The sequence below is a fragment of the Uloborus diversus genome, chromosome 6, assembly GCF_026930045.1.
Source record: "Uloborus diversus isolate 005 chromosome 6, Udiv.v.3.1, whole genome shotgun sequence".
Lineage (NCBI taxonomy): Eukaryota > Metazoa > Arthropoda > Arachnida > Araneae > Uloboridae > Uloborus > Uloborus diversus.
In genome coordinates this window covers 10,662,163-10,734,251 of record NC_072736.1, presented here as the reverse complement: position 1 = coordinate 10,734,251, position 72,089 = coordinate 10,662,163, and the positions used below count along the sequence as shown (strand labels likewise).

General features: G+C 34.3%; 4 protein-coding genes across 4 annotated transcripts in view; 3 read left to right on the top strand and 1 right to left on the bottom strand.

Moving 5' to 3' along the window:
* LOC129224207 (cuticle protein 19.8-like) overlaps positions 1-6,375 on the bottom strand; it is a 12,447-nt gene extending 6,072 nt beyond the window's left edge. The window contains exons 1-2 of the mRNA XM_054858625.1: positions 6,352-6,375; positions 4,956-5,027 (exon numbers count right to left, since the gene is read on the bottom strand). Of these exons, the coding sequence (XP_054714600.1) occupies positions 4,956-5,027; positions 6,352-6,375 (96 nt within the window). The remainder of the gene's footprint in view (positions 1-4,955; positions 5,028-6,351) is intronic.
* Positions 6,376-13,826: 7,451 nt separating this feature from the next.
* LOC129224206 (dyslexia-associated protein KIAA0319-like protein) lies at positions 13,827-16,745 on the top strand. The gene is made up of 2 exons (XM_054858624.1): positions 13,827-14,153; positions 14,250-16,745. Exons 1-2 carry the CDS (start codon positions 13,827-13,829, stop codon positions 16,743-16,745), a joined length of 2,823 nt encoding a protein of 940 aa, XP_054714599.1.
* A 5,755-nt stretch (positions 16,746-22,500) lies between these two features.
* On the top strand, positions 22,501-26,870 carry LOC129224204 (uncharacterized). The gene is made up of 2 exons (XM_054858621.1): positions 22,501-25,017; positions 26,850-26,870. Exons 1-2 carry the CDS (start codon positions 22,501-22,503, stop codon positions 26,868-26,870), a joined length of 2,538 nt encoding a protein of 845 aa, XP_054714596.1.
* A 12,896-nt stretch (positions 26,871-39,766) lies between these two features.
* Positions 39,767-68,704, top strand: LOC129224393 (deubiquitinase DESI2-like). The gene is made up of 5 exons (XM_054858841.1): positions 39,767-40,055; positions 48,453-48,525; positions 50,681-50,774; positions 59,058-59,199; positions 68,370-68,704. Exons 1-5 carry the CDS (start codon positions 40,017-40,019, stop codon positions 68,547-68,549), a joined length of 528 nt encoding a protein of 175 aa, XP_054714816.1. The 5' UTR covers positions 39,767-40,016; the 3' UTR covers positions 68,550-68,704.
* Positions 68,705-72,089: the final 3,385 nt, after the last annotated feature.

Sequence of the window (72,089 nt, the reverse complement as noted above, 5' to 3'; positions counted from 1 at the left end):
AAATCTAGGCTGGATCGCAATGGCAAAGGACTGCAAAAAAAAAAAAAAAGTCAGATATGTTTACGTATTTTTGTTACATGTTTTACATTAACTCTGTCTTAATATTGTTGCTTTTATTTTATTGTTTTAATTATGCTAATAACATGTAGGGTAGACCGTCCAGTGAATGAACAGTTAGGCACAATTTCATTTTTTAAAAATCCTAGTAATTTTACATTCTATACTATACAGATCATGATAGTTAAAACATTTTAATTTATCTATGTAAATATGTCTAAAAAATCGCGGGAACTTAAATGGTACCGCTTCCGACTTTTTTAGGCGTTTAAAGAAAAAATGGCACAACGACCCAGTGAATGAACACCTCGAACCAGTAAATGAACACAAATTGGTCCAGTGAATGAACATTATAAATTTTGATTCAAAAAGAAACTAAGTTTCTTTGAGATCTATCTTTCTATATAACTATCTATATCTATTTATATAACTATATATATCTATCTATCTATATCTATCGTTTTATATCTCTATCCATCTATCAATATGCCTTTATATCTATTTTTCTATCTACACATCTATCGGTCTATCTTTATGTCTATTTACCTATTTATCAATGTACTTATCTATTTTTCTATCTATCTACTTATCTGTATCTAGCTATTTATATATGTATCTATCTATCTATCTATATATCTTCTTATCTATCTATCTATCTACTTATCTATTTATCTATCTATCTATCTACTTATATATATATCTATCTACTTATCTATCTATCTATCTATCTACCTACCTATTCTATCTCTATATTTATCTACCTATATATCTATTTAACTCTTCTTTTTTATATATCTATCTCTATATCTTCCTCTATCTATTTATCTATCTATCTATATACAAACATACATACATATCTACCTATCTATTCTCTCTCTCTTTGAATATATATTTATATTTCTCTATCTCTCTATCTACCTGTCTATCTATCAAGAGAGATAAAGACATAGAAAGATAGATGTAAGAAATTATAAAATATATAACGAAATACATAAATAAATAAGCATATAAAACTATCTGCATTACAATTAAGTACAAAAATGAAAATATCTCAAAGAAACTTCAAATTTCTTTTTTAATCAAAAGAAATTTGCCATTGTTCATTCACTGGGTTTTCGCAATTTTTCGTACCCAGTGACTGAACACCCCTCTACCTGAAAATCTACGCATTCTGCATTGACTGAAACAATTTAAATCCATAGCCTAAATATGTATACTTAATTTTTCTTTCGTAGAGTTAAAAAATAAAATTTATCGATAAAAATAATATGTATCAAAATAATTGCTAGCACGAAACCAGCCTTATTATTTTAAAAGAGAAAAAAAAAACGATTTACGGCAAGAAAAATTTCAAATTTTTTCCAGGAAAAAAATACATATCCAAAGTAACCAATGAGGTGTCAGATAGCTTAGAATATCAATAAAGAACGCTTTTGTAGTGAATTTATTCAGAAAAATTTTTTTGGAAGCTTATTTTTTTAAAAAAAATGACGCGCTGTTCATTCACTGGGTGGTGTTCACTCACTGGTCGGTCTACCCTATATTTTTAAAGAAATTCTAAGGTGCCGTGTTTTTAGACATTTAAGATCAAAATTCACGGTGAATTGAACCATGGTAAACACTTGAAAACGTACACACCGTTGACGCACGGTGAACCTTGAAACTTAAACTTGTGAGAAAGCCATGCTTTATACCAGTAGAAAGCCCTACTCTTTAACTTTGCAATGGTTTTGAAATTTTATTCTGTTGTAGTTAGGATAGAAGTTGCAGTCATTTGCATGTCACAACTCTCCGTTTATTTTGCAATTTTAAAGGTTTTAACAACCCTGTACTTCATAACATTTTTGAAGTATAGTTCTGAAAATTAGCAGGATTACTTAACGTATCGTATGTGTCCTTCTCACGAAATTTCATCGAAATGGTGAGGAGGTCAAGAGGGTGACTGACCTGACATATGGAATTCCACAATGTAAAACATGTGAAAATGCTTGATTTTTTTTCAGTACCTTGCCATTGCGATCCCAGTCTAAGTTTTGGTGCAGTAGAAGAATAGTGTTAGAACTATAAAATTTTTTTTTTTTTTTTGAAGAAATTCTTAGGGGGGCATGTTTTGAGACATTCAAGGTAAAAGTCACGGTGAATGACCTTGAAACTTAAACTTGTCGTAAGATGGTCATGTTTTATATCAATAGAAAGCTCTATTCTCTAGCTTTACAATGGTGTTTGAATTTTTATTTTACTGTAATTAGGAGAAAAGTTAGTCATTTGAATGTCACAACTTTTCGTTTTTTCGTACTTTTTCAGTTTTTTAACCTGTATTTCGTAAATGTTTTAAAGTAGAATTCTAAAAATTGGCCGGATTACCTATCTTGTCATATGTGTCCTTCATATCAAATGTCGTTAAAATCAGAGATGGTGAGGTCAAGAAGGTGACTGATCTGACATGGAACAGCTAAGAGTAATTGGAAAAGTATTAGACAAGTGATTATAGAAAAAATATGTTACTACGATAACTCGAACGAAGTACAATGGGCATAATAGAGAATGACATCAGGCATAAAAAGTTACAAACAATATATAATGTACACGTGGGTCACCTAAAATAGTCCTCTGTGCATGGCTAAAACATTTTGGTGATAGAATAAAACATAAATTTTCTCGCTTTATTTGACATTATAGTATTTTATGGCTGCTTTCAACAAATTATTGAATTCCACGTTCTTTGACTTCTATCACGTTACCTTCTGTATATAATTTATCCCAAACCACGCACAAGTCAGTCATTTTTTTCCCCAAATAGTTTACTCACGTAATCACTGACTCAGCTGTTTAGTACCATTTCTCACAGCAAAATATTTAATATTATTAAATAAGTTTTCTTCAAATTGTGCAAATTAAAAAAAATTGATTTACTTCAAGAAAAGTGACCTGGAATTTTTTTTTTTTACCTTGAACATAATACTGATTTTCTAATTCAAATTATGTCACTCAAAATCAGTCATTTTCTCTGGATAGTTCTACTTGAAATTAACCTATCAGTATTTTTGAGTTTCCTTTTAATAACCAAAATGAGTTCTGTATGAAGATAGGATGCTTTATTATTTCTTTGTTACATTGTAATAAAATAAATTGTTTTCAGCAGCATCTAGTACGTCAACTTGATGAATTACGTACCTGTGTAGTTGCTTCCGTAGGTAGGAAAGCACCGCCATGTGTTATAGTGTTGAGGCGTTCTATTCCAGGGGGTCAGGGGGAGGACCGATGGAAGTGGGAAAGGTACGTTCTGGCTTGAAGCGCTTGATTAGAGATTTTAGCCAAACTTTGAAATTAAGTTGTGCGCTAAGTTTTTGACAAAGATATATATTGTAGTTACTTATTTTGTTCAATATTTTAATCTCTAAAAGTAATCCGTCCATATGTATGGTTAATGGAAGAGTTATTTTCGAGATAATGTTATATTAATGAAAAAATAGGTGTTTTTGAGCAATCACGATTGTTTATTGTTCTCACTTGACTGTTTTGATGTGTTATCATTTTATTTTCCCGCCAGCACCCTCTGCAGCATCACCGTCGACCGGCTCCTCACGATGCTGCTCCTACAGCGAAAACCGTCTCCAGGTTGCATCCATATGCTACACACACGCGCATACATACACAACTACACACACACACGCACACGCAAATACATACACACATACACAAACACATACACACACAAACACATACACACACTCAAACACATACATACACACGCATACATACAGACACCTACACATACACACACGCCTACACACAGCAACCCACACACTCATTACACTCATGCCTGCACACAGACACAAACACGTATGCCTACACACGCATACACATTCCTCACCACACACAAACACTCATACGCATAAATACCCACATACTCATACCTGCACACAGACACAAACACAAATGACAACACACACATACACATACCCCTACACACAACTACACACACACACGCACTCTTAAATACATACTCACATACACAAACACATACACACACAAACACATACATACACTCAAACACATACACACACTCAAACACATACATACACATACACACACTCAAACACATACATACACACGCATACATACAGACACCTACACATACACACACACCTACGCACAACTACCCACACACTCATCACACTTATGCCTGCACACAGACACAAACACGTATGCCTACACACACATACACATTCCCCACCACACAAAAACACTCATACACACAAATACCCACATACTCATACCTGCACACACACATAACCACACATGCCTACATACACACACACACACACTCGTGATTGCGAAAAACATAATTTGAATTCAAGAGATCAAAATTGAAATTAATTTTTTTTTGTCACTAATTTGGCCGTAATATCTAAAGCTCACTTATGAGAAGGGTGAAAACATAGTATGTTCGTTACGGACCCATACAGCATAGATTAAAGCAATTTCCAGCTTTCCACCAATTACTTCCGTGTTCAACTCCCTAACCACTGGACTACTTCTTTAGGGGTGTTTTTTGATCAAAAATACGTTCTGAAAGGGGATTTTGAACAAAAGAGCCCTTTCATATGCATAAACTACAGTATTAGAATTTGCATTTAGGTTAAAACCAATGCCTCTGGGAGGTGTTTTCACTCCCCTCCCCCTTCGCTGCGTCACTGCATAGGAGTAATATTGCAGTTAGGAGGTCTGTACTAAGGATTACATTTTGCTCACTTAATTGGAACGTTGTAACTAAGTGTACAGAGCAATTAATTCAAATAAATAAATAATTTCCCCATTTTTTAAAATTGGATCCAATCATTCATTTTATAATTACAAAAAATACAATCTCCTTTCAAAAATTTCAAATTACTTACTCCAAAATCTTCATGGTTAAAACCACCAAACTCTGATAAAACACTTGGTAACAGCGTTGCTAAAAACAATATCTGAAAATAAAAAATGATAATAATAATAATAGCAATATAGAGATATAGGCATCGAAAACTGTGAATATGCAGTCACAAGTCACGACCATAGATTAAAGATGAGCCTAGACTGCACTATAAGGTTATTTCTCTATATTCAGTAAATTACCGTCCATTAGCCAGGGCTAGAGCAGAAATACATGAAATACACCGCCAGCTCAGTCATTTACAGCCGAGGACTGCAGTTTCGTGCTCATTAGCACTCATCAGCCCGGCAAAGAAAAGTGAAGGAGATGGAAAACCTCTTAATGAAGCCAAGAGTGCCAAACAAACTGGTAGCTAATATAGATGTGTTAATTCTATATTCGTTCTTATTAGAACTCCTCGGTCAGGAATAGTGAATAATCGAGTTGGAGGCAGATGTCCTCTCATTGAAGCTGAGATTGCCAACAAACTGGTAGATAAAGTGTAGTTTAGCAGAAAGTTACCGCTCCTAAGCCAGAGCCATAAGGCAGAACTAAATGTGAGGCAGAACTAACACTTTCATTGGCACTCTCACGGCTTCAATGAGATGACATCTGCCTCCAACTCGGTTATTCACTATTCCTGACCGAGGAGTTCTAATAGGAACGAAACTGCAGTATCAGGATGTGATAATTGAGCTGTCTGCTATATTGCATTAAGTTCTGCCTTAACCCTGATTTAGAGACGGTAATTTACGGCTAAAAGGCTACAATTTGTTTAAAATAATATTGCGCTATTACACGCTTCTAATATTATAACCTTTTAATTTGTTGTTAAATTACGTTTTTCGCAATCACGAGTGTGTGTGTGTATGTAGGCATGTGTGTTTATGTGTGTGTGGGGGTATGTGTGTTTGTGTCTGTGTGCAGGTATGAGTGTGTTGGTAGTTGTGTGTATGAGTGTTTGTGTGTAGTGGGGAATGTGTATGTGTGTGTAGGCATATGTGTTTGTGTCTGTGTGCAGGCATGAGTGTGATGAGTATGTGGGTAGTTGTATGTGTATGCGTAGGTGTCTGTATGTATGCGTGTGTGTGTATGTATGTGTTTGAGTGTGTATGTGTTTGTGTGTGCATGTGTTTGTGTGTATGTGTGTGTGCGCGTGTGTGTATGTGTGTGTGTGTAGTTGTGTATGCATGCGCGTGTGTGTAGCATATGGATGCAACCTGGAGACGGTTTTCGCCATAGGATCAGCATCGTGAGGAGCCGGTCGACGGTAATGCTGCAGAGGGTGCTGGCGGGAAAATAAAATGATAGCACATCAAAACAGTCAAGTCAGAACAATAAGCAATCATGATTGCTCAAAAAAAAAAAAAAAGGCCTACCAAAAGTGCAGAAGTGGCTACCATTGTGCCATGTTTTATGATTTTAGTAACCAGTGGCTACTGTTCTAATTCCTACAGAGCTCTATTTGAAATTCAATGTAATATCAAATTCAATCAGTGTTCACACTTCAAGTTTTCTACTCCAAGTTATTCATGGGCGTTGACTATCCATCGGCGCTTAGCCTCCTTGAATAAATTGCTGAGAGGGAAAAACTTGCATGTAAATTTCAGAAAGAATTTACAACAGATCCATATTTGTACACGTTAATGTCAAACTTCTTCCTAAAGACATTAGGAAAGAATGGGGTGGTTTCCTTCAGTCAAAAGTACTACTTTTAGTCATTGAAATTGATAGAATAAGCAAAAAGAAAATGACATGGACACAGAAAGTACTTTCATTTTCCCAACAGTTATTTTTTAATTAATTTTTTTTAAATGTCCGATTCTTCAAACAAGGAGTGATCTTTATGACGTCACAAATGATGCACTATGGCGCATCTTTCTATTACGTTTCCACGTTATGATAATCAAGCAGCGAATTGAATATTGCGCTCTACGCTTGCTATCAACCCTATCGTTGCCAATACACGTGAGTAAAGATGCGAATTAAATATTTTGTTCTGTGAATGGCAACATTGAATGGCATTTCATCATTTGAGATGTCACACGACAGAAGTGTAAACAATGAAAGCGCACCGATTTAAGTAAGTTTTTAAAAATATTAAACTTAAATAAATTATTTGAAAAATGGTCAGATCCTATGTTTTTAAGCATGCTCTTTCATAAAAAAAAAAATATTTTTAAAATTTTAGAAACGACCCCATTAAAAGTTTTTAGCTTCTGCGGACAAATTAACCAATATCGCATTGATTAGAAAGATCATATCCGCCATCTGGAACGAGGAAGAGCTCCTAGAGCTCCTTTTTACTACAAGCCAAAAGGCAAACGAGACCGTGGCTGGTCTAGAAAACGGTGATTAGACCAAAAAACTGGAAAAGACTTTTAGTCTAGTCCTTGAAGAAGATGATGACAATGATTTTGTCAATGTTGAATTTTAGATTCTTGAATCTTTAATTTCAGTAAATTCAATATTTTGTACTTTTTAAAAATTAATTTTTGTAAGTTTTTCTCCGTGAGGCCGGTCGACGGTGGTGCTTCAGAGGGAGACGGGGGGAAAATAAAATCATAAGAATTCAAAACCGTCAAGTAAGAACAATAAGCAATCGTGATTGCTCAGAAAAAAGGACAAAGTTTTGCTAAGGCTGGTTTCGAGAGTATATGCGTGGTAATTGATGCAAATCAAACCGCTTAACATACGTTTTTCTTAAGATTTTGATGAATTATGTACACAATAACTTTCTCTGAAGAGACACTTAGACATGAATTAGACTTACATTATTTATCCCAAAGTATTTTGAGATGTCACAAACACTTGGTAATAATTTCATTACGCAAGTATGGCTTGTTTAAGTAGAACAATCGATTTACTAATATCTAAACAATGGAAACATAAACCAAAAGTACTGCTTGTGCTAAATAATGTTTCGTAAACAGATATACAGAGTATAACAAATAAATATGATCTGAAAATTTCGACGTTTCTGTTTTTGTTTATACATTCTAGTTTTGGCTTTTAAAATGGAAAATAAAAGAAAAAATGAAGCCTAAAAAACGGGAGGAGGGGGAGAGGGCGCTCCCCTTGCCCCCCCCCCCCTCGATTCGCCGTCACTGTAATCGGATCTTGTAAATTATTACTCTTATTTTCTCATTTGTCGCATGCCTCAAAAGTTCACACTTAATTCAGTGCTAAACGATTTTTGAAGAATTATATATAGCAAGGTACGGCGCAGGGTGAAGAAAGGGTGATACAATACTTCTGCAAAGAACAGAAACAGAATTAAAGAGTTAGATAAAAAAAATTCCTGTACCTGGTCATAATGAAGGCACTATTACTACCATATAAAAATAAAACATAACTGGTTCCGTTATAATTTATACTAGCAAAAATACCCAGCGTTGCCTGGGTCAGTAATAATTATGAGAAACAATCGTTACTTGCCCTTGTTTTCTGTTTTAAGCGAAAGAATTTAAAACAAACCTTTTTGACGTGATTAAAAATCGAGCTTCTTCCTTACTCATTAAACTAAAATAACAATAAGTATAAAGAACAAAATAGTATTCAATTAGAAACGAAAGCACGACATTTAAGCATATACAAATTTGAAGAATTTCCGAAATATGAAATTAAACTTTGCATGTTTAAAAAGATTTATCTGTTAGTACTTTTTTTTAAATCTAAAACCTTCTCTGTATGGTTATTGATGTACGAACTGTTTTTAAAAATGTAGCCGCCCGTGTTCCCCTTACACTTGCTTTAGTTATTTTGGGAAATTTCAATTTTTGTGAGCACTTGGTGCGGTTTAAAATCTTACCAAATTTGCGAGAATCATTTTGGGACACTTTCGATAATACTCCCCCTCCTTACTAATTTTTATTATAGAAATATTGTTGCCAGATGCTGAGATACTTTTAGTCAAAATAAAATGGCGCTAAACGGTTTCATCCGAAATGTTTCCAAAATAAGTAGTAAAATTTGGCGATTGTTTGAAATCGTGCAAAAAGAAAAATAATCGAAGTTTTTGTGCGGTTTATGGATTTGCCTAATTTAGTTGTTGAATTATTTTTACACAGTATTTTTTTTTTTTTAAGTATCTTTGATTGGCGATATTTTGTTTATATAGTGAAAGCTGAGAAACATTATTACGTAGTCTTTGGGCTCAAAAACAGCGACAGTGGAAAAAAACTGCCAAATGCATCAGCTACTGAAATCTTTCTGAAAAAATTTCTGGCGATATTTCTGTTAGTTGGTTGGATATAGTGAGCAAGTGTCCAGTGGCGCAGCCACGGGAGGGGTTTTGGGGTTAAAACCCCTCCCAGAACGCAAGCATTCATTTCCTCCGTTGAAATCAAGGGTAAAAAGCAGATTATTTGAGCTTTTCCAAGCGGAATAGGTTTCAACAAAATGTCTTACTGCTTTTAATGATCGGGAAGTTGTCGAAATTACTTTTCAATTCTTAAATATAAAAGTTTTATTTCATGATGAGCACCCCACGTCCCCTCTGGTATAAGATAGCTAAAATGGTGTCAATAAAGCTCTAGAGAGCATCATGGTCCCTCAGCACATCCATCACTGCTTAAATCCTTTTTAGGGACATCTAGAGAGAGAAAGCCTATTGCACCGGATTTTCTGAGACAATTAACCAATTCTCATCGAAATATCGAAACTGTTATCAGCTAGCATTTGACATTCATAAAGACATGACTGTATTTGAGGAGAAGGTTTTAAATGATCTCGCGAAAAAAACACACACACTCAAACAAAAAGGGATACAAGATTAAAGTAAAACCAATAATGAATATTCTGTGCATTTTCCCACTTTCTTCGTTTTATAGTGATATCAATACGAATTATTAATTGTTTTTAAGCAGTTATTTTGAATGAATAATTACTAATCTGTAGCAATTCTTTGACATTAAATAATTATGCATTGTAAATGAATAGGAATGAAAGCAACAATTTTCAATTTTGAAAACCCCTCCCAGAAAAATTCTCTGGCTGCGCCACTGCAAGTGTCCAATCAGCATAAATAATAATAATAAACCATTAATTACATAAGTTCCGTTTAAAAGTAAAATGATCAGCCAAATCCATTTATTTTTTTCCAATCTTGTGGAAAAACGTTACTTTAAGATTTGACTTGAGAAAAGCCTCAAAAAGTCAGACGAAACGCAAAAATATTCAGCAATACAACAATTCTTGGGAGTTGAGATGACACACTAAATAATGACTTGGGTTGATGAAAGCCTTCGAACAGGGAGCAAAAAAGCTCATAATTCGTTTTTTATACAACTTAGAAACTTCGAACAGATGCTATCTTCATCAGAAAAATTGGCGCTTTCGATGGACATATAATGTTAATATGTGCACTTTTTTTCCACCCCCATATTGGGACATTTATGCGAAAATTGGGACTAAAATTGGAATAAAAAGGGAACTATCAATCGGATTTTTTTCGAACTGATCTATAAACCTCCCCAGTACCAAACTGAACAAACGGTGAAAGTTTCAGCCAAATCTGCCGGGTAGTTTCTGAGATCTTAGGGAACAAATTTACCAAACTCCACTTTTATATATATAGATTACCATACCAATAGTAAAAATACTATTCTTGATCTTAAAACAATAAAAAAAAATGTTTATTATATATAACGAAATATTTTTGTTATTATTAAACTTTAATTATTTTTCCGAATTTTTAATTCATTATTTTCCATGTAAAATTATAGCTAAGTTGAGTAACTTCAGCGTGGAAGGGAGGGGGAGGTGGCAGATTTTAAGTCTACTTATGGGCGGTATGGCGTGAAATTCAACTCCATGTGGTAAAAGGAACAAATTACAACTTTGATCAATGTTAATTTAATCGTGTACAAAAGAAATTTCAATTTCATCAACTTAAAATATTTCCCAATAAAAGTGCAAGCTTATTAAACCAAAAAAAACACAGGAATGTAATAAATTTAGAATTCTCAATTTAAAATTTTTTACGACAAAATTTTGTGGAAAAAAAAAACTTTTGAATTTTATCAAATTAAATTTTTTAAAAATGCAATACCAAATAATATTTTTTAGAAAAAATGTATATTTTTATTTTTAAAACCGCAAAGAAATAAAAATAAAAATAACTAACCTTAATTGCCATTGTATTTTATATTTTAAAAGATAGATGAAGCTGTAAACAACACAACTCTTGCTCACGGAAGGCTTTTTATCGTCTGCTAGATTTGAAATTCAGCGATTTTGTTAAATAGTCTCAGATGGAAGCTTATTCCATGGGATTTGAAGAGCTCTCCAATTGGCTAGCAATGCGGTGACATCGAAGCCATCTCTTTGTGGCGGGAAAATGCGTCATATGTTTAGGAAGATGGAAAGAGAAAGTTCGTTGCTACTATTACTATGCCATGGTTGATTGAATTTGCTTACCTGGGGCGAACAAAGTTGGATGTTCCGCGCTTTCACTTTCCAAAAATTATCGTAAAGAATAGCAATTTGTTTCCTTTATGTCAAATTTGTCTTCACGGTCTGACCTCTAATTATTTACTCAGTGCAGCTTTTCAATGAACAAGAAAAGGTTATGTACCCTGAATGGCTGTCACTTGAATTATTTGATTGCAAACCCTGTTTTATGAGAACGTGTTTATATGGTGGAAAAAATGTACACAAAATTAAAAGACTTTGAACTTTATTATTTGTACCCAGGAGAAAAGTAAGCTTGAACTTCCAACAGTGCTGTATAGTTGGGGTGCCCCCCCCCCTTCCCCCGAAAAATTTGTTTGTTATTGCAATTTTTTTTCCCAAGTAAAAGACTGACTACTAGCTCCTCCAGAGTTTACCTTCGATGTGTGTGGGGGGAGGGGGTGGAGTGGGGAGATCCTAATAGTCCTAACACGTATTTGTGGCGTCCCCTAAGTTTCGCCGACATAAATCCCCCCCCCTGCTTTTTAGATTTAATCATACTTTTTGATATATTAATGGGGGGGGGGATCTGAAGTGTCAGCGAAACTGGGAATAAATCTTACTTAATGTTCACAGTTCCTAGGTATAAAGAAAAGAATATTTGTGTGGGAGGGGAAAACATCTCCCCGATTTCAATTGCCTTTACGATTTATTATGGGGGGAAAAATAAATGATTTTTTTTTAGAGACCCAGTGTTCAGTTCGTCCACCCCTAAGCATGGCTAAGGAACTTATTTCACCCGTAAACAAACCTTATCCGTTGTAGGTAAGCTACTTGGCTATACTTGGCTATACTACTTGTTTACTTTCTACTTTGGCGAAAACAAAAATATAACGTTTACGTTGCCGCCATATTTGCTCCTCTTGTTCAGGTTTTACTATTTAATGGAACTGTTAATGCTTAGACTCGATCCATTTATTTGACGGACTTTTTAATATTTGAAAGAACTTTTAATGATTTTTTGAGCAATCACAATTGCTTATCGTTCTCATTTGACTGTTTTGATGTTCCTATGATTTTATTTTCCCACCGCCTCCCTCTGCAGCAGCACCGTCGACCGGCCTCACGATGCTGCTCCTCTAACGAACAAAGTCTCCAGGTTGCGTCCATATCCTACACGCATACACACACACATACACTCACACACACTCATGCCAGCACACAGACACAAACACCCACGCATACATACACACACACACACACTCATGCCTAGATACAGACACAAACACACACGCATGCATACACATACCTATACACACACACATACCTATACACATTAAGTTTCGCCGACATAAATCCCCCCTCCTGCTTTTTAGATTTAATCATACTTTTTGATATATTAATGGGGGGGGGGGGATCTGAAGTGTCAGCGAAACTGGGAATAAATCTTACTTAATGTTCACAGTTCCTAGGTATAAAGAAAAGAATATTTGTGTGGGAGGGGAAAACATCTCCCCGATTTCAATTGCCTTTACGATTTATTATGGGGGGAAAAATAAATGATTTGGATTTGATAATGATCACGAGTGTGTGGGAACACACATACCCACACACTCGTGATTGCGAAAAACATAATTTGAATTCAAAATGCCATAATTCAAATTAATTAATTTTTTTATTTTTTTTGGTCGTTGCTGGTTGTTTTAATTGAATTTTTCACATTATTTAATGGCTTATTTTTATATTAGGTGGATTTTTCTTACATTTTCTTAATTTAGTTATTTTTCTTTTAATAAAACTTTAAGTGCTGTTAAATTGTTTGATTTGTTTAAAAGTTCATTAAAAAGACGAAATAGCGTATAGAAAAGTCGAATGAGTAGCTTCTGGGTAATGTTAATCAAACATGGCGGCAGTGAAAAACAGTCGCCAAGTTTAAAAATGCGCCAAGTGATGTCCCTTTTGCGTAAAGTACCGAGCATCGTATCTCCAAAAAATTAACAATATACAATTTATGAATAATATTGTTTCGAAAGCATAACACTAAAGTTGTAATCATTTTTGTAATGATTGTTGGAATCATAATATCGAGAAAAGAATCGGCATTGTTGAAACTCTAAATTGTTACTGTTTTTTTCAATCTTTCATTCAGTCTTTCTGCATACTGTTTCAGAACGAATATTCAATAAAGACAAGCGAGAAATTTTCACTTTTAATGCATACATTCGTTCATTATCGTAACATCCATGGTAAATGATAATATTTAAATAGATGTAGTAAATGAACATTTCTGTCAAAAACGACTTTTCATCCATTACTGCTTAGGTCAGAAAAACTGGAATGTTGTTTTCATAAATCGAAAATGAAAGCGGCCCATCTTTCCGCGCTGTGGTTTCTTTTTTTGCTTCGATTTCATTCTGTCTTCTCAGAAGATTACGTATCCTGTTTAGATATTGGACCTAAAATGTTAATAGTGAATCCTCAGTTCACTCCACAAGGCAATTTGTCTGCTGGAACTTATAAGAAAATCAACAATGCTAAAACTTTAACCGACTGCGTTAATGCCTGCTGTGAGGATGAAACTTGTAATGTTGCATTTCTCTTCGAAGCATGTTATTCAGTTCGATGTGATAGTCACAAACTATGTCAGCCATTAAACAGATCAGAAAAGGAATTTGAGAAATCGTATGTTGTTGTGATTCGATACCCTGAAGAAAAATATTTCCATGAAGATGAAATAGTTGATGACGATGCTCATGAAAAAATATTTCAAGATAATTACCGTGTTGATGTGGCTCAGTTTAAAGAAACTAGAGGGCCTCTGCTTAATCAAGACACATCGACAACAGTGGTATTTCAAGATAATTATCGTGTTGATGTGGCTCAGTTAAAAGAAACTAGAGGGCCTCTGCTTAATCAAGACACATCGACAACAGTGGTTTTTACTCCAACATCAAAGAATTGCGTATATGGAACCCATCAGTGCCCAGAATACGAAGAGTGCGTACTAAAAGCCCATCACACGCTCATTGGAATTTGTTCTTGCATAGATGGTTATGAACGTCAACAAGGAAAATGTAAGAAAAAGCATCTTCAACAAATTATGATTTCTTCAATTGTTTCTAACCCAGATTTAACATCAAGTAAAAACTTTACAGCAATACCAGTGTCTTCTACAACACCATCTGTGCAACGTTTAGTAGTTTCAGCTGGGGACAATGTAACATTGCAGCTACCTGAAAACGAAGTAACTCTTCCAGCCTATGCATTAGAACAGCAACAAGGTGGAATGGATACTTACAAATACGATTGGAAATTGATTTCTCATCCTGAAGGGGATGAAACTGGCACAATGCAAGGCCAGAATACCAAGAACTTAAAACTCTCTAAGCTGAGAGCTGGAATTTATACTTTTAAAGTAACCGTGTCGTATGCCAATGCTCTTGGAGAAGCTATGGTTCATGTGACCGTTTTACCTCCCGAGCGGAAAAATAAACCTCCTGTTGCTATTATCCATCCCTCTAATGTCACTGTGAAGCTACCAAATAAAGATACTGTTTTAGATGGCTCATTTAGCACTGATGATGACAAGATAGTCAAATTCCAGTGGGAGGTTCTAGAAGAGCCTATTGGGTTTTCTGTATCTCTTGATGAAACTCCTACTCTTCAATTGAGGAATTTAACACCTGGATTTTACTGCTTTAAGTTAACAGTTACGGATTCCAAAGGAAAATCAAATTTCACCTTTGCCAATGTGACAGTTCTAAAAGAAACTGATTATCCACCTACTGCCAACGCACAATCTGAAGTTGTTGTATTTTTACCGCAGAATGAAGTAACATTGAACGGCAACCTCAGCACCGATGATAAAGGCATAAAAAGTTGGGAATGGAAAAAGAGCGCGGATACAGACACAGCAGTTGATATGGAAGGAACAAATGGTCCTTATTTGCACCTTTCTCAGTTGGAAGTGGGAGTCTATAAATTCATTTTGAAAGTAACGGACACTGCAGATCAAACATCCACTACTGAAGTACACGTGTTTGTGAAACCTGAAACTAACAATCCTCCTGTTGCTAATGCTGGTCCTGATCAGAAGTTAACTTTACCATTACAAGGTCCAATCATTTTAAATGGCAGTGGTAGCAAAACTGACGCCAAAATTTCTAAATGGAAGTGGGAGCAAGTACAAGGGCCAAAAAATGCTATTATATCCGATGCTGATGCTGCTATTGCTAAGGTTACTGGATTGATACCTGGTTACTATCAGTTCATGTTAACGGTGTATGATGAAAAATTTACTCATTCTTCAGATACTGTCAACGTTTCTGTGATTCAGTTTGAAAATATGCCACCAAGAGCAAATGCTGGAGGTGATAAAACTATTTATTTGCCATGTGACGTCATAGTAATGAATGGAAGCTCTTCGTTCGATGACATTGAAATTGTAAAGTACCAGTGGACGCGAGAACCTGCATCATTAGCTGCTGGATACATTTTAGAGAATTCCGACCAAACACCTAACCTGAAGATGGCTGGTTTAATATCTGGACGGTATTTGTTTCGATTGACAGTATTTGATGTCCAAGGAGCTTCTTCATACGATACTGCATCTTTAATCGTTAAACCGTCAAGGAATCTTTTTAACCAACTTGAAATGAAGATAAATGTAGATATTGAAAGCTTCACCCAAGAACAAGAAGATACACTGTTAAGGCAAATGGAAATTTTATTGCACGACGTGGATCCAGTGAAAGTAAATTTAGAAAAACTTGATTCTGATTGTCACGGCAAAAGAGTCGTTTTGTTGTTTACCGTTGAAAGAATCTCAAGTCTTCAAGGTGGCATCATTCGTGGTGTTGATGTAGTATCTCGTCTTAAGAGAAAATTGCGTTTCGATAGTTCGCTGCTGGATGTAGAAGTTCTTTCAGTTGATACAGTTGTATGCCAGAGCAATTGTTCCAACCATGGGATATGTGATCCATATACCAAGAGTTGCGTGTGTGATGCATTCTGGATGCAAGATGTGTTTCGGTACAGCTTTGGGGACAGAGAAAGCAACTGTGATTGGAGCATTTTGTATGTTGTCGTTGTCTGTTTCACTACTGTCGTTGCATTAACTGGAATGCTTTGGGGTATAACCTGTTTTTGTGCGAAAATAATTTTTCAGAAGTCAAGGAAACGCTATACTTTACTAGACGATTTCAATGGTCGAGAAGTGGAAAGGGCAAATTTTTCTCCACGAAGTAAAAACCAGAGAAAATTGATGATTTCTGATTCTGAATCGGCTGCAGATTTTGAATCCCAGTACAAGCCATTATCTGTGAAGTCAAATGGTATACTTAGTGGCATTGTAAAAAGTTCTCATGAAATAACTGCATAATATGTTTTTTGGATTCAACTTTGTATAAAAAATTTCCAGCCTCAGCTGACTAGTTAAAATGCATTTCAATAATATGACTGTTGTGTAATAAAACTGAGGTGATTTTTCAGTGAAAATTTATTTTCGTTGCATTTATTTGTATTTCATGGAAAGTGTAGAAAACAACAGGACATTTTCTTTGTATGATTGTTGTAATAAAGCTAAACTTCTTAAGAATGTAGATTTCTTATTACTATTGAAGGGGAAAAAAGTAAGACGCATATTAAAGACCCTTATGCTTTTCTGTTATTTCAAAATTGAAACTTAATAGAAAGGAATACACTTTTTTGTACGTAAAAAAAACTACTAAAAAGAATTACTTCTTTTTAGTAGTAAAAATTATATTTTAAACATGTAAAAAGTTTAAAAAATACATTTCCAAGAATTTGTCATATAGTTACTTTGCAAGTAGTGGCTTGTTTGTTTTCAGTCAAAGAGTCATTTTAAATCGAGTTTTAATTTTGAAAAACTTTGTCCATAAATGATGTCACATTTTTTTTCAGCATTTGTGACCCCCTCCCCCTGTGTCACACATCACCTTCCCTTCCTCTTCCCCTTGTCACATGTCACGCTATTTTTCATTAAGGTACACTCTTGTAAAAAAAAGCGAAATCTCGCACTTCTTGTTGCCCCCCCCATCCCCCTTGTCACAAACTGTCGCAATTTCACGAGCATCCATCGGTCCTCGAAGCAACCTTCCTCAAAATTGGCTAGAGATTGGTTTTCTCCGAAAGAAGTTGAATTGGTTGATAATAAATCCAACTCTTCTATTGCTACTGAACTACGCTTATTAAATGTTACAAGGCTGTTGCTAAACATATCTCTCAATCACCCGAAGCCCCAAGTGGCCGGTTAAAATCTTCGAGTTATTGGTCGTTCGAGTTATGAGAAGTTCCCAAAACCTTCTCAAGTATTTGGGACCCAATGAAAAGTTCGAGGTAGAGGAATATTCGAGTCAGAAGGCTTCCAGTTATCGAGAGATAACTATTTTTGGTAACGATGAGAAATGTGCTGAAAATTTCACAACTTTCAAGAAATTATTATTGCAAGGGAACAAAAAAGTTTAAAACTAATTGCAAAAATTGATGTGTACTATGAAGCAAAAAGTACGACGAGTTTCTCGACGATATTGTTAAAAATCAAAATCCTTTTTTACCGACGAAAAAACTGAGGAGATTCTTAGTCATTGAATGAAAATATGTGAATGAACATCTGGTGTGTCAATTCTTCAACATTACGAAATGAACTGATTCTATTTTTCCGCAAAAAAAAAAAAAAAAAAGAACATGTAATACACAACATAATCAGCATAATGCGTTTCTTAACGATAGTTACATGTTTCGTTATCTCCGGGTGATTTGCTTAATGATATTACAAAAGAATTGACTGCCAATATGGTGGAAAATGACCAAAATAAAATTTTCTATTTTTAAACGTTATGACTTTCGCGAACATTCCCATCAAGAGGCAGAAGATAATTATCCAAGGTTATCTATGGAACAACAAGACCTGGTTCTTTTGCCTGGTCTTTGAACCACGTGAAAGCAGATTTGTGAGTCAGAAGTCGTCATTATGCAGAAAAATCTCCGCATTTATCTTAATGCCGGTAACCTTGAAAATTATCAAAGCGTGTCAGTAAGCTTTGCGTTTATTTTTGGAAAGTAAATGAAATCGCTACGATGGTGATAGCCGCCTGGGCTGGGAAAGAACTTTTACGCCGTTCCACAACAGTAAAAAAACAAAATGATTCCAGGGATGAAAATCGTCGAACGTTCGTTCGGTGGTTGTTAACACTTGTTAAATATTTGGAACACTTTCGATTTATCACTTACTTCCCTGTGAACGATCTGAGTGGTTTTACTGATTTAAAAAAAATATATATTAATTTGAATTTTGACATCTTGAATTCAAATTATGTTTTTCGCAATCACGAGTGTGTGTGTGTGTGTGCATGTAGACGTGCGTGTTTATGTGTGTGGGTGGGTATGTGTGTTTGTGTGTAGGCATATGTGTTTGCGTCTGTGTGCAGGCATGAGTGTGTTGGTAGTTGTGTGTAGATGTGTGTGTGTTTGTGTAGGTGTCTGTATGTAGGCGTGTGTGTGTATGTGTTTGTGTAGGTGTCTGCATGTAGGCGTGTGTGTATATGTGTATGTGTAGTGTAGGTGTCTGTATGGGGGGGGGTAGGCGTGTGTGTGTATGTTTTGTGTATGTGTGTAGGTGTATGTGTGTATGTGTGTGTGTGTAGGTGTGTGTATGTATGCGTGTGTGTGTAGTATATGGACGCAACCTGGAGACGGTTTTCGCTAGGGGAGGAGCATCGTGAGGATCCGGTCGACGGTGATGCTGCAGAGGGTGGCGATGGCGGGGGGAAAATAAAATCATAGGACATCAAAACAGTCAAATGAAAGCAATTAGCAATCGTGATTGCAAAAAAAAAAAAAATAGTGCAGCAGAACCTCCATTATCCGAAACTCTTTTAACTAGGCTCGCCAGATTTCTTAAATGTTCAACCGGAACCGGCACACAGGAATACTCTCCCTCCCCCCTCTCTTGGGTTGGTTACTAATGGCTAAAAATAGTTACTTATTAATAACCTAGACCAAGGGTAATAAAAATATATTAATTTGAATTTTTGGCATCTTGAATTCAAATTATGTTTTTCGCAATCACGAGCGTGTGTATGCGCGTGTGTGTTTCTGTAGGCGCATGTGTGTGGGTGTGTGTGTAAGTGTATGTATGCATGTGTGTGAGTGAGTGTTGTGTACGCGCGTGTGCGTGTAGGCGTTCGTGTGTGTGTAGGCGTTCGTGTGTGTGTGTATGTAGGCATGCGTGTTTGTGTCTGTGTGCAGGAATGAGTGTGTGTATGTGTGTGTGAAGTCGTGTGTTTGTGTGTGTGTGAGCGTGCGTGTGTGTAGGACATGGACGCCTCCGACCAGGAGAAGCGGATAGCTCAGGACCGGAGGACAGCCGCGCCTGGAGTACGGCGGGCAGTGGTGCTGCAGGGGCCCCTGGTCCAAGCTGAAAAAGGAACCGTAACATCAAGGACGGTCAAGTGAGAACAATAAGCAATCGTGATTGCTCAATAAATGACACACTCAGATAAACATTTTTTCCTTCATGTTAATATTTATAAGTTTTTTTAGTACAAAGAAACACTTTGAATGAGGAATAAAAATTGGAATAATATTTATGTGTACTTTTCATTGGCTAGGACTTTTTTCAGAAAGTTTTCTTTGATTTTAATCTACTTGTAAAAGCCCTCCCAAGTTAACAGGACATTAGTTTTACTAGTTGATGTTTGTAATGACAAAGTGATTATACTACTAATCCTTCACAGTTAAATATTTTTATACTTTTTTGATCATCTATTGTCAAATTTATCTTTTACCGGGACGTTAAGTAAACCGGCCGGGACACCGGGTTTTTGTCTAAAAACCGGGACTGTCCCGGTCAAACCGGGACGCCTGGCAAGCCTACTTTTAACCGAAGTCAGTTTATGAACGTTTTATTTATTTATTTGTTATTATTATTATTTCTCATTTTTTATTGCTGTCATTATTCGTTATTTTTTAATATATTGTTGACATCATTTATAATTATTATTGTTTTATTATTATTTTGTTTATTATTATTACTATTATTATTGATTTTAATTTTTCTATGATTACTATTATTGTTTTTTTATTACATTATTGTTTATTAAATTTTACTATTACTATTGTTTCACTGTTATTATTGTTTTTTCAATTACTATTGATATTGTTTGTTATTATTACTGTTTCGTATACAGTCCACAGATGGCGCTGCGCAAGCGTGTAACTCTCTAGAAGAAAGTAAAGTGTAAGTTCTAATATCAAGCAGTGAGGCCGTCTTTTCTAATTGTAGTGCAATTTACTTTTCAATTATTAGATTTTCAGAGTTCAAGATTGAGATGGCTTCCCGCATATGAATTCTTCAAATACAACAAACAAGCAGGTAAGAGAAAATAATTTTCGAAACATTCTAATTCATATTTATTCCCTAACATTTTTGGTCCGTCGAGCCGGAGACCAGTGAGAAACGTTCTATTCTAAATTCTTGCTTGTTTTGTTGTTTCAACAAAAGCTTTATATTGTCTTAATTCAATTAGAGAAACATTCAAAAGTATATTTTGTTTAAATGTGTTAAACTTTAAAGCGTACGAAGTGCACGTACTAGGATTTAATGCAAATTTACGAAATGCGTTATTTCAAATTTGAGATTATTCAAAAGGTTTCAAACTCTTTAATAAGTGGTTATTTTCTTTTTAATTGATTGGTTGATTTTTCTTATTTGGTAAATTACTGGTAGTCTGCCATTGTCGTTCCTTCTCAAATAATTTACAAAAGTTTCAGTTTCGTTTTGCCCTTTAGACTGTTTATTCCTTGGTAATTCTTGTTGCGATTTTCTCCCCTCGCTTCCCCACCGTCTCGGTGACGCGCCAAAGTAGTATTTTCTTTCGTTCTTTGGACTAGACATTCGTTCATTCCCGCACAGCTGCGTTGTTTTTCTTTAATAAAATTGTTTTATTTGCTATATTCAAATGAATATGGGCGCTTTGTTAAAGAAAAAAAAGAGTGTCAAATCTTCGATTACAAAACTCCAAAAGAAAACAGAAGAGGAAATTGAGAATTTAAATAAGGTGGGTTTATTAGCTAGGAAGGAAAGATTCATAGAATTTAAAGCTGAGGTAAAGGGTATTTTGGATCCTATTATAAGTATTTGCGAAGAAAAAGATGAGGAAACTTATTGTACGGAAAAGGACGATCTTTTAGACGCTTTAGAGGCAGTACTTGTCACTATAGACACTCGGCTTGTACCTTCTGTGGTAAATTCCGAGTTTCAGGTTAAAACCCAGGATTCAAGCCAAACTTCAGTCCCAGCTCAGTCAGCTGAAGTAAAACTGCCTACGTTATCCCTACCTGTATTTTCCGGTGCAACTGAGGAGTGGCTTACCGTTTCCGATCTTTTTGAAGCTGCAGTTTCCAACAATCAAAATTTGACGGGAGCACAAAAATTGCAATATTTAAAAGGGAGTTTAAGGTCAGATGCGTTAAAAATCGTAAACTCTTTATCGATTACCAATGATAATTTCGAAATTGCTTGGAGATTGCTACGGGATAGATACTTTAATAAAAGAGAAATTGTGTCCTCCTTAATGAAAAGATTTATCAATATAACACCCTTAAGTGGAGAATCTTCCACACAAATTTTGAATTTGATAGATTCTACTAAGGAATTTGTAAGGATGTTAGAGTCCTTGGAATATGAGATTGATCCAACTGCAGATACCCTTTTGATGCATATGATATTGTTCAAGCTTGATACAAATTCAAGAACTTGGTTTGAGAGAACCTTTTCAACTGATGTCATTCCAAAGTTGGACGAACTACTGCAATTTCTTGCAACACAAGCGAGATCCATCCCGAGTTTAACTACCAAGAGAAACGTTCAAAGAAAGGTGACTTTGGTCACGTCTAGCGCCCAGTCACAATGTCCTCTCTGTAATAGAGAGCATGCATTGTCGAGGTGTGATAAATTCTTAAAATTGTCAGTACAAGAGCGTTCGAATTTCGTTAAATCGAATAATGTTTGTTTTAACTGCTTAATTCAATTTCACGGTGTGAAAACTTGCAAAAGCAAGTTTAGATGTAGAATGTGCAAAAAAAAACCCACCACAGTTTACTTCATATCGAAAATGTTAGCGCTAGGGGAAGACAGGGGTCCTGTAAATGTGTCAAATTCGAGTGGACTTTCTATCAATGCCCCTGTGTTTTCACCTGCTCTTGTTCCAAGTACTAATGAATTGAGGGAAAATTCTGGAGTGGTGGATGTTACATTTTGTCTTTCTGATGTGGGCCCAGACGTTCAAATTCTCCTCTGCACGGCTCTGATTCAAGTAAGAGATATTTGGGGTAACTATCAGACCTGTAGATGTCTTTTGGATAGCGGAAGCCAGGCTTCGCTTATTACAAATGAGTGTATTGAAAAATTGGGCTTGCACAGGAAAAAGGCCAATGTTCGTATTTCGTGTTTGGGTGCTTCCGATACGCGTACAAATGGGATTGCTGAGATTCAATTCACCTCACATTTCCCATCTCAAAAGTCCTTTGAAGCGCCCGTGTATGTGGTTAACAAAATTGTAGGTATGCTACCACATCACAACTTAGATTCCTCAATGTGCGAATTATTTGGGGATATTTCTCTGGCTGATCCAACATTTTACAAGAGTGGTCCGATTGATGTACTTCTCGGTATTGACCTTACTTTGCCATTGCTAAAGGGTCAAACGTTATCGTTAGGTAAGGATAAACCATTTGCCATTCGTTCAGAACTGGGTTGGATAATTGGCGGTAAGGCTAATTTTGGTGATCAAAATTCTCTTCATGTAAATAATATTCAGTTAGTGTCAGATCATCTAATCAATAAATTTTGGGAATTAGATTCTGTACCATGTGCTAAACCCTTAACTTCTTTAGAAAAGTCGTGTGAAGATCATTTCGCAAAGACACATTCTAGGGATGAGAATGGCAGATATACAGAAAGGTTACCATTTCATACACCTCCCACGCGGTTAGGTGATTCAAAACAAAATGGAATTCGTAGGCTAATCAGCGTGGAACGCCATCTCATTTCTAATCTAGAAAAATACGAACTCTATCGCAAATTCATGAAGGAATACCTTGATCTAAAGCACATGGAGCTGGTTCCAGATTTTGAAATTAATAACATCAATAGTTTGTACCTCCCTCATCACGGAGTTGTTAGAAACACTAGCTCTACAACTAAGCTCCGCGTCGTCTTCGACGCTTCATGTAAAACCTCGTCTGGACTTTCTTTAAACGATTTGCTCATGGTTGGACCAAGAGTACAGCCAGAACTTTTCCCTATCCTGATTCAGTTTCGACTTTTCAATGTAGCCATTTGCGCTGATGTGGAAAAGATGTTCCGCCAGATTAAAGTTCATGAGGAAGACGTAGACTGGCAAAGAATTCTTTGGAGGGAGTCTCCAAACGAACCAATAAAAGAATATCGTCTAACTACTGTTACCTACGGAACATCCTCAGCACCATTCCTCTCCACGAGAACCTTACGACAGCTTGCCATAGACGAACAAGAGAATTTTCCAGCCGCTTCAAGAGCTACCCGTTGTCACTTTTATGTAGATGATTTGCTGAGTGGGAGTGCGACAAAGAAGGAAGCCATTCAACTGGTATCCGAGCTGCAGGAGATGATGAAAAAGGGAGGCTTTTCTTTACGTAAATGGGTGTCAAACGATCCCGACGTACTGGCAACCATTTCAAAAGAATTACAGGCAATTGATTCAAAACACACGATCAACGATGACCAACCTGTCAAGATTCTGGGAATAGCTTGGCTTCCAGATGTTGACAAGTTCACCTTTATCATCACCGTCAATGAGATGGACGTATGGACTAAACGTAAGGTACTTTCTGAAGTCGCTAAAATCTTTGACCCCTTGGGCTGGTTGGCACCTACAGTTATCATTTCCAAAATCTTCCTCCAAGAGCTGTGGAGTCATCATCTAAGCTGGGACGAGGAGCTACCTGATTCTCTGGCAAAGCAGTGCAGAACATTTCAAGAACAGCTTCCTGTACTTACAAATATCAAAATTCCAAGCTGTATTCTCATTCCCCAGGCTTCAGACGTGCAAGTACACGGATTCTGCGACTCTTCAGAGAAGGCCTATTGCGCAGCTATATATATTCGTTCCCAGGATGTAACCCTAGCTGTGACATCCAGACTGCTAATATCCAAGACGCGTGTCTCTCCAGTAAAACCGCAGTCTTTACCTCGATTGGAACTCTGTTCTGCTTTACTTCTTGCCAATTTGTTGCAAGCTACCTTGCCAACGCTAACTGTGCCAATCTCTGAGACATTTGCGTGGTCTGATTCCAAGATCACACTGGCATGGCTGAAGTCTGAATTAAGAAGATGGCAACCGTTCGTAGCTAATCGAGTAGCACAAATTCAAGAGCTGACTCCTAATGTGCACTGGAACCATGTGAGCGGTCTGGAGAATCCTGCTGATTGCGGAACAAGAGGGATTCCTCCAACTAAACTAGAAAGGTGCGACTTGTGGTTCAACGGACCTGATTGGCTAAGGAGTTCTACTTTTCCTAATGGAGGGTTTGAGGATAATCCAGAATTGCAAAAAGACATGTCTGTAGAAGCTAAAGGAACATCCAAGCTGGTTATGCTGCAAGTGGTTGATGCTTCTTTCAAGGCAGAGTTTTTTCAGAAATTTTCGTCTTGGAACAAGTTGAAGAGAGTTGTAGCCTATTGTTTAAGATTTGGGAAGAACTGTTCTCTGGCTGCGGATAAAAGAAATAAGTCTTTTTTAACAACGACAGAATTGCACGAAGCCGAGAAAAGGATTGTAAGATTTATCCAGCAGGATCATTTTTTGACGGAGGTCTCCTATCTGTCAGCGGGAAAGCAGCTTCCTTCGAACAACAAGATTAATCCCTTGACTCCGTTCTACGATGATTCCGGAATAATTCGTGTCGGTGGGAGACTAAAAAATTCAATGCTTTCAGAATCGCAGAAGCATCCCATCTTGCTTCCTAAAACCGACCCTGTTGTGAATTTAATTATCGCCGATTATCATCTAAAACTTCTTCATGCCGGTCCACAACTTCTCCACGCAGCTCTCAGAGAAAAATTTTGGATTCTTTCAGCCAGAGATGCAGTTAGAAGAGTTGTAAGAAAATGTATCCCGTGCTTCAGAAATCGTCCAAGGCTCGCTGGTCAAATCATGGGAGATCTTCCAATGTCCAGAGTTTGCCCCTCTTCTATCTTCCAACGAACTGGTATTGACTTTGCAGGCCCATTCTTAATACGGAACTCCAAGGGAAGAGGAAGCCGCAATACTAAAAGCTACATCTGCGTCTTCGTCTGCCTCACAACGAAGGCAGTTCATCTTGAAGTCGTCAGCGACTTGTCATCAAAAGCCTTTATCGCTTGTTTAAAAAGATTCGTGGCACGCAGAGGTAGGCCATGACCTCTTCTGCGATCAAGGAAGTAATTTTTATGGAGCGAGCAGAGAGCTCAGGAAGGAGTTTCGTCAGTTGATGAAGGAAGACGACGTACATCAATTTCTGGTAACAGACAACATCACCTTTCACTTCAATCCTTCATCTGCTCCCCACTTCGGAGGCATTTGGGAGGCTACCGTGAAATCGTTCAAGTTTCATTTGAAAAGAGTTGTTGGAGCCATCAGTCTCACATTCGAAGAATTAGCCACGTTATCAAGTCAAATTGAGGCATGCCTTAATTCTAGACCACTATGTGCATTATCTAGCAGTCCAGATGATCCGTCTGTTCTGACTCCAGGACATTTTCTAATAGGAAAAGCATTAACAGCTGTTCCTCAACCTACGGCTCCAGACGACATCAGTCATTGCGATCGTTGGCGATTGCTTATAAGAATGATCCAACATTTTTGGAATAGATGGTCGTCCGAGTATTTGACGTTGCTACAATCAAGAGCGAAGTGGCGCAATTCTCAAAAGAACCTTGACAGTGGAGATCTTGTTTTAATCAAACACGACAACTTACCTCCACTACAGTGGAAATTAGGGAAGGTCACGGAAACGTTCCCTGGTAAAGACAATAAAGTACGTGTGGTCAAGGTAAAAACTGACACTGGTGAACTTGTTAGACCAATTGCAAAACTGTGTCCCCTTCCTATAGACACTTGAGCATTCTTCAACTATGCCTACTTTTTCTTTCTAATATTGTAGAAGGTTAAGATCGTCTATTCATCTGTAACGCTAATTACTTAATTTCATTTATTTAGAAGTATGATTTATTGTTATTTAAATTCATTTAGTATGCTTAACTTAATTCATTAATTTTGAAACCCCCTCCGTGTTTCAAGGGGGGCGGTATGTTTCGTATACAGTTCACAGATGGCGCTGCGCAAGCGTGTAACTCTCTAGAAGAAAGTAAAGTGTAAGTTCTAATATCAAGCAGTGAGGCCGTCTTTTCTAATTGTAGTGCAATTTACTTTTCAATTATTAGATTCTTAGAGTTCAAGATTGAGATGGCTTCCCGCATATGAATTCTTCAAATACAACAAACAAGCAGGTAAGAGAAAATAATTTTCGAAACATTCTAATTCATATTTATTCCATAACAATTACTTTTATTGTTATTATTGTTCAGAATTATTTCTATTGTTTCTGCTTATCACTATTAATTGCATTGTTTATTGTTATTACTATTATTGTTTATTATTATTATTACTATTATTATTATTAATGTTTATTATTATTATTACTATTATTATTATTAATTTTTATATATTATTATTACTATTATTATTATTAATGTTTATTATTATTATTACTATTATTATTATTAATTTTTATATATTATTATTACTATTATTATTATTAATGTTTATTATTATTATTACTATTTTTTTTTATTATCATTACTATTAGTAGGCCAACAACATCACTTCTGTGTCACATCGAACTAATTGAACTCCGCTATCGTAATCGTAGCGACGTCAGAGTCACTGATGTCACTGGGGAAAACATTCCCTCAGGGAGAGCAGATCGAAACAAACTCCGGAGATGTGCACATTGGCGACACAGGACACACTCTGTCTTGTATATAGTATTGTGTGCATAGTTAATATGTAGTAATTAGAACAATAACGTCTAGTATTATCATCTCTGAATGATCAATTACCATTTACATGACCAGCGAGCATAGGCTTCATACAGGGGCGGACGACCCTAAAACTTTTATGTGGAAACATATTTTTGCCGGCCCTGCCCTAAAAATTTTGGCTGTATTTTTCCGAAGCCAAAAAGTTTCTGGTGGGGTTTTTCATTAAAAAGAAAAAAACAAGTTTTTTCGAAGACTATATGTCTTAAAACAAAAAAAAAAAAAAAAATCCCCCCCCCCTTCCCGTTTTGTAGTATGGACAACTTTTCACTGGCTGGCGAAAGAGGCAATATTTAACTTTGCTTAAAGTCATGCTTTTACTTTTTTGTTTCATTTTTAATGTGTGTTGCCCCTGGTTATAGAATATCCCAGGTTTTAGGGGGTCGGGGGGGGGGAATTTTGAAAAAAGGTGTAAAATTCTGCATTTTGAAGCCTTATAAGGGGTAATTGGAACGAAAAAATATCAGGAAAAAAAAAGAGGCGAGCAAAACTTTTTTTAAGTTTCTTTTACAAATTAAGATAATAAAACTTGCTTTCTATTCGATAAATCAATAAAGCAGTCCACAGACAGAAAGAGTGAGGGAGGAGAAAAGACAATACACTGTTACTTGCTCCAACTGGTTTCTGTACAATAAGTTTTTAAAAATTTACCATTTATATTTATTTTATTATAACTATTACCCCATTCAATACATATTACCCATTTTTACTATTCATAATTCAAACATTTGATGAGAAATAAAATGAAGCACACATTGCTTAGGAGTTTCAAAGTCTAATCTAGTTATTTTCAAGGACGCTAGGGCAATTAAAATTATTTACAGCACTTCATTTGCATTTTCCAGACTCTGACATTTTAGTACTTGATCGTATAGCTTATTTACAGTATTGATCTAACTTTGTAAGAAAAAGTCATTTTAAGTTTAAAAGAAAAAATAAACTATAGATTTCTCAGTACAACTTTTTTTCCATTACAAGTAGTGCATAAAATGAAAAGGAATAGAGGTAGTGGGATATATATTTTTTCGTGCTAAGCATTTTAGGCTCGGAAATTTTAGATTTGTTTTCAAATTTGTAACTTACAAATGTCAGTAAAACTAGATTACCTATTTCCCACTAAAATGAATAGCCTAATACGTGTATTTCCAGTAGATATGAACAAATCGAGAACTTTCTAGATACTTTCTGAACTAAGAGCTGTCAAAAGCGATACATTGACAATACTTCTTTTGAAACTGTTTAGGAAATGTTGAGACCAGTTAATTTTTGGAGAATTTCGTAAAACGTGCGATTTGAAAATGGAAAATACTGTGAAAAGTTTGCTTATAATAAAATATTTTGCAGGGAAAAAAATTAGTGATAATGTTCTTGTTGCAGATTTCTGTTTTGATTATAAAACATTTTGTGAAAGATTCGTGAACAAATTTAAATTATTTCTAACCAAACCCCAGTTTAATGCAAATAAAATGTAATAAATGATTCATAAAAAAAAGAAAATTATGTTTCAGTAATGCATCAATTATTTAAATTCGTAATTAAAATTTTTCTGTACAGCCGCTAGAATATTAAATCCCAAATCGGTTTTAAAGTTGGATCCCTCATCATATTTTGCAGTTCTTAATACTAAAATACTACTCGTTTAAACTTATTTTCAAAAAATTTGTAAAACGGTCTCAAGAACATAATTTTGTGCGTACTTTTTATGTCATAGAAAGCAAAATTCCTTTTTAGCTCAAAAATGTAAACATGTATTCTGATTCTTTTTTTAAATTGACTATCCGTATTTTAAACCTCTTGCATCGATTTAAAAATCATTAAAATATTTTAAATATTTTTCGATATTTTCAAAAAATCATGATCATAAACATAATTAACCAAGTACTTTGCTTCAGCTTAGATTTATATTAAACATCGTTTGCAGAATAATTAAAACATTTTCATGGAAAGAAAAATAAAAAACAAAAATCAAAAGAAAAATAAAACCATCTCCAAAAGTAAACGTGTTCTATTCTGATATATATTCATTTCTTTGCACCGATTCAAAAATCATAAAAAAAAATCGTTATAGTTTTCTTCCAAATGTACCAAGTATCCCGTATGAAGTGGTTCAAATGTATTTCCATCAGGCAGCAAGACTGCTTTGAGGCTCCTTTCCGATGAATCAATGAAATATGAGTATATAAATATGTGAGTTTTGCAAAAAAAAAAAAAAAAAAATGACGTGACGGAAATTTTTTACCATGTTTTCCGGTTTCAATGAGTAAAAATGTATATAAAACAGTAAAACAATCCTATGCAGTTTTTTGGTTGCAGACCTGTGTAATAGTTCTTAACCGCCACTGAGTGCCACTCCTACTGTCACCCATCCGTATCTCTTTCGACCCCACACATTTTTAGTGCACCAGCCGCCTATGACATTATTTTTTCAAGGTTAAAAAGAAGGCCTTTTATTCAGATTACTTTGAATATCGTTCCCAAGTGCTCTAAAGAAACAAACTGATGTGTGCATCACATGACTTCCTTTTACTCCAATTTAATGATAAAGTGCCTCGGAGTAAGAAACAAAAACACTTAAAATATTTTCACCCAAAGTTTGTTACGAACCGAAGCAAAGAAAACGTTTTACAAAAAAAAAAAAAAAAAAAAATTCCCAACATTGGCAGTTTTAATGTGATTCAATGGTTAATTCTCTAAATAAGACCAAAATGAAACCAGATTTAAAAATAAGAAAGAAAAAAACCCATTAAATTTTGTCGCAAAGTTGGCGACAAAACTTGGGGACCAAAAGCTTGGCGCTATATTGCCAAGTGTTTGCCAAATTATAAGACTACTTGAATTTGCATTGAAATCAACAATGATTTTACCCCAAAAAGGTGTAAAAGACTCCTTTTGGAACATCCGAATGCAACTAAAAGAGAAGGTGCACAACTAGACCCCGCTAGGAGTCTACGAGCCAAATTCCAACTATCTAGGCCATACCGTTTTTGAGTTTTGCGAGATACATACGCACATACACACATGCGTTCCAGGGGAGGCTCTAGCGCCGGACAAATCGGACAGAAGAGAGACAGAATGGGGGGGGGTCCGATTTCCATCAGAATCCTCCGCCTGATTCTGGGCCCTAGGCCATGTGCTTTACAGGCCTATTGTCCATGCCCAGGGTCTGGACCATGCCAATCTCTTCTTGTCACAACAACTGGAGCGGAAAGATTTTATTAGCGATCTTTTGGCGTTATTTTGGAAGGGTTGTATTTCTCTTTCCTCCCGGTAAAAAAGAAAAAAGAAACGTGCACCACTGACACCACCATCCCTTCCATAAAATGGTGTTTTCCCTTTCAGTTGATTGTGTTCCCCGACAAATTTACCACACACACGAGCATTGAATTTTTAAGCAATTAAGTGATTTTTGCTTGAAAGTCCGCTCTGTATCTTTGTAGTCGAAGAACTGAATATCATTGGTTACTTACTGCAGTTTATTTCAAATATTGTTGCCATTAAGCAAAGTAAAAAAATTAAAGAACATAAATACATAGTATATATTTCACAGGAAATAAAAGGAATCTTTCTGAAGTAAATTTAATGTTTTTTTCTTTCTTGTGTTGCATTCATGAGGTTGAATTATATTATAATTTAAAAAAAAAAAAAAATCTTATTTTCATGTTAAACTTGTATTTATGAAACAAAATCAATGCTAATGTGGTATGGATTTTAATTTTGTTTTTGTCGTTATCTCAGGTCTATTTTTTATTATCATATAAAAGTAATTTACGAGTAAAATTCTCAGATTCAAAACACAGACCTTAAAACTGTAGTACTTTCTTTTCCACATAAATAACCCCTGATTATCTGCTGGGGCGTCCCGATAGGAGGTCACTGTGACCGCCGAAAAAAGTCTGATTCAGCAAATTTTGTCTACTGATTCTGCCAATTTTGGATACCGAATTGCGAAAAATAAATTTCAGATGCCCAAGTCATTTTTCATTAGATGCAGTTTTGTATATTAACCCACATTTTCTCATTGGGAAAAAATTTGGAGTTTCATCCAGCAGATTGAGAATTTCCAACCTCCCAAAAATTTTCATTAGGGGTGCCCCCCGTATTACAAAATCAGCGCTAATGCTAATGTTAATTAGTTCAGTTAACGTTTATTTAAACTGATAATTTTTGTGTTTTCAACATCAACTTAAAAGCTAACAATGTGTTGTTTAGCTACTTTTTTTTTTTTTTTTTTTTTTGATTTACGAGAAAAGTCGACTGGAAAGGAAAGTGGCTCCCCAATTTTGTACAGCTAGGACAGCTCTGAACAGGATGGATATAATGTCTGGATTTTGAAAAGCCTTTGTCTCCAACTAATTTTGTTAAATATTAAATTGATTTCAAATTGATTTAGTGACGACTGTCAATTTTTCCCAAACTGTGTTCCTTCCCGGATAGCCATAATTCATCAACAGGGGCGCCGTAGGATATTTCAATTGTGTAGCAAGTAATTATTATTTACGACGTTTAAATAATGATACATTTTTGGCGGTCCAGTTTTTGAACTTCTGCATGTCGTCGGAATTGTATCGTGCACAGGGCATCTCTGTCTCTCTCTCTCTCTCTCTCTCCCCCCGAACTGAGTATAATATTTTTTTTGAAAAATATTCCATATTGTTACAGAGATGAAATGAATGCTCCTCGGGAAAACGAAGTAATTTTAAATGGAAAGAAATATCGATTGTAGTGAAAAAATCTTAATTTATTTAAAAAAGAACCTCAAAATTAAATTTTTCGATAGTTACAGATTATTGCTCAGTTAATCACATCACTCACCTCATGTTTCTTTTATCCCCAACTCTCCTTTTTTTTTCTTTTTTCTTTCTCATAGACAATCCAAAAATAAGAAAATCCTTAAAATGCTACGCTTTGGAAGCCTCGATCCTCCCTCAGCTAAAATCATTAAAATGCATCTCAAATATCGTTTCAAGGGGTTCAATTTTGAAACATTTCCAGGGAAAGAATTACCGAACACCTCGCCTTTAAAACAACATCAAAAATCTTTTCAAACTGATATTTTTGTAGCTGCAATTTTAAAAATTGCAGAACCCCTAACGTTACCAAATATGGTGTACAGTCGCGTTTTTAAGACTTCCATTTCTGAAAACTTCCGGACAAAGTCCTCGAGCCTCAAACCCCTCTTTCTAATATCATTCAAATCGTCTAAAAATAGAGTTTTCAAAACGACAATTTGTTGAGGTGCTTAGCGGGCAGTCCTCTTTCAATACAATGCGACGATGCTCCCGTATGAAATCTGAAAGTTAAAAAACTAATTTCGAACAAATTAAGATGCGATCTTTAAACCCTCATCCTAGTCCTTGAATATGGCTTAAGAGCCAGTTTTTATAAAAGTCAGGCAGGTCAGATACATGACATTTTTGATTTCGCTAAAAATTTTACATTGGTTTCTTCGAATGATTTTAGAAAACACATTTTCGGGTTCGTCACAGTGAACTCAGGCGGCCACCGCTGAAATTCCTGCGGGGAAACTTTTCCGAAAATGTCTCCGTCCCAGCTATCGTGAACTTTTATGCGTACAAGAACCACTATGGTTTCCTTCAAAACACCTGAACCATACAATCTTTTTTTTGACGTCGAATGCCTGCCTGTGTACCGCCCCTTTTTGAATTGAACTGTTCAATCTAGTAAACTGATTTTTCAACGAATCGATGAAGCTAAGACTGTTTGCGTTGCTTTTTAACAACATAAAGTTTCTTAGAAATTAAAAAAAATTGATATCTGCCAAAATGGGTGAGTTCGTTTTCTTTTGATTTAGTATCCCCTTGTCTTTCTTCTCCATGCAGTAACGAGCCTGGTAATAATTGCAAAGCCCCTTTCTGTGTCTTAACTTGCCCTTGTAAATTATTTTAATCTTTTGTCTTTAACTATTTTTTTTTTCAAAAAATCTTTTACCAAGGTAAAAACCAACATTTTTTTTGTATGTATATTGTCAGTTACATAAGTTACAATAAAAAAATCTGTGAACTTTCGTTGTTAAAAAAATACTTTTTAAGATGCGAAACTCTGCATTTTTCTAATAGAAAAAGAGCTGGCTACACAAAAAAAGTACTCATAAGGTACCTTAAAAATTTCTGTATGGAATGAAAGTACATACATAGCCAAGCATTTATTGCTTGGTCTGGCAGGACGGGCAAGGGAACGGGGGGGTTGGCGGGGGATTAAAGATCACCAATTCTCAGCAGAACAATTGCAGATTCCTGCATGAAAACTGCAGTTTTTCTGAAGGTAAAGCCTCAAGTCTTTAAAATATCTGCAGAATTCTACAAAATTTCTGCAAGTGAACTTCTGCAGATTTTGTGAGTGAAACGCAGCACATTTGGTTATTCCCGTTTAAAACTATGCATTTTCGCGCAAAACAAAATGTCGTACTGATTTGGTTACACTAGTTACATTGATTTGTTTAGATACATGTATTTTAGTTATAGTTATGTCTTGAGATTACGTATGTGGGCGTGTACGTAGTACACGTACATGGCAGTGTTTCTTCCTTTTTTTCAGAACAAGGGGTGATCTATATGGGGGGGGGGGGGATTTTGAACTATAAAGGACGCCACTGATTAAGCTACGGATTTTAGATAAAAAAAGGCTGGAATGATTTTGGAGATAGCAGATGGCCAGTGGCGAATCCAGAGTTTTGTTCTGGGGGCGGCTGAGGCAGTGGCGCAACCAGAAAATAGTTTTACGGGGGAGGAGGCTTTAATTTTTTCCCATACATGTAATTATATATATATATATATATATATATATATATATATATATATATATATATATATATATATATATATATATATATATATATATATATATATATATATATGTATATATATATATATATTGAACACACATAATACTATATACGTTACAGGAAACGTGGAAATAGAGAGCTTCAGGGAGTTCTCTCCCGGAAATCTTTCTAAATTAAGTTCTAAAAACGCAGTTTTAAAATATCTTTGATTATGTTAAGGGGAGGAAAGAAAAAAAAAAACTAACACTAAGACTTAAGTTGCAAATATACACTGCTCGCCTCTGAGGCCCTACAGATTTTGGTGCGGGGGAGCAAAAATTTATAGATCCTGGCCTGGATGCTATTTAATAAAGGGGAATACTAGGCTATCTTGTGAAAATTTTTCGAAATCGAAGTTCTTAAAACGAAGTTTTTAAACGTTCTCCAGATATGTTACACTTAAAAATTTCTGAGGTTCTCCTTCTTAAATGAAGCGAAATTAAGGTTTTAAAAACTCAACTTTCTTCTTTTTTTTTTTTTTTTTTTTTTTTTGCAGATATTAGAAGGAAGAGATTCGAGGGTCCTTCCCTGAAAATTTTTGGATATTGAAGTTTTAAAACGCAGTTTTGTGCCATATTTGGTAAGATGAGAGGCCTCGTAATTTTTCGAAGTTTAAACCCCAAAATAAAAAACTGCTTCAAAATTGGGGCCCTGAAAACAAAATTTGGGACATTCTGTAATGATTTTGGTTCAGAGGGGGGAGGAGGAGGGGCTTCGGAGACACATCTTTCTTATTTTCAGATGAACTAGAAAAGGGAAAAAAAGAGGGGAATGAATTAAGAGGAAGGGAAGCGGAGTGTCCCTTCCTCTGGAAGAGACGCTCCGATGCGGGGACGGAGCTGAAGTTTTTTAATTCAACGATTTCTTTCTCGAACAATTATGGTTTTTCCTAAAAAAAAAAAAATCCGTAGGCTCCCTTCTGGGTGCATCACAGGACTGAGGTGATTAAAATTCTGTCTCCTTGACAGTACCAAAGGTTCTTTGATGTGAACGAAGATGTTTTTTAAAAACTATATTATCCTTTATCTAGGGGTGTTAATGTCTGATTAGTTTTCAGAGTCGCTCTTGAAATTGTCTGAAATTTGTTATTTAGTGGTAAAATTTAAAATTTAAATGTAAGTGAGAAAAAAATGTATGCATTTTATACACAATTGCTAAGCGATTTAAAGACAAAATTTTCAATTCTTGTTTAGGGTACAAAAATATTGCGCATGGTTGGCGTGGATGTTGGTGGCGTAAACAAAAAAAAAGGAGCTAAAAATCGTAAAAAAAATATTTAAAAACAGCCAGAACGGAAGCAAATTTCAAGAATCGATACTAAACGCGACAATTAAAGAGAGAGAGAGAAACAAATAACTATGAAGTCAGCCTTTTTTTCCCTCATTCCTTCTTTTAAAGAGTAACTTCCCTTTTTAAGCTTTATTTAAGTAAATTTTAGCAAATTTTGGAAAACTGACATCCCTGCTCCTAATGCAAATTCGCAATGTTTCAACCTTAGTATAGTGCCTAGAACCTTAATAAATGCGAGAACAAATTGAATGATAACGATTGAATGGATGTATGAAACTATATCGAATTTTAGTTATCACTATATTTTACATTAAGATGCTTAGACATTTTAGTTAATTAATGCGCAAGAACATTTTCGATATTTAAATGGTGAGAAGAAGTTTTTTATGAAAAAGAACCACTGTTTTCGAAATGAAAGAAAATTGAATTGAAATTCACAAACATTTTGTGGATATAAATGAAATGTAAAACAAAACTTATCGAAGTAATTTGTATGCTTTGAGGCGGCAAGAAGTATTTTTTCAGCAGTATTCTTTAACCACGAGGAGAGGAAGATAAAAAGAAGAATAATAAAGTCCTCAGTCAAATTAAATAATAAAGTCTTATACAGCTTGAATCTCCGAAATGGCTTTTTTTTCCTCGAAATGTGGAATACATATTGCTGGCAATCGACGCAAAGCAGCTGGCAATTCTGTTTGCATATTAGAGTCCAGATTGTCTGTATACAGCCCCTACACGCCCAGTTCTTAGCATGCAGAGCAGTACATGGCAAGAGCTAAATAATACTTTTTATGGAAAGCTCAATTCTACAAAATTGAGTGGAAATCTATCTTTCCCACTCATAAAAGCCAAGCAGGTTGTCTCTTTCTCAGTCATTTGCAAATCTGAAAGAAGCATGAATTGTGAGGAGAGATTATGCTCTTTTATGGTTGCTCGATGTACTGCGAAACGAATAATAGAAAGTAACTTTTCTGCGCTGATGAAGTGAAAGAATAGTAGTTAGTTTAGTTTAGTGTAGCTCTTTTGGAACTATCAGAGCCGCCGAAAAATAAACTTGAACACGGGATGGGGGGGGGGGGGGGACCACGTGCTACGGTCCTGTTACCAGCCATTGGGAAATCCTTTTCATCTGATTTTAGTTTTTTGACATAAATAAATGATTCATAATAAAAAACTTCACGATGCCACTCCGACTTCTCTGTCACACGTGAGATCGGGAATATAACAGCAAACACCTGCGAATGAGTTCAGAACAAAGCAACAATAGATCAGCAGACCGCTCTCGAAGTTATGCTGTTTCGATAGTGGAAGACATGAAAGACAGTGACCTTCCGTATGAACATTCAGATAGTCCTAACCATTATTATTCTATTGAGAGGTTATGGAGGAATGAGTTAAGTTTCTCCCAAAACTAATATGGACATATATTAAAGGGCCGTAATTCAAAAACAAAACAAAATTTTAAATCTTATATTTTTTTATTTGTGTAGTTTTGCTGCAAGTGCTGCTGCTGTAAAAAAAATATTGAAAACAGAAAAAAAAAAGGACAGAAAATTAAATAAAAAAAAAATCTTTTAGTTCTGGTCTGGGGGTGACTGCAACCTCTCAGCCGCCGCCCTAGATTCGCCACTGCAGATGGCTAATCTCTTTTGCGTGTAGTAATAATTGGACACTTTAGCCAGAGGTTCCCCCGCTCAATGGCGCCCACCCGCAAATGTTGCATAGCAACCCCCTCCCCTTCCTCAAAAAAGAAATTCCCTTTAAAAGAGTGACTAAAAGCACGTTTAAAAATCGGATTCAAAAATAAAAACAGCGCATTCTGCGTCATGACCCCCCCTTCCTTTCCCCGTTTTCCCCGCCATTTTTGGGCACTAATGCTTTTTAGTCATTATTATCGAAATAACGTGCTCGAATGTTTTTTAAGATGGCCGATCTCTACTACGTGCCTTATTATTCAGAAACTTTAGGAAGGGGTAATCCCCCCAGAAAATGGTGCCCCCCAATTTTGCAGCGCGATCCCCCCCCCCCCAATAAGGAAACCCCAGAAAAATGAGAGTAAATCCACGTTCGAGAACCGCCATTAAACTTTTCAACTGCGCATTCTGCATCATGAACCTCCCTCCCCCCTTCCCCATCTTCACCGCCATGTTTGTGCACTAAAGCTCTTTAGCTATTATTATTGAAATAACGCTCTCGAAAGTTTTCCGAGATGGCCGATGGCTGCTGATCTCTACTACATGTCTTAATATTCAGAAACGTTAAGATTGGGTGCTCCCCCCAAAAAAAGTGCCACCCCCCCAATTTTGCAGTTCCTCCTCCTAAAATAAGGAAACCTTAGAAAAATGATATTAAATCCACGTTCGAGAACCGCCATGAAGCTTTTCAACTGCGTATTCTGCGTCATGACCCCCCCCCCTTTCCCCGTCTTCGCCGCCATTTTTGGGCACTAATGCTCTTTAGCCATTATTATTAAAAAAAGGTGCTCGAATGTTTTTCGAGATGATCGATGACTGATCTCTACAAGGTGTCATAATATTCAGAAACTTAATTAAAGTGCACTCCTCCCCCAAATTTTGCAGCAAGTCACCATTTTCTGGGTGGGGGGGGGGAGAACCCCTCTCTAAAGTTTCTGAATATTAAGATACGTAGTAGAGATTAGCCATCGGCCATCTCGAAAATCATTCGAGCACGTTATTTCAAAAATAATGGCTAAAAAGCATTACTGCCCAAAAATGGCGGCAAAGAAGGGGAAGGGGGGGGGGGGTCATGACGTAGAATACGCTGTTTTTATTTTTGAATCTGATTTTTAAACTTGCTTTTAGTCGCTCTTTAGAGGGAATTTCTTTTTTGAGGAAGGGAAGGGGGGGGGGGTTGCTATGCAACATTTAAGGGGGGGGGGGGGGCGTTATTGGGGCGGGGAGAAACCTCTGGCTAAAGTGTCCAATTATTAGTACGCTCAAAAGAGATTAGCCATCTGCCATCTCCAAAATCCTTCCAGTATTTTTTTTCTAAAATCCATATAGCTTAATCCGCGGCGCCTTTATAATTCAATATCACTCCCCCCTCATATACAAATCACCCCTTGTTCTGAAAAACAGGGAGAAACACTGCCATATACGTGTACTCCGTACACTCCCGCATACGTAATCTTAAGACATAACTGTAACTAAAATACAATTATGTAAAGACATCAATGTAACTAGTGTAATCAAATCAGTACCACATTTTGTTTTATGCGAAAATGCCTAATTTCAAACGGGAATAGCCAAATGTGCTGCGTTTTCTCACAAAATCTGCAGAAGTTCATCTCCAGAAATCTTGAAGAATTCTGCAGATATTTTAAAGATTTCAGTTTTCACCTTCAGAAAAACTGCAGTTTTCGTGCTGAAAATTGGTGATCTTCGCTCCCCCGCCAACCGGCCCGGTCCCTTACCCGCTATGGCACACCAAGCGATAAATGCTTGGCTATGTATGTACTTTCATTCCATACGAAAATTTTTAATGTACCTTTTGAGTACTTTTTTTGTGTAGCCAGCTCCTGGTATAATGTTGAGATAGGGAGAAAGTTGTGGAGCGACACAAAATGGCGGACGGTTGGGCGTGTATAACTATGCCGCCTATGCCCGGTCAACCACTCAGGTTATCTGGTAGGCCTATTCGAACGCGACGAAGAAAGAGTCCTTTTAAATACTTACTAGGGGCCGTGGTAGCCTGATCGGTAAGGCATTGGACTCGGGGCCGGAGGGCCTCGGGTTCGATCCTTGCTGGTCGAAGACCCACCGTCGTCATTAAAGGGGACTGGGCGACGTTAAATATGCTCGTGGTCTCAATGTCCTCCAAGTGAAACGATACCTCTGGGGGTGCTAGTACCAGGTAGCTATTAGCTCTTGGACTAGTTCTAAATTCTCATTAACTGCTCGATCCGGTGATGGTGCTGCCATCTATCGGTATATAAAAACAATGGAGGCAAGGCACTTAGTATGCAGTCCTCGACATAAATGCAGTTGAAGTCAGTTGTGACTCTTGAATAGAATAGAATAGAAATACTTACTAGAATGAATTTTATTTTCTCGAAAGGCATCACCCATACTTCCAATCAGAAGTTCTTCTTTGACTGTTGATTAGACGGTGTAGTTGTTTTTATGTGTTTTAAAATGTCATATTGTATTTTACACTTATTAAGAAAACTTTATATGAACGATATTTTTTTACAATTTTGTATTCTTCAACTTGGATATGAATCTGTCATTGAATGATTGTGAATATCATGGAACGTAATAATTATTTCGCCATTCAATTAGTTGGCAAGTGTGAATGTTAGAATATTTTACTTGTGCTCTAATCAAAAGTATAATTTTATGTCATTTTCGCATTAAATTATGGCTCGGGAACCAGTAATACTCAATGTATATGATATGGTAAGCAGCATTTTACATGCATTGCGTTTTTGTTTGAGTTTTGCAATTAAAATGAAATCTTAGTGTATTAATTGAAGTTAGAAGTACTTCTTTAAAATTTGCAGTAAATGTCACTGAAAAACGAATTACCTGTACTTCTCACAGACAGATTTTGTTTCATGAAATTTTAGCTTAGTTGTTCTTGTCGTAAACATTGCATAGAAAATTATTTTTTTAATTTATGTTGTTTTAAGTTTAAAAAGGACTTCTTTTCTTGCACCACTCATAATTGGAGTGGTGGGGGTGGGGAGGGAGGGGCTTTCAGAACCTTGTTAAAGTTAATAAAATGTTTTCTCTATTTGGCTGTTTTTTTTTTTTTTTTAATGACACAACTGCAAGCCAGTTTTTTTATTGTTGACAATTTCTTGCTACACTAGCCAACTTGTGCAAAATTCTTTTTGTAATCAAAAGTTAATTTCCTAAAATGATTCCAAATTCCTTTGTTTGATCATACATTGATTCATTAGAATGAAATTTTCAGATTGAAAATAAATTTATAATTTTATCTGTTGCAACCGAAAGCTAAGCCCCTGAGGGTCGTAATTGAGATAAAGTCAAATCTCGAACGCACTTAAAACGAATTACTGCTAAGATTAACTACATTTACATTTCCCGTCCTATTGTAATTTACCAATAATACTTTTTATTGTTTTTTGGATAAGTTTAATTAATTTTAAAAATCCTTTGAGTTTCTTTTGACTAGGCTCTACTGTAGTTATCTTTTCCTGGGGTAGTTTTGTTCATAAGTCTTTACACTAACACATATCCTATATATATATATATATATATATATATATATATATATAGGGGAGATTAGGGATGGAAGGGACACTGGGATGGATGGGACTCCTTCAATTATTCTTAAAATAAACATTGTTTTCAATTTCTGACTCTTCCACTAAATGGAACAACCATAAAACCATGTTTGTTGTTATAAATCATTTTAGTTGCAGAGTTCTATGAATGTATACCAGAAAAAAGCTATTTTACAACACCAAAAGTAAATAACTACTTTGTTTTCAAGGTAAGTTTTCAATCTCATTTATTGATGTTAACATAATTCTTTTTGCTGTTTTATACACCTAATAATACAGCTTTTATAAAGTAATAGTTAAGTTAAACCTAAAAGTAGCATGCTTCTAGTAACAAGCTATTTTACTGAAATGTTGTGTAAAGGGAGGGATGGGACAGTATGGTTTAGGGAGGGATGGGACATGTCCCATCCCTCCCTTTTAATATCTGCAGCTAAATAATTATACTGATTGTCCAAATTTTTTAATATTTTATTTTTGGCATACTATCTTGTTTTGGAATTGAATTGCAGAATAAAAAGCCATTGAAATTATCAACTTGATATATACGAATTGTATCAACTTCTATGATTTTTTTCGAAACTAATTTCTTTACATTGAAAGTTTACAGCAGTATGACTAAGTTTTCCTTACTCCTGTAATATTTATCAATGTAATTATTATTTTTATGTACTATATAATATACTTTCAATCAATTGGTTAGCTGTACTTCTTTGTAAGAAGTATAACAGTGGTTTCATTACAGGTTGTTTTCTCATGAAGCACATTATGCGAAGAAAAAACATACTGTTTACGAAAATGTAGTATATTTTTGTAAAATGAAATTTTATATTGGAAAATAACATCTAGTTACTCAAATATAAACCATAAAATAAGTACCTTTTTAATGACTCGTGTTAAAGTTTCAGACTAATTAATTTTGTTTTTCTGATTAGACATTTTAAAACATTAATAAATAAAAATAATTGATGAATGTATTTTATGAATTGAATCGGGCCCTGATAATAGAACTCTAAGAATTTCAATTATGTTGGAGGAGTTGAAAGCAAGGATAATGATGAGACCTTTCAAGTACTCTTTATGAGAAAAAATGAAAATTTATCTTTCCACAAACAACAGATAGTTCTGTGATTGATAAAACAGACATTATTGCTAAGTTGCCCCCACCAAATATGGTTGGTGGAACTAGTCGAGCACAGAAATTTTTCATTTGATGCTGATTTATTAAAGTATAATGTTAGATAAAATAGATGTTCCCAATGTTAAATAAACCTTACATAAATAAATGACATACTGTCATTTTTCATAATATTTTTGAAAACTATGTTTATGTATTTTAACTTCCAAAAATGTCCCATCCCTCCCTTATATGAGGGAGGGATGGGACACTTTTACTGCTATTGCAATTGTCTTCAGAAATGACCATTTTAATAATTACCATAAAATTTATATTTTTTAAATATATTAAAATGTTTCAATTTGTTATTCTGAAACTTTCAGTGTTATACCAGTAGAAAATAATTTATAAGAAATATTTTTGTGAGAACTGTCCCATCCATCCCTAATCTCCCCTATATATATATATATATATACACACACATACACAGTAGAACATTAAAAATACAAACTAAATCAGACCATAGGTAGTTTAGTTCAGATTTTTGATGATAAACAAGAAAATACCATTTTGAAAAATAGTCTGTCATTTAATCAAATGAAGTGGTTATATGATGTGTATATAATGTACAATACCGTACAAAGTACATAAATGCTACAATATGTAATTAAATTTTTTAACAAAAACCAGCTCTTTGTTTATGAAACATGAAAGAAAATTTTTTAGCGAGGAACTATTATAGACAGTCAGTAAATCAAATAAAAAAAAATTGAACGATTTTCTGAAAAATACATCGATTTCACGCAAAGAAAATTTAAATAATTTCTGTAAGGATAATGACTCATTATTGAAAAATCAACTCATTTATTGAAAAATCTTAGTTTTGGTAGAGATAACTTTGAAATTCTTTTTCCAACTTGCCAAGCCTTTTAATTGTTTTGGTTGTAGAAGGTTTCGTTCTTTTACTGTTTTTGTAAAAAACACTGTTCACATATTTCTTACTAGCGTTTCCTTCAGACCAAATGAGGGGAGTGCTATCAGATAAAAGCACTTAAATTCAATTTAAAGCAGGGTTGGCATGTTTCTGCCGAGGCGGTTAAAACCACTTTTAGGAACCGGTTAAAACCGGCATGGTAAAAACTACTTTCTGCCACATTTGTTGCAGAAACTGGCAAGAACTCACAAAATGACAAAAAAAAAATATTGACATACAATGGAAAATGCATGGAAAAAATAATTAATTGTTAACCAAAGCACAATTTAATTACAATATTATCACAATTTAAAATCAAAGGTTACATTGTTTGGACCCCGTAGTTGCCTGTTAGAAAATGTGGCTTCAAAAATCGAAACAGTTTCTCAATTTAATGTGCACAAATGAGAAACTTTAGAATATTCCTGCAAGAGATGAGGTAGCAGGCAATCATCAAGCAACAAGCAATGTTCGCGAAACTTTCATCTATTGTGTATTTTTTTAAACAGGTCCACCATGTAGTAACTGGGGTAGTGATAAAAATTTAACTGGAAAAATAAATTTTGAGAAATAGGGCCAATTTGTTTTTTCAAAACTGCGACATTACGTACAAAATCTAGGCTAATGTTGGCAAGTAAAATACTGGCACTTTCTTCTTGAAGCACATAATAAATTTCAATCACAAGCAATTTAGATGAAGCATATAGGTGAGCAAATTACAATCAGTAAGGCCTGTTTAATTCTTTATGTCACTCCTCTTTCCCAAGCTCCAGTATGATTTCGGTCCTTTGTTAGATTAATCCAAATATTACGAGCATCTGCAATTGAAAAGTTCCTTTCTGAACTAAATCAAGGGCACTAGCAGAGGATTTTATTTTTTTTAAATGATGAAATGAAGTTTTACTATTTAGCTTACTTAAACGAATATTATTTAGTAATTACTTGAGCTATTCAAGATGCTTTAAGTTTTTGCCAGTTTCTGCCGGTTTTTACCGGTTATAACCAGTTTCTGCCACTGGCATGGCAAAAACTAGTTTCTGCTGGCAGAAAGCCAACCCTGATTTAAAGGGTATACTTTATAACAGAAATATGTAGCAGAAGGGGTGCTTTTCCCATTTTTTGTTTACTACGCATTCAAATCTCAAGTGTTTTTTTCAATAGAAATTATTTTTTTAATGCCTAAAATTTAGAAAATTTTGATTTATGCTGAAACTAAATTATAAGGGAAACGAGGGAGTTGCATTTCTCAGACCATACTCTCATGAATCTTGACCTTTCTAAAAAAAAGTTTGTTCTTGTGATTAAGTTTCGTCAAAGCTTCAAAAAGTAAAGGAGAATTTATTATTTCAAAAGCAGCGCCTTCCTCATAAGGATGCCTGAGAGAATTGCTACTGAGAGAATGGGATATCTTTCATGGTTTCATATGGAAAAAACTTGTTTTTTCCTGACTCAAAAATTTTTACTGTTGAACTTAATCTGTTTCTTGCTTATTCCACTTTCTCATCTGGTGAAATCCGTACCATTTTCACAGTAAATATAATACTCCACCTCGATTACGTCCCTTACATACAACTACTTGTACCTGTAGCGACTGGTAGGTTGATCACATGATAGCTAATGACGTCAGGGGTTACTAACCAGTTGTTTACCAACCAGTGCTTCGTCCAGCACTTTCGGTTGATCACCGGTTACTTGCGCAGACATGGTGCAGACGAATAACACACAGGTGAAGAATACTTAACTGGTCAAAAATGTCACGTGGTTAAATCAACCAACTTAAATTGCGATCAACCGGTAGATCAACCAGTGTGGCTCATAGAAAAACATCGGTAGCAACCAGTTAACCGGTAACTCTCATAGAACGCTGCTGTTAGTTACCAGTTGACTGGTCGAGGTCGTCGAACGCAACCATATATAGGAGAAGATGGAGCTTGTTCACATTGTACTACTATTTCTGGCTATTTAATATACTGTTAATATTTTTTATTTTAATTCATGACCTATAAAAGTACTTGTCTATAGGCCTACGAATCTAAAAACAAAATCACATTTGTACACAGTTAAATTGATCAAATTTTATTTCAGAGACAAATTTTCTTGCTATTTTTTCAATGATGAGTAATTTTCATAAGTTTGGTACTACTTTATTTTTTAAATGGTTTAATTGAGTAATAAATTGAACTCCTCTCCTAAAGAAAGTTCATTTAGTTCATAATTATTTGTAGTTTATTTTTTGTCATTAAAAAAAAAGTAGCCGCATTTCTTCAGACCAAGAACGCGGGGTACTTTGGTCTACTTTGAGAAAAAAGAATTAGAAGAAAACATTCTAGTAATAGCAACAGTAAAGTTGATGAAGATTCAAGTTGTGCTGATTTTTGTGAAAATGTAGATGGTTCTGGCATAGCTAGTGCAAAAATAGAAGTTGGTCAATTTAATATTTTAGTATGCTATATTGATCTTTAAACTTATATTTTTTTTCATGCCAAACAAAAGAACATAAGTTTCCTCTCTTAAAGTAAGTTCTTTTAGTGTATAATTATTTGTTGTTTATTTTTTGTCATGAAGAAAAAAAAATTGACAGCATTTCTTCAGACCAAGATCGCGAGGTACGTTGGTCCACTTTTAGAAAAAATAATTGGAAGAAAAACATTCTAGTAACAGCAGCAGTGAAGTTGATGAAGACTAAAGTTGTGCTGGTTTTTAAGCACTTTTATTATACTTGGCTTGATTGTCACGGAAAAATCTGAGGCCTGCTTTCGCTTATATCTCAGCAACTACACCACTTAGAGACTTCGGGATTGACGAGCTGGTCATCTTGCCCCGCGTTTCGGCCCGTCATCTTGCCCTGGACTACCTGTTTGAATGAATACTTCTCCATTGCCATAAAAGAAGGCGATTATTCATGGTAGTAGGTAGTATTTAAACTAAGTTACTCATAAGTCAGTGTTCGCGCTCAACTATCCGTAACTTGGGTCCCAAGGACCCATTAATGAAATAGATTTGGGTCCTTTGGCAGAAAAAATGAGTCCCTTAAATTTTAAACAGAAAATCTTAGCACAATATACAACTATTTATACTTAGGGAAAAGAAACTATCCACATAGTTATTTGAAAAAGGTATGAAATAAACTAAATTGGTTAATTTTGCCCTTTTTTTCTGTGATTATCATATGTTCAAATAATACACTTGCAAGATTTAGTTATTTGAGAAACTATTTAGTCAGTTACAATGAGGTAAACTCAAAATTTACTTTAAAGTTGGATTTTACCATGAAATAAAAAATAAATGCCTTTGATTGATCAAGCAGAAAGCACTCCCTTAACCTTTGCTTTCATGAACATTTTTCAAGGTGAAAAAAAGCAAACAGCCCCCCCCCCCCCCTCCATCAATTATCAATGGCAATTTCATAGAAATAGAAAAAAATCGCAAGCGAATTAACCCAACGCAAAAATCGCGATCGCAAAAACGAAACATTTTCTCACATGAGTATGAAAATTGCTCATTTGCAATCTTAAATTAGAAAATTTGACTTCATTTTGACTCTTTTAAAATATCTGTGTTGGCTTTGATGCTACTTTAAAAATTTCGCCATTTTCAAAATGGCGCGATCGATTAATACGTGACTTTTGCAGGTTCAAATAAAAATAGCCCCTCAGAAATAGGTGAATTACTAGAAAATGAACAAGGTTAAAGTGCTTTTGTATAAAATTCGTATTCATAAGTAATTTAACAAGAAAAATGTTAAGTTCAGAACTTTGTGTTTTGCGCGATCAGGAAAAATGTTCGCCATTTTTTTTTCACCCATCCTTTTATTGAGGATGCAAGATAATAATTTTCAAAAGTAATTCTGGTTAGGTGAATGCAAAATAGATAAGCTTTTACTACTCAGTTGTCCTGTATCAATCCTGAAGATTGCATTGAAACCACTCTTACTTTTGATCTTTATTGTTGTTTTCAGGAATTTCCCCAAGTTGAGGGAGAACTTATTCTTAGAATACAGTACAATGGACTATTTATGAACTTGCAATATTTTGCTCCTTGAGCTCTGCCCAGGAGGTCACTGTAAGCTCCAGTCTTATCACTAAAATTCCATTGACTGGTCAACAGTAGGGGTGTGTTTGAATAGCTGATAAAGAGATAGGGTCATTTTAATCCTTTTCTGTTGATTCTTTTGGTCATTGAAGCTTAAAAGCATTCACTAGATAGATCTTCAGCATTTTCCAATTTTTTTTTTCTGGTTTTTATCTTTTGGGTGTTCTGGGTCCCTAGGACCCGAATTTTCGCGGAAGTTGCGTCCCTTTCCCGCGAATTTGCGTAAAAAACCCGCTATAGCGCGTAAACGCGAACCCTGTAAGTACTACAGAGACACGATATAACTTATATGTATCTGTAGCAGAGCTTATTTACAAATGCATAAAAGTTAAGACCGTGGCAACGGTAAACAATCAGAACTTCAGAACTAACGCAAATCAGCGTCTCTATACTATTGCTGAACGAACAGCGGATAGGAGAGCCAGTAGTATGCAATAGATGCTGTTAACTAGGGTAAAATGTTAAAAATAAGGAATTCGTCATCTTGCCGGCTCGTCAACTTGCCCCGGTCTCCCCTACTCAAAAATAGTAAATTTGGATTCTGATCAGGTTTCCATTATTTTTTACAAGTTATCAAGAGCATTTAATGACAATGATATTACAGTAAAATACCTTTATAATTCTGTCCTATATAACACAAAAACCATACATCTTTCCAGAAGTAAACAAGTTTTTCAGTCAAAAAAAGGCCCCTGTTCTGCCTTGCAAGCATAAAAATTGTTAAGCAAATTAAATTTTGAAGCATTTAATTCAAAGCTATTGAATAAAATTTTTTATTCACTGTTTAAAAAAAAAGAAATGCTGTATCGCTCTTGATATGCATTTGTTATGCAAACTATGAAAGGTAGTAGAAGTGCAGGATAATTCATTTTCTCTTGGTTGTGATACATATTTATTTTGTGAATGACAATACAGTGTAACCTCAATCTAAGGATTGTAAAAGGACGGGAAAAAGTTATCGTAAAATCAAGAATAGCTTTAAATTGAAGAGCATAGACATTTAATACAGTCAAATCCGGACCAGTGAGTGAAATTTAACATTAAATTGAGGAAATCATTAAATTGAAGTCATACTGTGTACATGCTGTATAATTAGTGCTTTTAAATATATTCTGATATTTTGAATATTAGTTTCATGATAATTTGTGAAGTAATCTATATAACAACAAAGCCTGTATTGTGCAAAAGCTCGGATCTCTAGGTTTGCGTCATAATGGTCTTCTACTGAGGTATTTTAAACTGCTAAAGAGAACTGATTTAATTCTTGTACATATGATTTAGACATTTAAATTTTTTTCCCCTTTTTGTGACATTTTTGACATTTTACGTCTTATACTCACCAAGATTCTTTTTTTACATTTTAGTATTGGATCAATAGCTATACATCACCTTTTGGAATTGGAGTTTTTCATTCTGGAGTTGAAGTGTATGGTGCAGGTAAAAAAATCATATGTGTTTTTTTTTTTTTCATGTATGTAGTGAAAGAAAAATTTTTTTGGCAATATTTTTAGCTAGCAATTTGTTAATTTTAACAGTAAAAAAAATTCAGAAAAGTTTCGAAAGGGCAACCAAAAAAAAAAAAAAAAACAAGGTGATTGAAAAAAAAAAAAAAAAACATTAACATGTTGACTGCCATGGCTTTTTTCAGAAATCTTGCCTAAAATGACAATTTGATTTAATCACGTTATATTATTAAAAACTCTAATTCTCGTGCATAGTTATCATCAAAAAGCATAAAAAATGAAACCACCTGCCTAAAAAAAAAAAAAATCACGTCTGACAAAGCCATGTCGTATGTGTACCCAAGCAAAAAAGTGGTGAGGAAAACTTTATTTCTGTCCGGCCTCTAAAGAGAAGCCAGCACTTTGTATGGAAGATTGGTTTAAGTAGCTCCACAAACAATAAAATGTAATTTTATTTCTTGAATTTCAATTAATTTAATTATATTTTTTGTTCCTTTTTTTAATAAATTTTCTGTTTGTGCAAGTCAGCATTGATTTCTTTTGAGCTTTTCCCAGAAGCTAACTATCAATATTAGCACTGATATATTATGGGTTTAATCCTAGCTGCTCAAAAATGGCGAGTAAACAAGTACAAGATTACTCATAGTTGACATCCTAGAAAAGAGCGCAATCTGCGAGTTATCTCATCTCGTAATCGGCAGTTAACGTGTTAATCCCCACCTGCAAAATATAAATGACCTTAAAGTGTATACAAAAGGCATTAAGTAATTGGTAGGATTCTCCCCACCAACATTAAGATGCTGTTTTTATGTACTAATTTATCTTGAAATGTAGTACTTACACCAATCCACTATTTTAACAAACTTTGGCAGCTAATTATCAGTACAAATTATTTCAATTCAGTCCTTTTTTTTTTAATCAAAATTTTTTAAAATGAAATAGTTGATTAAACAAAACTTATGCATTAGTCATTCAAGTACCTGTTTATTTGTACTAACACTAATAATTCTTGTTTTAAAATTAGTGACATGCAGTTACAAGGTGAATCACTCAAGGAAATCTTTCAGTAAAACACATTTATAAAGTCGCCACCAAAAGAAGGGGTAAATTTGTCTAATACTCTGGAATAACTCTGGGGTTTTTAATGCCTAGCATGGGCATATCCAGATGGGTAAGAGAGGGTAGCTGCCCCCTCCCCCCTTCCTATAGCAAAGGATATGTACTGGATGCATTTTGTAGGGAAAAGCAACAAAACATGTAGTCAAATGATTGTTCAAACAACCGGTCAACCTTTCCATTTTGAGCTGGTAGGAATTGTGCCGCTTGTCATTCAGTAGGACCCTTAGTTTTATTCAGTATTTTGAAATTAGGGTTTAAATTTCATTTTTAATAACTACAGAATCAGAATAAAATCAGAAATTAAATATGTTTATTTATGAAATGGTTTTGTGTTGTAAAAATATCTTATGCAAAAACAAAGGAACTATGTAATTTTTAAAAAATTTGTGGTGCAAAGTTTTAGCAAAATGAAATAAATTGAACTAAACAAAGTATACTGCTATGTCTCCTTACAAAATTCAAATTTGAGACAGTGAATTCAAAATTTAAACTTGTTGTCCTGAGAGTGATGTTGCATTCAAATAAATCATTAAAAAATGAAACTACATACTAATTATTCTTATTATCAGATTATTAATATTGACTGCTTTTACCTTTGTGACAAATGCTCATGTTTAATTCTGGAGCATTAAAAGTTTACCATTAGAATTGGTTCTTGTGGGCTTTTAAAACTTAATTATTATTTTTTAGTATATATAGATTAATGTAAGATTCTCGTTAAAAAACAATTGTTAACATGTTGTATAATTTATGAAAGACGTGCTTTAAATTTCAAAATAATAATAGAATTTTTTGTACACCATTCGAGCTATATTAAAATAAAAAATTTGTGTCTCTTTCTTTTTTAAACCTTTTGTTTTACACAGTGAAATGCTTACTTTTAGGAAAAATTGTAATATCAGTGATAATATTATCAACATTGTTAAAAAAAATTGCATTTCATTTCGGTTATAATTTTGGTGTACATGTATTTCATTCCAATTACTGAAATAAATATTTTCCTCTCATAGAATTTGCATATGGAGGCCATCCCTTCAACTTCTCTGGGATTTTTGAAATTCTACCGAGGGATGCTGCAGACTTGGGCGATCATTTCAGATTCAAGTAAATAGAAATGCTTAAGAATTTATAGTAAAAATATTTTAGAACAACAAAAACAGGTATATATCAATGCATGAATTATTGTGCAAAGCATTACTTTTAAGTAAATTACTCAATATTGCTGTAAAGGAACTTGCATACCTTGTGACTCGAGATTGTGCATTTTATAGATCTTGGCATTTATATACAGTAGACTCTTGTTTTACGCGGGTTTATTTTATGCTGTTTTGATTATATGCGGTTAAACATTTGACACCTTTATTTTATTTTACACGGATGAGTTTTGGTTTTATGCGGATGCGGCAATGCAAACAGAACATTTTTCTCTTTCAAAATCCAAACTCCTAAAGATTGCAGATTACGCGTAATAAACTGCATTTCAGTGTGCTAATAAACTGAACTTGGGCTGCTGGAGACATTTTATGCGATTGGTTCCAGTGCTTTTTCCAGAAGTAAAGTTACTAAACTCACACAGATCAGAACTCACTGGAATAAGAGCTTTTAGGGGTGACAAAGAAGACCAAAACCAACGAGGAGACCGACTTCGGAGAAACACATCCAAAAACATTCACATTGAAAACGTTGAACAATAAATAGAAATGATCTTTCTGATTTGTTAGTGAAGGAAGATTCTATCATGAAAATGACGCAAGTGATCGTAGATGCGTTAATGCTCTGCAAAGAATTACAGAGAGAAATTCATAATGACTGCCAAAAGACTATCATAGCCAGCTCTTCTTTATAAACAGAACACGAAATTAGTTTGTTTTCTTTATGCATGTTTTGCATAAAAATTGGTATAAGCACACATTAAACTTATTATACAATTAGTCATTACTAGAATGAAATATTTTTTTATCTACGGAACATAACCCCTATTTTAACACTACTATTAGGCCTCAATTTACCCGGCATTTCCGTGGAATGTAACCCCCGCCTAAAACGAGGATCTACTGTAATTCTTTTCTTAAATCAGTTTAAAAATATTGGAAATATTTCAATAATTTTGTTTGAGAGTAATTTGACAGTGCAAATTAAGGAATTAAATTACATTTATTTGAAATTACAAATAAAAAAGCAAAATTACTACATATACTCGTGGCAGAGCTGTAGTTGGGGTGTGGGGGAATGCAAAGGGATGCTGTACCTCAAAATATTAGTTTCTTCATTGTAAAAACAATGTAATGTAAACTAATTACAGATCAACTTTTTTTTTGGTGAGTTCTCCCTTAACTGCAAGGCAAGTTTCCCGAAATATTTTTTTCCTGGTTACTCTCCACTTTCAGAAGAAAAAAAAAAGAAGCGTTCTCTCATTTTCAAAAATGTACATTTTGAAACAAAAAGATCCTGTTTATGATTAAAAAGATAGTTTTCGTACTGTTGTACAAAATGGTTTTATTTTTATAGTTACAAATTTTTTAAGAGTTTTGTGTTTTCATGATTATGATTTTTGTTAATTGTTACTTTTAATCTGGATTAATATGAGTTATCATTATCTTTTAAAATTTTTCGTGCCCTTTTTACATTTATTTTTAAAAAAGGATATTTTTTTGAATCCACTGTCTTCTATACTTTTTGTATACTCTAGTTTTTACTTTAATTTGGCAGTGTATAATTAAGGGTTGTATAATATTCTAGTTTAATCTCTTGGTATGCAGGGTTCGTACGCCCTTGAAAAACCTTGAAAAGTGCTTGAAAAAAAAGTTCATTTTCAAGTGCTTGAAAACCTTGAAAAAGTTTTAAAACCTTGAAAAAGTTTCTTAGTGCTTAAATTCTCTCAAAAATCAACGAATTGTGCTCAAAAGTTTTAAAAAAGTATTTCACCAATGCAATTTTCTGAACATGTGCTCAGTATGCAACATCGCGAAAAATTGCTTCCGTGTTTGGGATTTCAATCCTTTTGCATCTTGTAAATATTTTGATGTTTTTTACAGCCGAAAGATATTTTGACATATGGTACCTTAGATTAATTTATTTTTTGTTTAATTTCATTAATTAACAAAGAAATTAATTTGGAAACCATGACAACATTGAACTTACTCGGGTTTCGCGGAAAATTACTCTTGTGTTTGAAATTTCAATCTTTTTGCATCCTGCAAATATTTAAATATTTTGGCTAATCAGATGTTATTTTCGCATATGCTACCTTAGATTAGTATATTTTTGTTTAATTTTAATAAAAAACAAATAAATTTATTTCATGGGAAACATGCCACGTCGAACGAACTCAGACTTCGCGAAAAATTGCTTCTCGTGTTTGAAATTTTAATCTTTTAGCATCTTGCAAATATTTAAATATAGTCACTAGTCGGATGTTATTTTCATATTTGCTACCTTAGATTAGCATATTTTATGTTTAATTTTAGTAAAATATAAGTTTTTTTTATGGGAAACATGACAACATTCAACTTAATTCGCGAAAATTTGCTTCCCTTGTTTGAGACTTCAATCCTTTTGCATTTTGTAAATATTTTTATATTTTTGGCAATTAGTAGTTATTTTGACACTGCTACATCAGATTAGCTTATTTTATTTTTTATTTTAATAACTAAAGAGTTGAAGAATTTATTACCTTGGTCTTGTTTAATTATTTGCTTATTTATTTTTGCAATTTCGAATTTGATTATCTTTACCTAATTTTTGATCATAACAGATTTTTTGAAAAAAATTCAATTTTCAGTAGTTGAGCACCTAACAAATTAACTTAAAGTTTGTATTTTAAATACAAAGTTGATTTATATAATTTTATTGAGTTGAATTTTATTTATAAGTACATCCTTTTTTTTTATGTGTGCTAAAATAATTAAGGTGTATAAAAGGGTTGGTTGTGTTATGATTATTCACTTGAAATCCAGTAGTGTTCGTTTTTATGCTTTTACCTCCCTATATCTCCAATTTTCCCCTTTTCCTCAAATGTTTAAAATTACTACTTTATTAAGGTTGTGGGTACTTGGAGCAGCTTACTGAAAGAGGCTTTAATCAGCAAAGGGGTAGATAGCTTAAGGAGGGTCATTGATCTTCATTTGGATCTAATAAATTGACCAGTACCAGCCTAGCTAGGCCCAGTGCCTGTTGCTGGTTATCAACAGGCACTGGGCATGGTATTTCTATGCAGATTATTTTGACTTAATAAACTATTTTATGAATTGTATGCATAGCAAAAGTTATTGTTGTAAATATGTATATTCAAGTAATAGGGGTCTTAGTTTTAAAAATTATCCCCCCCCCCCCCCTCGCCCCATTTTGCTCTTTGAAACTTTCAGGTAATTTTTTATGAACTCACCTTTCACAATCACACCTGAATATTATTGCCTTTCTAAATTTAAATTCTAATTTCAACAATAAACCATTTGTTCCCAAAATAAAACTACTTTTGTCATAATATATGTCAACTTCTTGTGAATCTTTTCAATTTCGAAATATGGCTCTATAAATCTGAACTTGCACATTTATTGACTATTGCAAGTTAATCAATGAAAGCTGAATAGGCTCAAGTTTGCATTCAGAGTATTTATCACTGCTTAAGCTGCTTTTGTATATTTTGAGGTGAAGAGACTGGACTGTGGACTTTCATAAACTTTTCTTACTTCCTGATTTTTAAATTTTTCGAAGACAGTTGAAATGTCTTATTGGCTGAACAACTAATACATACTACATACGAATAATTGATTTGCATACTTATAAATGATTTGCAAACCTAATATTTTTAGAACTTAATAGTGCAAACTGAAATAACTTTCTGGCTAGTGTTTGTCCTAACCGCCCTCATATTGTAATAAACCACTGTATAACTATTGGAAATGAATGTTGAAACCCAGGGGGGGGGGGAGTGACTTCAAAAATTCCTCTCTGGCAATGCCATTGAACTTGGGTATTTTAGTTTCTTCCCGTAAAAGTTAAAAGCACTTATGAAAGGTTTTTTTTTAAGTATTAATTTGCTGATTCTAGAAAATATACAAACCTCTGACTGCTGCAGCCTTTGAAAAACCTCAAAATTGAACCTTTTGGTATCTGCTTCTCTTTATGATCGAACTTTTCAAACATTTTCAGAATAACTTTCAACGCAGTAGATCTTTCATCAAAGCGTCTCTTGTTGTAGAAAAAGCAATTTTGTTTTCCTATACTTTTTGTATTATTGCCTTATTTCTATGTGTTTGTAGTAAATGAAATCTGCATACAATATTTTTAGTACAAATTTATGATATTGCCTTGAAAACAAAATTTTTTACCTTGAAAAGTACTTGAAAAGTGCTTGAATTTTTTTCTGCCTAAAGGGTATGAACCCTGGGTATGTATTTAAAAGGGTTGGATTTTTTTGGATAATGGCCAAGTTCTGAAAGCTTGCTGCTTGACACCTCTTTTACATATTGCAAAGTAAAACCTCATAATCATTACAACACAAGCAGATTCAGGCCAGTTTCTAAGTTAATTATGAAGAAATCATGTGATGTTTTAGCACCTGCAAGGCCAGACTAACCAGAAGTGAGGCCCTAGGTCCACAATAATTTGGAGGTCCCCTGACAATCTGTCGCCTTGATTTACAGGTTAGGGGCGGCCCATCGTGATGTATTTTTTGGAGGACCCTTTGCCTGTAACAGAATTATGTTAACATTTATCATGTGCATTTATGAATCTTCTTTGGGGCCTCTCTTAATTATGACATGGTAAATTTTCTACTGGCAGAGTGAACAAAAGTTCTCACTGACGAAATTTTTTTTCCAATTAACAAGTCATTGCTTGGAAAATGTGTGCATTTCTCATAGAGTTGTAATGCTATGCATAATTTTTTAAGTAATTTGAGGGCCCTTAGGAAGACGGAGCCCAGGCCTGTATACCCTGTGGGAAACCACTGGTGTGAAGATAAAAAAATATCTGAAATCGTAAAAGATTCATGGCAAATTTCCTTGAAGTGTTAGATTTGTTTATGAAAAATCATAAATACTCTAAAACTTCAACTGCATTTTATTTATTTATTTCTTGATGGAAGAAAAAATTTTTCATTGACTTCATTACTTGAGCTGCTTAGTACATAAAGCTTTTGTAATCTTTCTTGAAAACACACAACAAAATTTTTATCAATGTTCACAGATTCATTCCTATCAAAGCATTTATGTATTGAGTTTTCAGGTACAAAAAAGGAAATATAAAAAATGTGGACTAAAAATAACAGTATTCCAAACAACTTGATGATTCACTTTATGTATAAATTTTTTTACTTAGACTACTTTTAATATTTGGGCAGAATACCCACTTGCAGAATGTTTTACATGTTCTACAATGAATTTTCAGGTGAATATAAATACGCTGCAGGATGTATAGTCACACTGGGAGTTGATGATTAACAGAGTCAAATGTAAAACTAATTCGTTTATTCTTCAGCCAGTTGCCTGCAATTATAACTTTTTAAATCGTCTACTGAAAAAAACATGGGAGAGAAGTTTCCTGGGAATGATTCTAGTTTTCCTTTCTTTTCTTTCAGTGATATCGATATAACGCATCCATTTTATATGATTTATCCGAAAGGGCAAAGGTTTGTTCAGTGAGTGGTCTGCGTCAACTTTTTCAACACATTCTGCTTTGACAGCTGTATGTTTCTCAACAATAACTACAGTAGAAGTCATTACAAAAAAGTGAAGGGCATAAAAGTGGTAGTCTTGCACAGAAGGAAGAGCTGTTGCTTTTAAGACAGGTGTAGAAATACTTCCTTCTCTTCTTAAACTTTTGGACATTGACAAGTTGATCAGAAATTAGCAACAAAATGAATGAGATTTTAATGACATTTCTAGCAGTTGAACAAGATTAAAGCCAAATAACTATGGGAGTGGTAACTGATCCAAGTTTTATCTTATTTGAATATTATTGCATATATTGAATCCTAATGAAATAATTTTTCAATTAAGCAACTTTGATTTTGTTATTGAAGTACAAAAAGTGTACTTCCATAAAAAATGAAAATTGTTATCAATATTGCATTTATTAAATCTGTGCTACAAATGTGTTAAGTAGCAAAACGTACTGAGTTATACAAGTATTTAGTTGGTAAAAAAAGAGAAAAAAAAGAGGACCATCTTGTAAAGCTCTAAACTAGGATAGTAGCCACTGGCTATTAGAGACACAAAACTGATAGCCACTTTGAAACTTTTGGTAGCCATTTAAAAAATATAGGGGAAGGTTGCCATCAATGAACAACATAACACAATTTTTTTTAGGAAGTAACGTTGGCTCTCTGTTTAACGACTTTCAAGGGACCACAAAAACTGGTCCTTAAGTAGAAAGCGTCCTTAAATAGAATGCTTTTAACACTACAGTGAACCATCTGGGACCGTGAAAAGACGTCATTAAACAGAGAAAGTCGTCAAATAGAGGGTCGTTAAACAGAGAGCCAACTGTAGTTCAGACTCAAACTTCATATTGACAATATGAATAATTACTCAGTATATTTCTCCTTTAATAAAAATATTCACTTTTATGTTAGCTGTATTCAGTATAAAATAAAAATTAAAAAGAAATATTTTAGCATGTGGTCCATTCATGGGAACCAGTTGCTATGGATGGATCATTGAGTTTCCATCGATAGACCACATTTTCAAATAAAAAAAAAATCAAACCATAAAACATAAATAGTTATTACAGGAGATAAACAAACACTACAAATAATAGTATGTTATTCAAAAAGAGAAAATTGGTTTTTTTAAATTTTTTTTTATCACAGGAGAAACATAAAACCCCCTCAGGACTCACACAACACAGCTGTTTTCACCACACCTTGCTCACCACTTGATATTTTCCAACATGTGACTTACTCTTATTTGCTAAAATTTCATGGGGCCTCTTTTGAATACATGGGAGTCCTGTTTCATTCAAAAGTTCAAAAAGGTTGTTCAAATTCAAAAATTTTGATCCACAAAAAAAAGCTTTTACTTGACAAGGATTTTGCTATAGCATGTTGCATGCCTTCAGTACTCCACTGGCTTTATTTCACTTATTTGGGTATTTTTTTCGAACAACAAACGTAATTGAAATGATATTAAAATTTACTTAAACAAATATTGAATCGACTACACACGTCTTTAAGTTAAAAGTATGTAGCATGAAAATAACAGATGGGAGCTTCCAAAACTTATTTTAAAAATTTTTTTTCATAATTATCACACTTATTTCAAAAGATTGATCAATTATTAAAGATAATTGAGCTGAAACTTTAATAATATTTGTACCATTCCATGAATGAACCACTCTGTTAGCTGGTTCATTCTTAGAAACACCTAGTGATTTAGTGATAGCAACTGCGTCATTTTGAATGTTCTCATAGTTGTCACTGCTGTGACGATTCATGATGAAACTTTAAATAAGGGGAACTGTTCTAGAAAATACACTCTTTCATGTCGATGTTCCCATTTAGTTGTTCAGTAATACTCAAAGCATGCAAAAACGAAATGCAAATGTCAATTATTAGTAAGTGAACAGTATAAATCTTATTTGGACGTTTAACAATATAATGTATGTATTGATTCAAGCTCCTTGGATGATTCTGCGTTGGACTGTTTTGAGTCAAAAGAAGACACCAAAACCGATTTTGTGCCTGAAAATAGTCAGGTGGGGAAAATATCTTCAAAGTGCAGTCTTGGAACTGGTTCATTGACGGCAACCTTCCTCTCTATATATATATGCAGTGAAAAAAATATATAAACTTAAAGTAGCTTGCTCTGAATTATTTTGCCTAGATGAGGTCGACAGATGCGTTAAATGTTTCAGGATTGGAAGCGTGTTGTTGTAGCATGTTATATGATGATTTTCAACAAATGAAAGAACACATGGTCGCCACTTTTGGCAACTAAAAGCTGTTTTTTATGTAGCTACTTTGAGCGAAATGTTCGTCCATTGGTGACTGCTAATCTAGAGCTTTACCAGCCTGTTAGTTTCAGGTATTGACAAATGTTGGACATGTATTGATTATTAAATCTTTTTCCAAAGTTTCTCAACTTTCTTCAATCAATTTTCGTCTTCCCTAAAGAGTGTTGCCTATTTTTGGAAGATTTTTCACACACATTGTATGTAATCAACTGTTATAATTACACCAAATCATTGTAGCACATCCAGCTAATATTTTGGGTGCATGTGCAAAAATGTAAGAGCATTATAGCATTATCATTATGTAGTTAAACAACTTATATCTTAATTTTTATATTGTTTTGTTAAAAATATAAAAAACATGTTTCATTTTAAACTAAAGACTTTTTTCATCGGTATGTATAAAAAAAAATTTACATGTGCAATATCTTTCAGAGAAGCTGTTTTAGTTGGTTACACTGATTTTACGGAGCAAGAAGTGAGACACATTGTAGAGGAGTTAGGCAAAGAATTTAAAGGAGAGAGTTACCATCTGATGAGCAAAAACTGCAATAATTTTTCTGGAAGTTTCACACAGGTACATGTTTTATATTTTTACTGATTTAGTAGTTTCAGAGTTTTATTATTACATGGTGGTAACTAAATCCAGGAAATGAAATTCCCTGATATTCCCTTACTGATCTTCGAAACATTTTGTGAAAAATAATTTCAGAAATGTCTTTGGATTATAAAGAACCTTTTTATCAACACAAAAGGAGGAAGTAATACGTTTGACTGCCGACAACAAGTAATGTTTGAACTGTCTGGTGCTTTTTATCCATTAACTCCCTTCTTCACATGTAAATGAGATAAATCTTTGTAACCCTGAAACACGTGTGAGCAATACAGTGAAACTTCTATGAGCGACCACCTCTATATATTGACCACCTCCATTAACGACCACTTTTCTGAGGCACCGAATTACCCATGTATATGACTAATGTTAAAATACCTCTGGGAAAGACCATTGAAACCTCTCACAACAACCGGCAAATCGTAAACCTCGGCATTAAAAAATACTGGAATTTTTGTTAGAGAAAACTCAAAAAGAGAAAGATAACGGAAGAAAAGCAATAGAAAATAAAGTTCATATGGACACAGAACAATTTTCTCATATTAACAAAGGTGGAAAGAAACCAGAATAAGGGATTAAAATCTATTCTCCAGTGGGTCCAAAGTGTTCCTTTCTTACTCTCTGCTTGGAACCTCGTTAAAGGCACAAAAAGGAGGGCGTTATTTTTCGGACCCTAGGGAAGCTAAGGATGCAAATCTCAAGGCAAGTCAAGTGTGCACCTTTCATTGAGGGAGGTTGATAAAAAAGGTGCAACCTTTGTTAAAAGGTTGTTTCTTGGAATTTCTTGGTTGCTTACGGGAGAGGGGGGTTAGAAGGGAGCATTCCTACTTTATCAGAGTGGACAAGATCTATTTTTAGTGCCTTTGAAAGCTCAAGAGTTGGTTTCAGTGAATTTGCATTCTGCTTTTCGTCACCATACCATACATTGCAGTCAGAATTTCGAAAAACCGAGCAATCTCACGCTTGAGAAACGTGCAGAAGTCTTGAACTTACACAAGAAAAGAAAATCAGAAAGGAAATTAAAGGAAATTAGCAGTAAAAAAAAAAAAAAGCTGTCAGCACAACAAACTCTAACAGAAATAGATAATCTTATCTTTTACTAATAATAAGGACACATTATTAATTTATTTTTGCAGCTGAAAACTAAACTAGAAACTAAAGTTGTTTTAGGAAAAACAAAGAATCTGAAGCAGGAGAATTTTAAAACTATTAGTTTTTAAATAGAAAAATCATGTAAAAAGTATATTTTACATTTAAAATTAAAAAAAAAAGTTTCTTTATTTAAATACATTCTTATGATAATGTTCTTGGTTAATACACTGCAGGAAGAAGGTAAATAACAGCTATGGTGCTATATTTGCATGTTCGAAAATGGCCTCCAAGAGCGACCAACCTCCATTAACGACCACTTTTTTCAGGAACAAAGAGTGGTCGCTCCAGAGAAGTTTCACTATATTAGTAATAATTATTATTTGGAAGTTTAGCACTGTACTTGAATGATTTTTCATCTTGTATTTAAATGGCAATCTTTCAATATTTGTTATTGGTTTCTCGTGCATCTTATTATTTCCCGAACAGTAGACAATGCAAAGCAGACTATGCAAAAATACAATGCTACTTTCCTAATTTTGTTTTTCCTTTAATTTGTTTTGGTTGGAAAAATATATATTTCTTTCCTTTGGCTAATGAAAGAAAATTCCATCGAAGAAAACTACCTAAGGTTAACCAATTTGATGACTACAAACAAAAATTTCCCCTAATATTAGGAGAATTGAAAAAAAAAATAGTCTGTTAATTCCCTGACATTAAAGCAGGCTGAAAGTACAAAGTATTCAATATACAAATGCCAAAGGAAACTCTAAAATAATTAAGATTAAGAAATATCCAGGTCCCCCCCCCCCCAAAAAAAATGGTAACATTTATTGATTTTCCTTCTTAGTTGTTGTTTCTTTCAGGTAAAAATTAAGATCATAAAATAAAATGTAAGTTAAATAAAATGGTAATAAAATTAAAATAACTTTTTTATTGATAGAATTATTTAATCATTTGCATAAAAAGGTAACTCAGAATTTGAATCTATTTTTAAGTATTCTTTTTAGTTTTCTCAGAAGTGTGAAATAAGTCTCTTTTTTCTTAAAGAAGCATGCTTAAATACAATCGACTCTTGATAACTCAAAGCCTTATAACTTGAATGTTCCTTTATTTCAAAATTTTCCTTAGATCCCAAAATAAATACCGTAAAATCCCGAGAGTACCCCTCCTATCGATTATAGCTAGGCTTGCCAGATTTCTGAAAAGCTAAACCGGGGCACCGGAATACACCCCCCCCCCCCTTCCTTCATAGTTGTGTGGGTACTCATGGGTACACATTGCTAGCTGGTTTTTAGAATGTATATTTTTCTGAATGCTATGACAAAATTGGTCCTAATTATGAACTTAAATTAGGGTTAACCATAAATTTGATAGTATTGCATCCATTAATATTTCTTTTTATGTGTCGATATTGGGGAAAATTTTACAAGCACTTTGTCATTAAACTCTCTACGTTAAAATGACACACTGGGTTTTTTTTCTTTCCCGGGTGCCATTTTTAGTTTCCAACAAGACATCAGTTTGACGGCACTGAAGTAGCAAAAAAAAAAAACTTTTAGATATAGGAATCAACATAAAAAAGGAATCTATCTGAAATCGTTTTTTAAAAAAAAAAATTGTTTCATTATCAGTGCAATACATTCTGACCTCTGTATGAGACTCCTGTATTTTATATTTTGAGAAACCCTGTATAATAGAGACCAAAATGGTTAGTAAAAGAATTTTTGGTTTCAAGTGGTATGTGGAAATCTTTTTAGGTCGATACATGTTCTGTTTTTTGTGTTTAGTTATTGATGTGATACTGTGCTGCTAAATATTAAAAATGCCACTTTTAAGGTATATTTGTATCTTTTTCAACAGTTTTTTCAGTAAAAAGGCATGCTTTCAATTTCATGTAGAAATAAACTCCATATAATTCTCTATCCGAATGTTTCAATTTACTTTTTACAGCAATTAAACTTCAAGTAAAGAATGAAAATGATTCAGAACATTATATTACAATGAGGTGTTTCAGATGCAATTGTGATAACTTTCAAAAATTTCATTGAATTTGAATTTATATATACCTTTCTTGTACATTTGTTTGATAAACTAAGTAATTTATATTTTATTACAGTTTGATTTCTTTTCTTGACATGACAAGAAAGCTTTTTGGAATGTAATGCAAATTGGTGCAAAAATTTAGCATATCAACATCTTTCATTTTATTAAATTTAAACAACTGAATCATATTCCATTTGATGCTATTTTGCTCAAAAATATACACATTTAAGCCTTTTATGTCTGAAATCACAGTCTGGATCAGAAAGTCCCCATACTAAACTAGTAGCCCTCAATTGACCACTTTCTCTTCATTGACTCTTTTCTCTTCTAAACACTAATGGGACCAAACAAACATGTTCAGATTATGGTAGGAGACTGGATAATTCATGTATATGTTTGCATCAATAGAATATGTGCAGTACTGAGCCTAGAGAACCATACCAGTAGGGCTCGACCAATGGCAATTTTTGGTTGATGAGCCGATGCCGATTGTTCAAAGACGGTTGATGGCCGATTATTTTTTGTTTCATATGGGCCAATGCCGATGGAAACACCTAACTGAGGATGGCCAAAGTGTAGGTTCCAAACATTTTGCCAGGAACAAAAAAGTGTTTAATACTTTGTAGAAATAGATGGGAAGTCATACTTTAGAAAGTGAATGGATAAATAATATAATAGCTAGATAGAGGCCTCTGACACATTTATGCTTCTTATTTTTTAATTAGAAAGTCGCCCGTCAAGGTATGACGGGCGACAATTGCTTCTACATTAGAATGAAGCCATTGCCTGTTTGGTAATATTTTGATAGTTGAAATTGTAACCCTAACTCCAGTGGGTTAAGTACCCTAAACTCCAGTAGGTAGCGTTTATTGTTGACTGTTTTTTCGTTTCTTCATTCCCCTGAAATGAGTCTTGCCCGTTAAACAGTTAAGTTACCGGATCGAGTTCAGCCTTGTTACAAAAAAGCCTTTCACTGCATGTTAAACACTACCTACACATATTATCAAATTATGATGCCATGGCGCGAGTTTCATTATTGAAGCATGTGGGTTACTCGATCATCGGCTATTATTTATATGAGGATGAAAATATTATGTCGAAAATCACAGCAAAGTAGAGAAATACATGGGATGCAGAAATATGCCTGTAACAGAAGAAAAGATAAAGAGGGATGGGTTGAAAGGATTGTAACATAGCTCTTTAGTACTATAGCAGTTAAATGTTCAAAGGTAAAAACAGAAGTAAAACAAAACTTTAGCCAATGATTTATTGTATTTCAACAAAGAAAAACATAAGGACAGAAATCTAACATATTACTTTTGAAAAATATAACTTTTAAATGTTGTTGGAAAAGAAAAACTTTAGGAAGTCCTTCCACGAAATTTTTATTTAAAACAAATAAAAATAGGAACATAGCCAAGGAGAGCGAAGGTAAGCTGTCCTTAAACTCAATCCATTCCTTAGCGACCCCAATTGTGGCCTGAAATTACATTGGCAGAACTTTAGTTTTGAAAAATTGCTGTAGTTAAGCTCCATCCCTTCCTCTGAAGTTACTAAAATTGGCCTGCAATCGCGTTTTCAAGGCTGCAATTTCAAAAAACATCCAGGGGGTGCTTCATAGCCTCCTCAAAGCAACACTTACGAAAATTGTCTAAAATTGCGTTTTTGGAACTTCAATTTCTAAAAACTGGCGTGAGCGAATCTGTGAACTCCATCTTTTACCTAACGCCTACTAAAAGATGGCCTACAATCACATGAGCCTTCCATTTAAAAAAAAAAAAAAACGGAAAACGTGCCCAAACTCTCCTTTTCAACGTCAAATTCTTCTAAAAAATGTTAGGAGATCAATTTTGAGAAATCACTGGCTAAGCCCCCCCCTTCCCCACCTCTAACACCATCCGATACCATCTAAAATTGTGCTTTGAGGCTTCCATTTTGAAAGATTGCCATGGGATAGTCATTGAACCCAAGCCCTTCCTTTAACGTTGACCAAATAGCTTGTAATCGTGTTTATAACCCTAATGATATCATCGAAAATTCTCTTAAACTTCGTTTTTAGAACTTCAATTTCTGAAAATTGCTTCTTTTTAGTATTTCAAGTATTTTAAAATTTCTGTTGTAGGATCTTTTGATCCTCTTCCGCCTAACATCATCAAATATTGCTAAAGGGGCATATTTGAAATTTCATTTTCGAAAAATGCCGCAGAAGAGTGCCTAAATCCTATCTCTTCTAAATCTCCCAAAGATGGTTTGCAATTGTGTTTTAAAGACAAACTGGATATTAAATAATAATAAAACTTGCAATAAATCAAAGGTTCAAATAAAACTTTCACTTATGAATGTCTCGACTAATATTCATTACAGCACAAAAATCAGTTCTGTACAGGGTGTTCCATTTTAACCTGCAAAACCTTTATTTTCGCAACCGTTAGTCCTAGATGTATACTTCCAATTGCAAAAATGCTCGAAATCAGATGCAGGGTTTAGATATTGAAAGTTTGAAACAAAAAGAAAAGAAAAGAAAATGAGTTAAAAAATACAAAATTAAACTTTTTATATGGGCTCTGGGTCCCCTAACTTATCTTTAGAGAAATCATCTCCATTAAAAACTATTACTGATACAAAAAACTTGACTTTTGTGCAACCAAATCTCAAGGAGATATTCCAGTTCAAAGTTTTAAGGGACCATACAGAAGATAAGATTGGAAATTATCGCCCTTTCAGAAGAATGACAGGTTGTCAAAGTAAAAAAACAAGAGATTGATATCTTTTATTGTTATTCAAAAATAAATGCAAATGTTATGCCGTGATAGGTGCACACTGTGAAACCTCGAATAATTTGAAAAACTTCAATCTATGCACACATATAGTTTTAAACACTTGTTAACTATATTTTTCCCCAAAAGGTGTTATTGAACCTCTATATTTTCCCCCAAAAGGTGGAACCTCTATATTTCCCCCCCAAAAGTGTTATTGACGGCAAGTGTAAAGTGGTGTAAGTCACAAAACGCTGCGTTTCATATCTCGGTGAATATTGGTCGGAATAATTTCAAACTTTTGTGTTGGAATTATTATTCAATGGAGATTATTTCCCAAAATATAAGTTTGGGTACCTGGGGTCCGCATAAAAAGTTAAATTTTGTATTTTTTGACTCATTTTTGTTTTCACTTGAAACTTTTAATACCTTAACTCTGCATCTGATTTTGAACATTTTTGCAATTCGAAGTATGTATCTAGGACTAACGGTTGTGAAAATAAAGGTCTTGCTGGTTAAAATGGAACACCCTGTATACTACACACTATAACACACCAGCTATAACACAATAAAGTGCAGAGCATTTTTAGCAGCGTACTGAATGTGAATGTAAACTTACTTACCGAGTATATGCAAAATATTGTTAAACACCTTTAATAGTGAATAGTTATTTTTTGACTTAATGAGTTAGAGTTATTTGAAAGATATAATTGGCTTGAAAGAGTGAAAGCATTTAGGTAAGTTTTTGATTTTTTTTTTTTTTTTTACATTTAATAATACCAGAACTCCCTAAATTAAATTTCTTGATTTCGTTTTTTTACTCGCCTCTATAACTGAAGGGAAATGATTTTCTTAATTTATTCATATCAATATAATTGGAGTTAAAGTTGAATATAGAATTTAAGGAAGTATAACTTTTTTTTTTTCATTTCTCATTCTTAAAAAAATTTAAAAAACTGCTATGAAAGTAAAATTATAGCATGCAACCATTTTTTAAGGCAACAAGTTATAAAATGACAAATAAGGATTTCAGGAGAAAACTAGTCTTTTTGGGCTTTAAAAGCGAGAAAGAAGAATAATGACATTTTAGGGGTTTCAATTACTATACAAACCCTAAATTTGGCGTTTCCCTAGCACTATTCTTATTTTATGACTGAGTTTTTACTACAGTTATAAACTTCAATAAAATCCCAGATTATATTTCAGAATATGCAAGTATTTATTTGTTTAGTGTTAAGTTAAAACGGGTAAGCTAAAATCGAGAAAATATTGAGGTTTTCAATTTCTCTTCGGGAAGAAAAAATTTGGAAATTTTTTCTCACGACATTGATTGATCACCAAATCGGAGCCTTGTTTTTTTACTAAATTTCTTGACTAACAAGCTTATACATACTGTAATTATTTCAATTTAAGAGCGTGAAATGTTTGAAACTCTCATCAAAACGAATATTTGATAAATATCATACATGTTGTGTAAATTTTGTTAGCGTACCGAAACTAGTTCATTATTTGTATATCCGAAGCCCAAGGCTGCTGTTGGTCCCGTTGCTGTCTGTTTTCGGTTCCTATGCTGTAAATACTTTTAACTATGCAGTAAAAAATAGATAAGAGCAAGTTTTTTTCCTAAAAACTTCGACCATGAATTGGCATTTAGATATTTTTCAAGGCCGATGTTTTCTTCAAATTAGCATCAGCCGCTGATGCCTACATTTTTGAACCATCGGGGCCGATGTATTGGTCGAGCCCTACATACCAGTTATTGAGTAAAGGCGCTGAATTTTGGATTGGTGGCTAGTGTACTGTTTAGTTCAACTGTCAAGGACCTAAACTCTTGCATTTGTCGCTTAATTTTTTTTTTTTTTAAAGTTTTACATAGCATTCAAAAATAAGATATTACAATACAGCTATACCGTACAGTGGCCGGAAAAAAAAAGCGGGTTGTTTTAAATCTGTTTTTGCATTGTGTATTGTCATGCAAGGTATATTATCATCCAAGTGAAAATGTTTCCTGGTTATTCTGAGCTGGATTTTGCTTGAAGGTAATCACACGACTTAAAAGTTCTTGAACATTACTTGATACAATGGTCAGATTCGTGAATTATAGTTCACGAGCCTGACGCTTCAGTTGCAGAAGCGTCAGGCTCATATTGCTCAGCTGAATGATTTTGTATAATGCAGGAAAATAGTTTTCCTCATTCCTCTCTCCACCTTCCCCTTAACGCCTTTTAATCATTGTGATGAAATTGTGAATGTATTTCAGGCTTTCCAATTTGATTCATTGGAATTCTTGAGTACAGATTGCGATCATGATCAGTATATAGAAAGGTAGTAATTGAACGGTGTTAAAAATAGAGTTCATATTATAGGGTGTTCAATGTTCATAGTACAGAGAGGTCAGCTATGTTAGTCGACTATGTTAAGTCGATGGAGTTACGTTGAGACCATCAAAATGTGTTCAGAATATCGGGGTATTCACATTAGAGAGTGTTTTGATAGAGGGAGTCCACTGTATATAGAAAGGTAGTAATGGGGTCGTTTCCAAAATTTTAAAAGTATTTTTTTCTGAAAGAGCATGCTTAAAAACATAGAATCTGACCATTTTTTAAATAATTTCTTTAAGTTTAATATTAAAAAAAAATACTTAAATCGGTGCTCTTTCATCGTTTAACGCTTCTGCCGATGACATCACAAATGATGAAATGCCATTCTGGGTCCAAAATATTTAATTTGCATCTTTACTCATGTGTATTGGCAACAATATGGATGATAGCAAGAGTAGAGCGCAAATGTAATTCGCTTCTTGATTATCATAACGTGGAAATGCGGTAGAAAGATGCGCCATAGTGCATCATTTGTGATGTCATAAAAGACCACGCTTTGTTTGAAGAATCGGACATTTTAAAAAATTAATTAAAAAAGAACTGTTGGGAAAATGAAAGTATATTCTGAGTCCATGTTTTTTTTTTTTTTTTTGCTTATTCTATCAATTTCAGTGACAAAAAGTACTACTTTTGACTGAAGGAACAACCCCATTGGATGACATTAAAATAGAGTTCGTATTATTAGGTGTTCAGAGTAGAGATAGGTCATCCTATGTTAAGTCGATGGAGTTTCGCCGGGACAATCAAAACGTGTTCAGAATAACAGCGCGTTTACATTAGGGAGTGTTCAGAGAGAAAGAGTCCACTGTAAATAAATATCTTGAAGTTCTTTATTTTTAATAATTTACATGTTCTATTTTAGATACTGTGTGGCTTTGACATCCCATCATGGGTAAACCGCTTAGCATATTTCAGTTCTTGTATTCCCTTTCTGCAACAATGCCTTCCTAGGGAATGGCTGACTCCAATTGCATTACAGGCATCGATTCGAGACAGCATGGACTCTTCCAATAGCTCTATTCATCGCCAATCAAACCTCTGAAGGAGTCTTTTTCAAGCAAGGTGCTTGCTGTGATTATGATGTGTTCATTCAGGGTCTTTCGCATATAATTTATTTTTTATTTATTAGGCAACAAATTTTAGCTGCATTTTGCATGTCTTCAGTATTTGCTGTTGTGAAATTTTAATATATCAGAAATAAACTTTTTATATATTGACTTATGAAATGGTTTTATTTCACTGCATTTTCACTAATTAAGAAACAAAAAGAAAAGTGTCTTAGTTTATTTAGTTCGTAACACAAAAGTGTTTGCTGCACATTCTGGAATGGTGATGTTGTAAGAAATGTGAGGGATAGAGCAAGTCACAGGGTTCGTACAGGTCATGGAAATCCTGGAAAGTCATGGAAAAAGGAATTAACAAATTTCAGACTTGGAAAAGTCATGGAAAATTGATATTTTCATCAAAAGTCATAGAAATTACTTTAAAGTCATGGGAAAATGTCTTGTATAGTAATGAAGTAACAGTAGCTAAAAAAAGGGTTAGAAATCTTGAGGGATTTAATAGTATTGCTAGTTTGTTGTATGTGCCACACTAGTAAAAGCTATTAATACTGGAAAATTTTAACGATCACCAAAACAAATCTGAGTTTAGGAATCCTATTGCATCCGCTTCTGTAACAGCCGCCCACCTTTTTTTTTGTAATGAGATTTTACTGCTGGGACATTACTAATTTTGAATTCACCATTATTTTCAGCACTTCTTGTTTGTTATATTGCGTAGTAGTGGAGTTGTATGTTTTTGATGTTACCACACCCACTCAAAAAGTGTAATTCAGTTTCATCCGAGTTTATTTCAACCACTCGTAAAAAAAAGCATTAAATTTGTCAGAGTTTATCTTAATTTGTTGAAGGCTTTAGATCAGGCAATACATAGAAATAATTGGCAAGTTTGACATTAAATAGTACTATTCTCTTTGTATTACAAGGTCATGGAATTTTTTTATGAAGTCATGAAAAAGTCTTGGAAAAGTCATGGAATTTTTTTATCCGAAGTATGAACCCTGACTTACTCAATTTCGGTTATGTTTTACAAGATTTCTCTTGGTTTTATCTTAATTTTTTTTGTTGCTTATGACTATAATTGAGCAACCATTAAAAGGCAATTATTGTTCACTAGAAAATTGCCCGTCAAGGTATGACGAGTGAAAATTGCTTCTACATTTGAATGAAGCCATTGCCTGTTTGGTCATATTTTGATAGTTGAAATTATAACCCTAACTCCAGTGGGTTAACCCTAAACTCCAGTATATAGCGTTCATTGTTCACAGTTCTTTCGTTTCTTCATTCCCCTGAAATGACAGTCTTACCAGTAAAACAGTTAAGTGACCGGATCAAATTCAGCCTTGTCCCGATGAAGGTTTCTCTCCATGTTAAACATTGCCAAAACATATTATGAAATTATCATGCCGCAGGGCAAGTTTCATTCTTGAAGCACATTTGTTACTCGATCATCGGCTATTTTATGTAAGAGGATTTCGAAGAAAAAAACAATCAAAGTATCATTTTCTTCTGAAATTTCAATATTTTTTGAATAATTATATGATAACAAATAAAATGTTTGTGCTACAATATTACTAAGAAGTAAACAGTTATACCTCTGTAATGAACTGTTAGGACAACACATTTTTAGCTTTGATTTAAAACCTTGGAACACATGTGATTTATGCTGATGTTCTCTAATAATGCATAATTATTTTGTTAGTACATGACAAATGCGGATTAGTCACTTAATTAGCATAAATCCTAAACATAATTAGTACCAAGTTATTGACTCTCAAAGATCAAGAATTGAAACTATTAATCAAACTAACTAAGTTGTAATCACTGAATCATATACAAATACAATGCAAATGCAAATATGTTGACCAACAGGCACTGGGTATAGCTCTAGGCTGGTACTATTCAATTTGTTAGTCCCCAAGAAGATAAATTGTCCTCTTAAAGCTATCTACTCCCGTACCTATTACAGCTTCCTCTGATAAGTTGTTCCAAGTGCCCACAACCCCACTAAAGTAGTAGTTTTTCCTTATTTCCTGGTTAGCCTGAGGTTTGATTAGCTTGAAGCCATGACCCCTCGTCCAGCTTTCTGTATAAAAAAATTAACTCATTAACAGCTTTCATTTTGATAAATTTAAACAACTACCAAATCATCCTTTGACTCGTTTGCTTCAGGCAATACACATCAAGCCTTTTAAATCTGGTATCAATCTGAATCTGAAAGGCCCCTTACTAACACATAGTAGCCCTTAATTGAACCCTTTCCACTAATTAAATATCTTTCTTGGTAAGGAGACCAAAACTGAACAGCATACTCCAATGTGGTCTTACCAAACATAGAAGTTAAAAAACTTTTTAGTTTTTTTGAAAAAGATCTATTGACAAATTCAAGCATTCTATCGGCTTTGTTACTTGCTATCAGGACTGTGGAGCAGGGGCGGATCCAGAATTTTTTGAAAGGGGGATCAAGTTTCAATGGTCAGTGTGTTCTACCGTGTAAAAAATCAGTTAAACAGGGGTGCCAATCCCCCCAAGGATGATGTCATAGGTTACGACCCCCCCCCCCATCAAAAATTTAGATCAAAATCCTTTCAAATTACCCCTTGTCGCTAAATTTTTCAATGGCGCAAACTGTGCCACGGATCATATTACCCCAAATTTTCACTAAAAATCATATTTCTTTGGTAGACAGGCTGGTCACGTTACCATATTAAATAGTTGGATACATTTACGTAAATCTTTTATAGCACACAAAACGTTGTGGTTTGAAGTGGAAGAGTGCTCTGAAAAAACTTTAAGCTCATTAGAGGTGATTGTTCTTTTGAAAATGAACAAAAGACTCATAATAGCAGTAGCCCAGTAAACGAAGTCATATCCTTTGGATTATGATGCATTGGGAAGAAAAACCTTACAGAACGATTAGCAAAAAAAGGGAAAACATTAATTCCAGATACTATTTTTTCGAATCTAAAAATTTGAAGTTTGAATAATAATCATCAAAATATTCTTGTCACAGGGGGTCAGCTGACCCTTTGATCCTCCCCTAAATCCGGCCTTGCTAGAAAGTCGGAAGGAAATTGGCCGACTCCGACTCCTGGATTTTAAAATTCTGACTCCGGATTTTTATTTATTTTCTTTTCTTTTTTTCAGTTTCCCCCCTCATGGGAAGGGGAACGAAACCTCTAAACAGCGAATGAAATATTAATTCCTTTTTATGAAGTTTTCGCGTAGTATTTTATTGTAAACCTAAGTCGCACACAACGTTTGAAATTCAAATTTTCCAATAGTTACGATTTCAAAAGAGATTACTTAAAACTCCTATTTTTGTTTACAATTGAAAATGATTAATTTGCTCCCCTTTAATTTTTAACAAATAAATGTTCATCAAATTGTGTGCTTTCAATTTCCTAAAGCTGTAACTTGAGAGAGAAAAAAACTTTTTTGCAAAGTCAAAAAACTGTTCTTGAGAGGGAGGTTACGGGTGACACCCATGTGGTAGGTGTAGATGTAAAATTTCCGGTAAT

Coding starts and splice junctions, on each gene's coding strand:
- LOC129224206 (XM_054858624.1), top strand. CDS start 13,827: ATGTTAATAGTGAATCCTCAGTTCACTCCACAAGGCAATTTGTCTGCT. Junction 14,154..14,249: donor AAGATAATTACCGTGTTGAT/GTGGCTCAGTTT, acceptor GATGTGGCTCAG/TTAAAAGAAACTAGAGGGCC.
- LOC129224204 (XM_054858621.1), top strand. CDS start 22,501: ATGTTAGCGCTAGGGGAAGACAGGGGTCCTGTAAATGTGTCAAATTCG. Junction 25,018..26,849: donor CTAAAGGAACATCCAAGCTG/GTTATGCTGCAA, acceptor TTCAATTATTAG/ATTCTTAGAGTTCAAGATTG.
- LOC129224393 (XM_054858841.1), top strand. CDS start 40,017: ATGGCTCGGGAACCAGTAATACTCAATGTATATGATATG. Junction 40,056..48,452: donor TACTCAATGTATATGATATG/GTAAGCAGCATT, acceptor TTTACATTTTAG/TATTGGATCAATAGCTATAC. Junction 59,200..68,369: donor TTTCTGGAAGTTTCACACAG/GTACATGTTTTA, acceptor GTTCTATTTTAG/ATACTGTGTGGCTTTGACAT.